This window comes from Lycorma delicatula, chromosome 6 (assembly GCF_047948215.1).
Source record: "Lycorma delicatula isolate Av1 chromosome 6, ASM4794821v1, whole genome shotgun sequence".
Lineage (NCBI taxonomy): Eukaryota > Metazoa > Arthropoda > Insecta > Hemiptera > Fulgoridae > Lycorma > Lycorma delicatula.
In genome coordinates, this window is record NC_134460.1 from 318639 (window position 1) to 380862 (window position 62224).

The 62224-nt window shown below is 33.1% G+C and overlaps 1 protein-coding gene across 3 annotated transcripts; it reads right to left on the reverse strand.

The window, feature by feature from the left end:
* Positions 1–42929: 42929 nt before the first annotated feature.
* LOC142325990 (uncharacterized) lies at positions 42930–60501 on the reverse strand. Of its 3 annotated transcripts, XM_075368025.1 has the most exons (7): positions 59726–60501; positions 56462–56632; positions 54551–54763; positions 51772–51810; positions 50836–50918; positions 49277–49481; positions 42930–43411 (listed from the first exon to the last, which is right to left on the reverse strand). In XM_075368025.1, exons 2-7 carry the CDS (start codon positions 56462–56464, stop codon positions 43337–43339), a joined length of 618 nt encoding a protein of 205 aa, XP_075224140.1. In that variant the 5' UTR covers positions 56465–56632; positions 59726–60501; the 3' UTR covers positions 42930–43336. The 3 variants fall into 3 exon arrangements, with proteins under 3 accessions (XP_075224140.1, XP_075224141.1, XP_075224142.1); XM_075368026.1 differs by lacking the exon at positions 51772–51810 and having other exon boundaries at positions 59726–60490; XM_075368027.1 differs by lacking the exons at positions 51772–51810; positions 56462–56632; positions 59726–60501 and adding an exon at positions 51895–52092 and having other exon boundaries at positions 42933–43411; positions 54551–54691.
* Between the last annotated feature and the right edge of the window lie 1723 nt (positions 60502–62224).

The window sequence follows — 62224 nt, forward strand, 5'->3', positions numbered from 1 at the left end:
AAAGAACATTTCTTTAGGTTCAGCCCATGTTGCAGTGAGGATAATGCTGAAATGTTATTAGTATTGAATGCAGGTTTTCTAAGAGCTAATTAATGTTGATTATGCTAAAATGGTTCACTACTATCAATGGTTCAAGAACTTTGTTAGAGGAAAAATTGGCAATTTAGATCAAGTATTTTTCACAGATGAAGTGTGGTTTCACCTTGGCAGGAATGTTAATAGCCAGACTACCGGATTTGAGGTACCGAAAATCTGTTTATTTTCTTTGAATCTCCCCTACACCTACAAAAGATAGGTTTAAAGCTACAAATAATAGGACCCTTGTTTTTTGAAAAAAAACTGGGTCCTGCTGTCTATCAAAAATTATTCAACAGTTCATTGCCTTATTGCAAGAGGATGGCATGACTGCCGATGCAACAGGACAATGCCACTACAGCTCGCTCTACTGTGGAGGTGCAGGATACTAAGCAGGATTTTTTGGTGGAAGAACCATTTCTAAAGGATTGTGGGGCCTCCAAGATTCACTGATCTGACCTGACTAGTCCAGACTTCTTTCTGTTGGAGGCTTCTTAAAAGAAATCATTTATAGGAGCGATTCACACAACCTGCAGGAATTGAAGACAAACATTACTGATGCTATCCAAGAAATAGACTGAATACAGCTAACAAGAGTAGCCAGGAACATGGTTACACATGTTGATAAGTGCATACAAGTGAATATCATTTCCAACACTTCTGTAAATTATTATGTAAATGTTTGCCAGTAACTATTTATGTATAAACTAAATTAATTGATGAGGCCTCTATCATGCAGAACACCTGTATAATAATAAATATTCCATAAATTAAGGTAAGACCTTATTTTATGTATTTGAATGACAGACAGAATCATACTTCTCAAATAGACATATACATGTATGCTCAAACTCGATCCATGCAGAATTGTTGCATAATCTTGCACTAATTTGATCATTTTTTTTTGTAGAAGTTCTTCTGATGTTCCCATTGCAGTAAGGTTCTTGCCGTTTTTTTTTTTTTTTTTTTTTGTCTTCAGTCATTTGACTGGTTTGATGCAGCTCTCCAAGATTCCCTTTCTAGTGCTAGTCGTTTCATTTCAGTATACCCTCTACATCCTACATCCCTAACAATTTGTTTTACATATTCCAAATGTGGCCTGCCTACACAATTTTTTCCTTCTACCTGTCCTTCCAATATTAAAGCGACTATTCCAGGATGCCTTAGTATGTGGCCTATAAGTGTGTCTCTTCTTTTAACTATATTTTTCCAAATGCTTCTTTCTTCATCTATTTTCCGCAATACCTCTTCATTTGTCACTTTATCCACCCATCTGATTTTTAACATTCTCCTATAGCACCACATTTCAAAAGCTTCTAATCTTTTCTTCTCAGATACTCCGATCGTCCAAGTTTCACTTCCATATAAAGCGACACTCCAAACATATACTTTCAAAAATCTTTTCCTGACATTTAAATTAATTTTTGATGTAAACAAATTATATTTCTTGCTGAAGGCTCGTTTAGCTTGTGCTATTCGGCATTTTATATCGCTCCTGCTTCGTCCATCTTTAGCAATTCTACTTCCCAAATAACAAAATTCTTCTACCTCCATAATCTTTTCTCCTCCTATTTTCACATTCAGCAATCCATCTTTGTTATTTCTACTACATTTCATTACTTTTGTTTTGTTCTTGTTTATTTTCATGCGATAGTTTTTGCGTAGGACTTCATCTATGCCGTTCATTGTTTCTTCTAAATCCTTTTTACTCTTGGCTAGAATTACTATGTCATCAGCAAATCGTAGCATCTTTATCTTTTCACTTTGTAATGTTACTCCGAATCTAAATTGTTCTTTAACATCATTAACTGCTAGTTCCATGTAAAGATTAAAAAGTAACGGAGATAGGGAACATCCTTGTCGGACTCCCTTTCTTATTACGGCTTCTTTCATATGTTCTTCAATTATTACTGTTGCTGTTTGGTTCCTGTACATGTTAGCAATTGTTCTTCTAACTCTGTATTTGAACCCTAATTTTTTTAAAATGCTGAACATTTTATTCCAGTCTACGTTATCGAATGCCTTTTCTAGGTCTATAAACGCCAAGTATGTCGGTTTTTTTTCTTTAATCTTCCCTCTACTATTAATCTGAGGCCTAAAATTGCTTCCCTTGTCCCTATACTTTTCCTGAAACCAAATTGGTCTTCTCCTAACACTTCTTCCACTCTCCTCTCAATTCTTCTGTATAGAATTCTAGTTAAGATTTTTGATGCATGACTAGTTAAACTAATTGTTCTGTATTCTTCACATTTATCTGCCCCTGCTTTCTTTGATATCATGACTATAACACTTTTTTTGAAGTCTGACGGAAATTCCCCCTTTTCATAAATATTACACACCAGTTTGTATAATCTATCAATCGCTTCCTCACCTGCACTGCGCAGTAATTCTACAGGTATTCTGTCTATTCCAGGAGCCTTTCTGCCATTTAAATCGTTTAATGCTCTTTTAAATTCAGATCTCAGTATTGTGTCTCCCATTTCATCCTCCTCAACTTCCGCTTCTTCCTCTATAACACCATTTTCTAATTCATTTCCTCCGTATAACTCTTCAATATATTCCACCCATCTATCGACTTTACCTTTCGTATTATATATTGGTGTAACATCTTTGTTTAACACATTATTAGATTTTAATTTATGTACCCCAAAATTTTCCTTAACTTTCCTGTATGCTCCCTCTATTTTACCAATGTTCATTTCTCTTTCCACTTCTGAACACTTTTCTTTAATCCACTCTTCTTTCGCCAGTTTGCACTTCCTGTTTATAGCATTCTTAATTGCCGATAGTTCCTTTTACTTTCTTCATCACTAGCATTCTTATATTTCCTACGTTCATCCATCAGCTGCAATATATCGTCTGAAACCCAAGGTTTTCTACCAGTTCTCTTTATTCCGCCTAAGTTTGCTGCTGCTGATTTAAGAATTTCCTTTTTAACATTCTCCCATTCTTCTTTTACATTTTCTACCTTATCTTTTTTACTCAGACCTCTTGCGATGTCCTCCTCAAAAATCTTCTTTAGCTCCTCTTCCTCAAGCTTCTCTAAATTCCACCGATTCATCTGACACCTTTTCTTCAGGTTTTTAAACCCCAATCTACATTTCATTAACACCAAATTATGGTCGCTATCAATGTCTGCTCCAGGGTAAGTTTTGCAGTCAACGAGTTGATTTCTAAATCTTTGCTTAACCATGATATAATCTATCTGATACCTTCCAGTATCGCCTGGCTTTTTCCAAGTGTATATTCTTCTATTATGATTTTTAAATTGGGTGTTGGCAATTACTAAATTATACTTCGTGCAAAACTCTATAAGTCGGTCCCCTCTTTCATTCCTTTTGCCCAGCCCGTATTCACCCGCTATATTTCCTTCCTTGCCTTTTCCAATGCTTGCATTCCAATCTCCAACTATTATTAAATTTTCATCTCCTTTTACGTGTTTAATTGCTTCATCAATCTCTTCGTATACACACGCTACCTCATCATCATCATGGGCGCTTGTAGGCATATAGACGTTAACAATCGTTGTCGGTTTAGGTTTTGATTTTATCCTTATTACAATGATTCTATCGCTATGTATTTGAAATACTTTACTCTCTTCCCTATCTTCTTGTTCATTATGAAACCTACTCCTGCCTGCCCATTATTTGAAGCCGATTGTTATTTGTTAATGGTTGTAAGCCGATATTTAATTGTTTAATTATTCTATAATCATCTGACCAAAAGTCGCCTTCCTCTTCCCACCGAACCTGTTTATCTGAATGGTCAACCAGAAAAACCTGTTGTTCAGTGTCAGTCCAGGGTTCCTTTTAAACCTCAGTAATCACATCAACAGGCCATCAGTGAACTAATTCCAGGAGTTCTTTGTCTGATAAGTCTCCCTCTTACTTCCCATTAATCTTCACGGCACGAATCGACTCCTGTCCACGGTACCACTCTATCTGGGTTGTCGTCAAAACCTCAGGAAGTAGGGGAGATGTTTCCATAAATTCCAGGAAGTCCGCCGTCAATGAACCAAGATCGCAACTGAAGTTCTTAATTTCTCGTTTCATACTGTGATCCACATGCTGTAACATTTCCCGGGAAATCTCAAGCCTACAGACCAGTACTTCTAGGTCCGGGGTTGAACGCTCCTCTAAGCCTCTTCAGTGAAGGGGCGGAAGTCTGCTCAGATGGTTTTATTTCCATATTACTGCTTAAATATCAAAAAAATCGTCAAAACAATGTCTAAAACTTGTTCAAGTCAAATTTCGGTTATTTTGAGCCCCCACACGGTTATATAAGCGGTGGTTGGAGGAGGTAAAATTTTTCTCTCCAAATCATCCGAGTTGGATTTGGAGGGGAGTAAAAAATAGAGGGGGCCGGGATCAGCAAAGAAAAAAGAGGAAACGATCAGATAAGGAAGAAAAAAGGAGTTGCGAGGAACTCCTAAATTTTTGTAAGTCGAACTTGCGTCATGAATGCCGTCTCCGTTACTTGCGTCAGAGATGACGTTACCTTCGCTTTTAAATTCAAGTAAACCACTGTGTTTCCTGTGCAAACTCGTTAAGCTTTGAAACAATCTAATCTCGACCTTATTTGGACTTACAATAAGGACGATCACAGAAAAAATTAAATAATAATTATGTCCGTTATCTAAAATCGCACCACAAAAAATTACCCAATCAGTACCAACTGTCCGTGTCCAAAAAAGTACCCCAAAATCGGTCAAACAAAGCGGTATTACTCAACCAATTCGTCACCATTTCCAATCTGTCACTTAGAGATTACGTGTTACTTTACTGTTTTTTATTCAATCTTTAAGTCTAAAGTTTATCTCAGACAGTTTTACTGCTGAACAGCATTACTATATTACTATTAAATATACATTTTAAAAAATTTCTCTAGAAAACTACCTTCTCGATTGTCATGAGTGATGTTAACCTGGAAACAGTGTTTTATCTCGTTGCTAATACAATAAGATGTTTTTTGTAACGGCACGATGAATTGTAGTTGACAATTTATTTTATTCGTTTATTTTAATTTTCACTTCATATTAATTAGATTCCATCCTTGGCTCTTGTAGTGAAAGGTTGTGTTTTGTTGTGCTCTGTGAATTGTCAGTTGTAACCAGTCCAGCCAGGTGTTCAACAGTTCTTCTACCTGCGTCGCCAGACAATGTGAGAAGGGTCTGCTAGGACATCAGCCGGGCGGCCAGCTACCTGGACTACAGGCCAGTCACATTAAGAAAAGGATAATCCTTTTCTTAATTTTACTTTTATACTATTCAATATTTCTAATAATGTAAAGTGAACTCTTGTAGTCATTGTGAATACGTTAAGTAAATAGCCTATTATTATAGGACTATTGTGCTACTTTTAAAATAATTTTATTTTTTAATTGATTTTCTTGTCAGTGATTTTATTTTACAGCAAGTGTAGATTAAGAAGTGTAAATTAAGTTTAATTTTAATTTTTAAATTTTTCTTCCTTATTTTCCTCAATGGAAGGAAAAATAAGGCCTCCTCCACCCCGTTCTCCCACCACGGAACTGTCCGACGGTGGAGAGGAAAGCGGGTCTGGCGCTAGGAAGCGCCAGAAACGCCGGGACTCCGCGCCTCCTATGGAGGCGGAGCCCGTAGCGGGCTGTAGCAAGGCTGCAGCAGCCGCCAACTCGCAGGCTGATGATGGGGCCCCATCACAGCCTGCTACCGTCAGGCGGGAGAAAATCCCGCCGATAATGCTGGACTGCCCGAAAGAGTGGCCAGCATTGGCGAGGGACATAAAGTCGAGGATTGGGGGGCGCCTGGTGGCTAAAAGCACCGGGCTCTCGATAAGGCTGCAGCTGGGCAGCGAGGCGGATTACCGGGCGGTGCAGAGTTTTCTGCACTCGAAGGGAATCGCCTTTCACTCCTTTCAGCTCCCGAAGGACAGGGAGCTGAAGGTGGTTATACGGGGGATCCCCTATGGGGCTGCCCCGGAGGAAGTAAGGGAGGAACTGACCTCCCTTGGCTATGAGGTGGTTTCGGTTAAGAAGCTCCTCACAAGGGACGGTCGGGAAACCCCGACCTGCCTAGTGGCCCTTAAGAGGACCCCTTTGGCCCGGGCCATTTATGACCTTGGCAGTATTTTTTACTGCAAGGTCGCAGTGACTGCATTTGTGTCACGAGGGGGGCCACCCCAGTGCCACAGATGCCAGAAATTTGGACACTCGTCCAATTACTGCCAGAGGGCCCAGCAATGCGTAAAGTGTGGTGGAAACCACGACACTTCTGCCTGCGTCAAGCCGCGTGAGGAACCAGCCTCATGCGTCAACTGTAAGGGGCCACATCCGGCCAATTACAGGGGCTGCCCCTATTATAAGGAGCAGACAAACAAAGTCAAGGGACTTAAAAAGCCCGCGACTTTGGACGGCCGCAGCTGGGCCCGTGTTGCCGGTGGGGGGAAAAACAGTCCCCAAACCGGAGGTGCCGGCACCCGTGGCAAAAGCGGTCGTGAAAAAAGGGGAGGTAACCTCCCCAACACCCGCCAAGCCAAAACCGGCGGCAACCACCAAGAAGGTGGTAAAACAAAAGGCGGCGACAAAGCCGGCCCCGGCGAAGAAGGCCAAGCCTTCCTCGACGGGAAAGGCAAAGCCGGCCCCGGCGAAGAAGGCCAAGCCTTCCTCGACGGGAAAGGCAAAGCCTGCTCCGGCTGGGAAGGCCAAGCAGGCTGTTAAAAACACCGCGGCCCCTGTGGCCCCGCGCCCCACCAAAAGGGCGGCCGCGCCAAAAGGCACCCCCAGCGGCAATCCGAAACCGGCTACCCCGTTGGAGACCACTGGCATGGACTTCCTGTCGCAGATGACAGTGAAGGATATCCTGCCAGATATCATGATGGTTTTGCCACGCCTGCTCCAGGCAAAATCTCTCAAGGACTGTATTCAGTCCTTAATAGAGTGCCTCATGGCTGTACTGTCAAGGTATGGTTAGGCCCACCCTCAGACTCTTGCAGTGGAACGCCAACTCAGTAGTAGGCCGGACGGAGGAACTATGCCGTCTGGCCGAGGATCTACTGATAGACGTGATACTGTTGTCTGAGACGTGCTTGAACCCAAACAAGCAACTGACCCTTCGGAACTATTTTACATATAGGACGGATAGGCCAGTTCGACCCGGATCTCGCACCTCTGGTGGAACTGCGGTTTTAGTCCACAGACGCCACATGCATACGCGCGTTGTTCTTCATACAAACGTGATGGAGCAAACGTGTGTGCATGTGGAGCATCTGGGCACGGTGTATCGGCTGGTTTCGGCTTATAGCAAGCCGAACGACGCGGTAACCGGCGCAGATCTGGATGCCGTGCTGGAAAATTGGGATGGGCCCGTGATACTCATGGGCGACCTCAATGCCAAACACGTGTCATGGAACAGCATTCTGACAAATCCGAATGGCAGATTGCTGTACGAAAGGGCGAGAGCCCGCCGCTTGGTCGTCGTAGGCCCTGAGGTGCCCACGTTCGTGCATCGCTCAGGCAGATCTAGGCCTGACGTGCTGGATATCGCAGTCATGAAGGGGGGTACCCTCCCATTCATGATTGAAACGATAGAAGACCTCAGCTCGGACCATTCCCCTGTCCTGTTGGAACTAGGTCAGGCAGGGGGTGGCCGAGATCCCCCGCCTATACCCCGAAGGTCAGTCAACTGGAAAAGGTTCTACGAGACCCTCCAGCGGGAGTACAGGCCGGTAAATCCTGAGCTCCTGAACACCCCGGAGGAAATCGACGACACTGTCGGGCGCGTCACGTCGTCAATGACCGAGGCCCTGGCAGGCAGCTCATCGGCCAAAACTCGAGCAGTTGTTCGAAATGACCTCCCTCCTCATATCTCCGAAGCCATAACGGAGAAACGACGACTGAGGAGGAGATATCGAATCACCCTGTCCCCCCGCTGATAAGCGGGCCTTTTATAATCAAACGGACAGGGTAAAACAACTGCTGACAAGCCATCGAGAGGATTCGTGGAACGAATACCTCGCCTCGGTCTCTGACGACATCTCCTCGGTGTTCAGGTTGAACAGGAGACTGCGAGAAGGGAAGAAGCCTCGCCATCCGGTTGTGGGGCAGCGAGGTTTTCTTGCATACTCGGAGGCGGAGAGGGCCGAGGTATTCGCCGATACCTTGGAGGAGCAGTTCACTCCAAACCCCCCTCCCTCCCCGAACGACGAGCACACAACCGAGGTGGAATCCTTTCTTGTAGATTATTTCTCACAGGTGGAGGACGCCCCTCTAGAGATTGACCAAGTCACTGAAGCGGAAGTTTCCGTAGCCATTAAGGCCACAAGCCCCGACAAGGCCCCGGGTGTCGACGGGATCAGCGCCCGTGCATTCCGGAACATACCGGCCTCCGTGATTACAGCAATTTCGGTGATATTCACGTCCATTTTGTACGTTGGATATTTCCCGAATTGTTGGAAAACGGCCAAAGTCGTATGTTTACCCAAACCGGGGAAAAGTTTACTTTTCCCACGGAATTATAGGCCAATCTCCCTGTTACCGGTATTGTCTAAGTTGTTCGAGAGGATTTTTCTCGAAAAACTGAGGCGATACATGGAGGGAGAAGTGCGGCCCGAGCAATTTGGGTTCAGGGAGGGTCACTCAACCACCCTCCAACTGGTAAAAATAATAGACGACCTTGTCGGAGGCCTGAACAGGAAACGGGTGACTGCAGCCGTTTTTCTGGATGTGGCCAAGGCCTTTGACAAAGTTTGGCATAGCGGGCTGCTTTATAAGCTAGCGCGATCGGCGATCCCGTACCGCTATGTCAGACTGATGCGGTCATATCTGCTAGACCGACATTTTGTCGTGCGCGTAGGGGAAACGATTTCCTCTACCAGAGAAATAGCCGCTGGGGTTCCCCAAGGAGCAGTACTTTCCCCGTTCTTGTACACTTTGTACGTGAACGATATGCCGCTGTCGGAAGGGGTCAAAACGGCCCTTTACGCAGACGACACGGCATATTTCTACGAATCCGCAAATGTGGATTACGCGGTCCGGAGGCTCCAAAGGCAGCTGGACTTAGTGGAACCGTGGCTCGACATGTGGAGAATCAGGGTCAACGGTGAAAAATCGGTGGCCGTGATGTTCACATGCAAGACACGTAAACCGACCAGAGAGCTGGAAATCTCAGGGGAGAAAATCCCTTTTGAGAAAACAGTTAAGTACCTGGGGGTGGTGTTGGACAGGCGGCTTACCTTCGGCGAACATGTAAATTATGCGACCCGGAGGGCTAAGGCCGCCAGAGCCTCGCTATACCCAGTGCTGAACAGTGCCAGCCCGTACCCACTGGCAACTAAGCTCCTCATTTTTCGGCTGTACGTACTGCCGATTCTAACATATGCTTACCCGGCATGGGGGGCAGTGTTGAGCTCCTCGCTTCAAAAGAAGATCGAGGCCGTCCAAAACATCGCGTTGCGGACGATCTTTGGAGCTCCGTGGTTCGTCAGGAACGCCACTCTCCGATCTGATGCGAGATTTCAATCCGTGTCCGAGGTGGGGGTGGCGCAGGCGCGCAGACTGTTCGGGAGAGCGGCTGTGTCCGAACACAGTCATCTTCGGGACATCTGCCGAGAGGACCCAACTCCGACAGTTGTAAGGAAGCGGCCTCACGCCGTACTGGACGAACCACCGTGATGGTGCGGTGCGGTAGCCGAAAATCGACAAACCAGGCTTAGGGGCCTCCATATCGCATGAGCCATAAACGGAATAGTGCGTCAGACGCGTTTCCGGGGTCGCGAGTGAAAAGTTTTCGCGAGTTATATAGTTTGAAGACGTCAAACACGGTAAGTCGCGCATAAAACAAAAACGCGGTCTAAATTTAAAAAAAAAAAAAAAAAAAAAAAAAAAAAAAAAAAAAACTTACAGTAAGACAAAATATCCCAGCAATTGCGACTCCTCCGGAAAAGGGGACGCATTGCTCGCTCCTTATAGCTAGTGCCCCGTTGTGGCGTATTCCTGCTAGCCTATTAAAGAGTTAGCACCGAAAGGACTTCAGTGGACGGTCTGAAGGGGAATTACGTCGGGAGGACAGGCTTTATAAGCCTAGCCTTCCGCGGTCGGCCCATGAAATGGGTTCGATAACGCTGGTTTAACAACGGATTGGAATGCAATTAAATCCGTCTTAAATTCACTAAAATAATAATAGACAAAACTTGAAAAATTAGATCCGAGATTAAAAAATAACCCTTTTAAAAACAAGCCCGATTAGAATGATCCAGCAGCAAGGGACTCTGTCCAGGTTCTGCGATAAAGTAGGGAGTAATAGACTCCTGCCAACTTTGCATTCCATTCCATTCCATATTAATTAATTTCTTTGTGGAGAGCTCAATTTGTAGAATTCACTACAAAATATGCAAAATTACTTTTCAGTGATGTTTTATTTCTGATTATTTTTATTTAAAAATCAAGTTTATTATAGATTTTTTTTTATTACAAACTAACAAAATTACCTAATAGCGAAAATAATTGACTTTGTGCAAAATTAATTTTAAATTGAGAGAAATATTTATTATTCATGTATATAAAGATAATGTTACCGTTAACACATACGTACCCTCTCTCTCACACACTCGTTATATCTTTATATAATTGTAGTTCGTTAAGATGTTATGGTGATAAAGTGACGTCATAATCTTGCAATTATTTCTAACACAGTAATTTATTTACTTTTTCACACTATAAGTTTCTATAAGTTTTAAATAAATTAAAAAAAAAATTGTTAATTATGTTTAAGAAGTTCTGCAATTGATTTCTGCTCGTACAAAGAGTATCTTACTCCAGATTTCGCCAATCAATAATCGTATAAGTAAACCTGCTTCATTTAAAACCACATATCTGAAAAATTTCAGTCTAATACTATCCAGTATTGTACAATTACCAGAAACTGTAAATGTCTTCTTCGTTTTGTAATTATTAATTTTTTTATGAAAGATCGGTCATCAACAACTACGGTCATTATCCGGGTGGAAGTTTGTAACTAATAAACAGATGCCATGCCTGATCGGGATTCGAACCCGGGACCTCCGCATGAAATGCCGAGACGCTGCCTACTTAACCACGAATTATTATTATTAAATGAAAAAAATATGTACGCAGTTGGAATTGAGGACTAATTTTATTGTTTAAATTATTTGTGATAGAATAGCGGGAGGCATTGCTGACAACATATTGTCGTCTATTCGGGAAACAGTAATTACTTAACGTCTAGAAACGTTTAGAAACGTTTTTCTAAACGTCTTTTTTTTTAAATGTCTAGAAACGTTTTTTTAATTCTGGAAAGCTTATATGTACACATACAGAGTGTTTCACGAAGTTCTCCTGAGATTTTCATAACCTATTCTACTCGTGAAAATAATGGAAATAGGGTACTTACGTATTAACGCCGCCGCAGCTACAGCTTTATTTAAAAACAAAGTAGTCAATCGGATTTCAGTGGAAAATGGGCCGATACAGAGTTTAACATAGATTCAAAACAGTATTTTTATTTATACAAATTTGGTAATTTTAGTTAATAAGAAAGTTAAAACGATATTTTTTTTTTGTTTTGGTCGTCCCTTGCCGTAATGGTTGGTCATATCAAAAACTTGTTTCAGACAAAAGTTTTGGGTAATGTTTAGAGGATTAACGACCACTTTAAATGGATTCAATAACGTGCCTATTAACGGAGGAATGATTCTTTTTTGTTTTCGAAATGCCATTTTTTCAAACCTCGGGGCTAATAGTTGGTGATATCAAAAAACTTTACTTAAGTTTTAGGTCCTTATCCAAAGAGTAATAGAAATTTTAAAGGAATTCAATATATTACTTAATAAGAAAGTTACAGCGATATTTTGTTTTTACCTAAAAAGCCCTCCCCCTTCACCATTTACACCCCTATGGTCCGATTTTGGCCGTTAACGAACTCGACCGAGATATTGGGTGGTTATATTTTATGTATCAATTTTAAACTAATTGGCGCAAAATTACAGCAGTTACTGTGTGCATAAGAAAGTGAAATATACAATAATTAGCTTCCTTATGATATTTACCTTCTTTTTCCTGTTTAGCCTCCGGTAACTACCGTTTAGATAATTCTTCAGAGGATGAATGAGGATGATATGTATGAGTGTAAATGAAGTGTTAGTCTCGTACATTCTCAGTTCGACCATTCCTGAGATGTGTGGTTAATTGAAACCCAACCACCAAAGAACACCGGTATTCACGATGTAGTATTCAAATCCATGTAAAAATATCTGGCTTTACCCAGAACTATGATATTTACTGGCTTTACTTGAACTATGATATTTACCTAAAACTGAATTTTAGGCTAGCTTTAAAAAAAATAACTATTTTTTAAAATTTCTATTTTTTTTTTTTAATTATTAGAATTATTAAACTATGATTGTGTTAATTAGGGCTACGCGTACGTAAATGCGTACTCAACAGTATATATACATATATTTATGTATGGTTTCCTCATTCTAAAAATAATGATGTACAAAATCACTTATTTGCATTTATAATAAGGAAATTCGGTAATAAATTTTATTTTTTAAATAAAAAGTTTGTGAAAGTTGACACATTTTTAGTGAATTTAATAAATTGAGCTATACAAAGAAATTAAATTGCAATAAACTACTACTAGTAAAACTGTAACAAACTAACTGTAATAACTATAATACTAGTAAAACGGAGAACGAAATTGCATAAAGTAAAAATTAACGAAATTGTTCGATCGTAATTTATTACGGAAGGTTTAGCAAAGGCCAAAAACAATTTTGCTGAATTACCAATATTGTTAGCAGTAATTCCAGGGTCATGGATATCAATGACTGATAATAATCAAGGTAATATTACTACTATATCGCTATGTTTTTTTTTAAATATTTATTTAATAGTATACTTAGATATGCACTATCATGCTTTCTTTTTTTTCTCTTTTAACCTTCGGAACCACAGTAAGGTATTACTTCAGAGAATGATATGTAAGAATTTAAATGAAGTGTGTGTAGTCTTGTACAATCTCAGGTCGACCATTCATGAAATGTGTGAGTAATTGATACCTAATTACCAAATAACGACCCATCGGGTTGGTCTAGTGGTGAACGCGTCTTCGTAAATCAGCTGATTTCTAAGTCGAGAGTTCCAACGTTCAAATCCTAGTAAAGTCAGTTATTTTTATACAGATTTGAATACTAGATCGTGGATACCGGTGTTCTTTGGTAATTGGGTTTCGATTAATCACACATCTCAGAAATGGTCGACCTGAGACTGTGCAAGACTGCAGTTCACTTACACTCATACAGATGATATGTATGAAATAATAGCTGACGGTGATTCCTGAAGGCTAAACAGGAAAAAACCGCCATCACAGAACACCGGTATGCACGATCTGGTGTCCAAATCCATATAAAAGTAACAGTCTTTACTAGGATTTGAACCTTAGAACGAAATCAGCTGATTTGCAATGAAGAGTTAACCACCAGATCAGCCCGATGGGCTGAACAGAGAAATAGAGATGATCTGGGAAAGGAATATTACATCTAAAGATGAAGTAAAACAAGAATGAAGTATCTTATACGTAGCCGCTGAGAGGCAGATTGAAAACTGTGGGCAGTTTCAGCAGTTCGCGTCAGGAATAATAGGAAGAGCAAATAATTAAGTGATTTAAAAAGGACGCAACCCCTTTGATGACGACAATTTATTACAAAAATATTAACGTTTATAAAATACTTTACAATATTCAAATTACTTTACAATAGATGTTCGAAATGATTTCTTATGATTCCAATTCAGGTTCGTACACGCTTCTTAACGTTTGTAGCCATTTTTCGTAATATTTGAAATCTCACTTTCAATGTTAGCCTTCAATTCGTCAAGTATATGAGGATTGTATTTAAAAACTACACATTTTAAATAGCCCCAATTAAAAACATTTACTGGTGTAAGATCTGGGGATCTTGGAGGGCGTAACCTGTTTGATATCAAACGATAGCCACAGAATTCCCGTAACATACCGTTTCATTAGCAGTATGACTCGTTACGTTATCCTGCTGGAACCGATATTCTCGTTCGTGTAAATCTAACACGGCGATAAGATTATTGTGGTTGGCATTTCTCCCGCCACCATCCCATTCGGTTGCCCTAAAACATAAGACCGAATGTCTGTACCACAAACGGCTACTGAGCCTCGAAACAGTTTAGCGATTACTGTTCTAAATAGCTCCTAGAGCTTACCTAACATGGCGATATAGTGTTCGATTAAGCTGCGATAAACCACACAGTTTACAGATTTTTCAAAAAATGAAGGCCCCATTATACGAAACCGGGAGATCGCTCACCAAACACTAATTTTACGTGCGTGTAATGGTCGTTCGTGAAAAGCGTGAGGATTTTCAGCGCTCCATATTCGGCAGTTTTGGCTGTTAAAAAAAATAAATAAATAAATATTAGAAAAAATCTACCTAAAAATATCTAAAAATATTATTTATATAGATTTAATAATTCAAAATAATTAGTAATTTATTGCTCCTAGAATTTTTAACAAATATAATGCCACATGACAAAACTACCAGCTTAAACTGGTATAATATTTTTTAATTAATATTATAATAAACGTAAAATGTTTGGAACACCAGTTGATATATGTGTTTGGACAGTTATATTAAAGAAGAAAAAAAGATGGAAATAATTAATTTTAGTTTAACATAAAATTTATCATATAGATAAATCTTGGTAGTCTGAACTACTTGAGGCTAGATATCAGTATCAGTACCAAAATACTAAAAATATCAGACTCCTGGGTGTCAATACCCAGCAAAAGATAATTCAAGAAAGAATATAAACCTATTGGTAGATAGCAACTGAGATTTTTTAATTAAATTAATTGCTACAATGGTTTATAATAAGATCTAATTTTGTTGCTGCAAAATTCATCAAAAAAAATATTTTTGTGTGTGAAATATTTGATAAAAAAAAAAAAAATTAAAAAATGTTTCTGGCATTTTTTTCATATTACAATGAGTCATGCCCTGTAATTGGATGTAATTATAGGGCATCTTTGCCCAGCCAAATGTACACAGAAGGAACTGCTTGAGACAACTAAAAATGCACTTGATGTCGCTAATTTTTAGTACACTATTGTTTAAGTGCCTGTGAACTGTGATATTATACCTGTGTATTATACCTGTTTTCATGTTCTTACAGTTTTAATCCATAATGTAAATTTTTTCAGCTTCATTCTGTTGGATTTAAACCTTCCAATGAATTTTTTTGATTTAATTAAAATTTAGTTTAAAATAATACTTCTGATATGGTATAATAAATAAACATGCTCTGCTCTTCAGCCCATTTTAGGTCTATCTTGATGGCTGACAAAAGCTTGTGATGGGGCTGCTGTGGTGCATGATCAATAATATTGTATTAATAAGTTCAAATAGTTTTAAGATCAGTAAATATTGTCTCTTTTTTCTTATTCCTTGAATCAGCACCATTATATTTCTCTTACCATAAATGCTGATACATCTGGATCTTATTGAACTAATTAAGTTTTTAATAAATTTCCAGATGCTACCTCTTGAAGTTCATGTCTAAGTCAAGGTCTTTTTTTGTTATTATCACTTGGTTTAATTCACAACTGTAATAATCCTCATTTTAGATCTGGGCAGCTACAGTTTCCATAATTTAATAGAAGTGCTTGAAGGTACCTTTCTCTAGAGAATGAAAATCATTCATACATCAAAGAACATGTTCTGATATGGTGGGGCTGGTACGACAGAGTAGCATTGGCTGAAATTCAAAGATTGCACTACTATTATAATCATCAGCATATCACGTGGGGGCAAATGAAATTTATTTATTTTTTTGCAATGAATTTAAAACAAAATAAAATACCAGCAGCAGCAATGCAGATGAGGACAAGGAAGTACAACCACCCTTTGGTTCAAACACTTTGATTACAGGGCCTTCTTCTATGATTCAAACCAATGTGGAACATAGTGAAAGTGAAATTGCAGTCAAGGTTGTCATAAAGATGACAGTGGAAAATTCTTCGGCCTGGCAAGCACTATGCCGGTACATTTGGAAAATCTCTTGGACTTTTGAAGAGCTACAATTTTGTGACAGATGCTAAACAACACAAGAGGAAATTCAGTCACCAATGGCTGGATGCACTTTCACCATCGCTAGCTTACTCAAGGCAACTCAAAGGTGCTTTCTGTAAATATTATGTGTTGTTTTCACTATCAGTCAGAACAATGAGAGGTGGTTTGGGTTCTTTTTTCATCAGACCTTTCATTAAGGACATGCATGATTATTACAAAGCACATGTACAGTCCCAGGGACATCAGACAGCAATGGAATCTGCAAAATCATTCACGGAGGCATTCACGGGAACCAGTGAACATCCAACTTCACCAGTCTTCACAAAAATAAATAAAAAACACAAAAAAAGCACTGTTCTCAACTGTTTGCTGCATCATTTTTTCCATCATACATAATTTCCTCCTAGAGGCAAAAATCTGGGTGAAGACGTACTTATCAAATTATGCAATTTTCTTATTAAAGCAGGTGAATCACAACTAAAAGACCATTTTGAGCATGAACTGAAAAACACATCATACCAATTGCCTATCATCCAAAATTAAATAACTGATCTATGTGACACTATAATCAGGGATCACATCATTACAAGGGTTAAAAAGCTTATGTTTATAGCCTAAAACCTAAACCGACAACGATTGTTAACGTCTATATGCCTACAAGCGCCCATGATGATGATGAGGTAGAGTGTGTATACGAAGTGATTGATGAAGCAATTTTTTTTTTTGTCTTCAATCATTTGACTGGTTTGATGCAGCTCTCCAAGATTCCCTATCTAGTGCTAGTCGTTTCATTTCAGTATACCCTCTACATCCTACATCCCCAACAATTTGTTTTACATACTCCAAACGTGGCCTGCCTACACAATTTTTCCCTTCTACCTGTCCTTCCAATATTAAAGCGACTATTCCAGGATGCCTTAGTATGTGGCCTATAAGTCTGTCTCTTCTTTTAACTATATTTTTCCAAATGCTTCTTTCTTCATCTATTTGTCGCAATACCTCTTCATTTGTCACTTTATCCACCCATCTGATTTTTAACATTCTCCTATAGCACCACATTTCAAAAGCTTCTAATCTTTTCTTCTCAGATACTCCGATCGTCCAAGTTTCACTTCCATATAAAGCGACACTCCAAACATATGCTCCCAAAAATTTTTTCCTGACATTTAAATTAATTTTTGATGTAAACAAATTATATTTCTTACTGAAGGCTCGTTTCACTTGTGCTATTCAGCATTTTATATCGCTCCTGCTTCGTCCATCTTTAGTAATTCTACTTCCCAAATAACAAAATTCTTCTACCTCCATAATCTTTTCTCCTCCTATTTTCACATTCAGTGGTCCATCTTTGTTATTTCTACTACATTTCATTACTTTTGTTTTCTTCTTGTTTATTTTCATGTGATAGTTCTTGAGTAGGACTTCATCTATGTCGTTCATTGTTTCTTCTAAATCCTTTTTATTCTCGGCTAGAATTACTATATCATCAGCAAATCGTAGCATATTTATCTTTTCACCTTGTACTGTTACTCCGAATCTAAATTGTTCTTTAACATCATTAACTGCTAGATGCATGTAAAGATTAAAAAGTAACAGAGATAGGGAACATCCTTGTTGGACTTCCTTTCTTATTAAGGCTTCTTTCTTATGTTCTTCAATTATTACTGTTGCTGTTTGGTTCCCGTACATGTTAGCAATTGTTCTTCTATCTCTGTATTTGAACCCTAATTTTTTTAAAATGTTGAACATTTTATTCCAGTCTATGTTATTGAATGCCTTTTCTAGGTCTATAAATGCCAAGTATGTTGGTTTGTTTTCCTTTAATCTTCCTTCTACTATTAATCTGAGGCCTAAAATTGCTTCCCTTGTCCCTGTACTTTTCCTGAACCAAATTGGTCTTCCATTAACCCTTCTTCCACTCTCCTCTCAATTCTTCTGTATAGAATTCTAGTTATGATTTTTGATGCATGACTAGTTAAACTAATTGTTCTGTATTCTTCACATTTATCTGCCCTGCTTTCTTTGGTATCATGACTATAACACTTTTTTTGAAGTCTGACGAAAATTCCCCTTTTTCATAAATATTACACACCAGTTTGTATAATCTATCAATCGCTAACTCACCTGCACTCCGCAGTAATTCTACAGGTACTCCGTCTATTCCAGGAGCCTTTCTGCCATTTAAATCTTTTAATGCTCTCTTAAATTCAGATCTCAGTATTGTTTCTCCCATTTCATCCTCCTCAACTTCCTCTTCTTCCTCTATAACACCATTTTCTAATTCATTTCCTCCGTATAACTCTTCAACATATTCCACCCATCTATCGACTTTACCTTTCATATTATATATCGGTGTACCATCTTTGTTTAACACATTATTAGATTTTAATTTATGTACCCCAAAATTTTCCTTAACTTTCCTGTATGCTCCGTCTATTTTACCAATGTTCATTTCTCTTTCCACTTCTGAACACTTTTCATTAATCCACTCTTCTTTCACCAGTTTGCACTTCCTGTTTATAGCATTTCTTAATTGCTGATAGTTCCTTTTACTTTCTTCATCACTAGCATTCTTATATTTTCTACGTTCATCCATCAGCTGCAATATATCGTCTGAAACCCATGGTTTTCTACCAGTTCTCTTTATTCTGCCTAAGTTTGCTTCTGCTGATTTAAGAATTTCCTTTTTAACATTCTCCCATTCTTCTTCTACATTTTCTACCTTATCTTTTTTACTCAGACCTCTTGCGATGTCCTCCTCAAAAATCTTCTTTACCTCCTCTTCCTCAAGCTTCTCTAAATTCCACCGATTCATCTGACACCTTTTCTTCAGGTTTTTAAACCCCAATCTACATTTCATTATCACCAAATTATGGTCGCTATCAATGTCTGCTCCAGGGTAAGTTTTGCAGTCAACGAGTTGATTTCTAAATCTTTGCTTAACCATGATATAATCTATCTGATACCTTGCAGTATCGCCTGGCTTTTTCCAAGTGTATATTCTTCTAGTGTATATTACATACATTATCTATATTGGATAGGGAAATAATAATATGTGTTTCATTTTTTTTGTCTTTTTCCTAATTCTTTCACCAGTAGGTGTTTTGGATAAATTATAAGAATTTTAGAGCAGTAAATTATTTTGAAACAATGCTATATGAAAATTATACGATCATGATATAATAATAAATAATATTCCTAAAACTTATGATGGACTTATATAAAAGACGGAAAAAACAACTAATAATCACCTTCGTCGACTTTAAAAGGGCCTATGATTGTATACACCGACCATCCATGCTGAATATTCTGAGAAACCTGAGCCTTCACCCTAAACTCGTAAACATGATAAAATTAACTTTAACCGATACCCAGTCCAGAGTAAAATTCAGAGGTGAACTCTCTCGACCCTTCTACATAAAAACTGGATTGAGGCAAGGAGACGGCCTCTCACCACTCCTTTTTAACTGCGCCCTCGAATTTGTCATGAGAAAATGGTATGAAATAAATCCCAAAAATATAAAAATGGGTACTAGGAAAAACTCCATCGCACTAAATCGCCTAGGATTTGCAGATGACCTCGCTCTTTTAGCAAATAATATTCAAGAAGCCAAAACGCAAATCATGAGCCTTCAAAACCTAGCACAAAAGATAGGGCTTCATATCTCTTTCGAAAAAACTGAACTAATGGCCATAGATCCTCTGGTAATAGAGCACATTATGGTAAACAATCAGAAAATTAAAATAGTAAAACAATTTAAATATCTAGGGGAAATAATAACTTACTTATAATTTAAATGAAAAAGTGACATGCCAAAACAGGACAAATAAAATGATTAAATCCCAAAAATTAACTCGGTCAACATATAACAAAAAATGCCTTTCCGCTAAAACAAAACTTAAACGTTATAAAACTGTAGTTCAGCCAGAAGTCACCTACGGAAGCGAGACCCTTTTCAAAATCACTCAGAAAAACCGAATCGATAAAATTCTGAAAATAGAGAGGAGAATTGTCAGAACGTGTATCGATAAAAAACACCAAAAGGAAGACCGATGGTGGATTGTGCCAAATGAGGTGGTGTATCGAGAAATAGAGCCTGTTACTGATACTATGCGGAAAAAGAGAATCTCTTTCTTTGGTCATCTCATAAGGACACCGGAAACAAGACCGTCAAGAAATATAATTGAAAAGCTGTGGTTCCAAAAGCTAGAAGTAGGATGGATCAAAGAAATTAGAGAAGATATGAAAGAATTGGGAATTTCCCAGACCGACCTACAGAATAAAACTGGAATAGTTACAAAGCTAAAAGACAAAAGCATTAGATTTAGACAAACGACAAAATACAACGAAGAGGGTGTTTACGGATGAAGAAAAGAAAGCAAGATCTGAACGGATGAAGAAATACCGGGCAGTTCGGAAGAGTAAAATAACACGCTTTTCTCAGAAAAGATCCAACTAAAATTGACTTAAATGGTCTCATGTTGGCCGTAAAAGCATAATAATAATAAATAACAAATAAAACTTGAAAAGTAATTTATAAAGAGTCGTGTTACATTATACTCCTTTTGATGTGCTTCTAGATGTGCTATAACAATCTGATAGGTTTACAAAATCCAATCAACAGCGTGATAAATATTAAGTAATATTTTCAAGGTTTCAATGATAATTTATATACTGTAATATTTTCAAAATTATTACACAGTAACGCTAGTAAAATTATTCCAGTTGATATCATGTCCAGTTATTTTATTTTCTTTGGGAGAAAATGAAAACTGGTATTTTAATGTAGTGTGACTCACTTGCAAAGATATTAACAATTAAAAAGATTACATGACCGCAATTTTGAAATGGATTGAGAGATTACATTTATTATTTTTGTAAATTTAAAATTGGAAGTACTGTAGCCGTACACAAACCATGATTTTGTTATGATTACCTATACCTGATAAATAAATTTTTATGTTAAAAATAGAAAATGGATAGCCTGTAAACTAAGCGTGTTTGGACTTATGCTGGTATAAAGTTTTTTCGTTTTTATAAACACTCTGTATACTACCTGTATTTAGTACTGAATCAAATAAGAGAAGTATGAAAACTAATATTCATCGACACACTCCATATATGAAAAATATATTAAACTTCTCGAATTCAGGAACTACATTCTCCACACATACAGTAAAGTTTAAATCTGTGTGGGGATTTTGTAAATTGGAAAACAGAATTCAGTACATTATACATTTAAAGTAAGAGTTTCAAGAGGAGACGGCATTAAATAAAGATAATAAGTTGAGAGATAAGGCAATAAATAGAGATAATAAGTTGTCTTCTACCTCCATAATCTTTTCTCCTCCTATTTTCACATTCAGCGGTCCATCTTTGTTATTTCTACTACATTTCATTACTTTTGTTTTGTTCTTGTTTATTTTCACGCGATAGTTCTTGCGTAGAACTTCATCTATGCCGTTCATTGTTTCTTGTAAATCCTTTTTACTCTCGGCTAGAATTACTATATCATCAGCAAATCGTAGCATCTTTATCTTTTCACCTTGTACTGTTACTCCGAATCTAAATTGTTCTTTAACATCATTAACCGCTAGTTCCATGTAAAGATTAAAAAGTAACGGAGATAAGGAACACCCTTGTCGGACTCCCTTTCTTATTACGGCTTCTTTCTTATGTTCTTCAATTATTACTGTTGCTGTTTGGTTCTTGTACATGTTAGCAATTGTTCTTCTATCTCTGTATTTGAACCCTAATTTTTTTATACTAATGAATCTGAAAAAAATGCCGTTAAAATAAAGAAAAACTCGCTCGACTATTTTTTGTTATTCTAGGTAGATGTGTACAATCAGGAGTAGTCTGTTTTTTTTTTTTTAATAATTTTTATCTTGCAGTATAAAAACCAATTACATATTTTAGGGTAATATTGTTTTAGGTATAACTATGTATGGATTATGATTTTAAATACTCATCAAGAAAGCACTGATAAAACTATAGTAAAAGTAACGGAGAAAGTAATTATGATGGATAATGAAAAATGTTATTAAAAAGATATTTGCACAAACTTAAACTTTATAACTAACAAACTGTTAAAATATATCATCAAATAAAAATATCAATATTATGTCGAATATTTTGCAGGTTTAACTGTACATCTTTTTCTTTTTCCTGTTTAGCCTCCGGTAACTACCGTTTAGATAATTCTTCAGAGGATGAATGAGGATGATATGCGTGAGTGTAAACGAAGTGTAGTCTTGTACATTCTCAGTTCGACCATTCCTGAGATGTGTGGTTAATTGAAACCCAACCACCAAAGAACACCGGTATCCACGATCTAGTATTCAAATCCATGTAAAAATATGGACCACTAGACCTAGGTGGGTTTAACTGTACATCTAATTATCATGTAACACGCAGGCGCGCAGAGAGATAGACACACACACATATACACAGTTATTTCTTAACGATAAATATTTTTTTTAAAAACAAACTTTTTATTTTATTATACGTATAAAAAAATTATTTCAATATAAATATTCTTCCAGAATTATATTATATTAGCCAATGTTAAGTGTAAATGCTAACAGTGATTTTTTAATTAAAACTGAATAAAATAACATACGTAACAAAGACTTCAACCAGGAATACATACCACTAATAATGCTTACATATGCTACATACTGAATCCTAACGTGTGTGTGTGTGTGTGTGCGCGCGCGCGTGTATGTAAAATTTTACATAAAAGGATATTGATAACATTTTAAAAATTACTTCTGCAGGAATATTGATAGTTATGCCCCAAAAGGGTTTGTATCTTATTTTTGATATATTTACGTACAAAAAATTTTTTAAATTGTTAAACAATGGGTTTCTTTTAAAACGAAATTGCTCTAAAAACTAGAAAATATTTGTAATTTGTAAAAATTTTCAACATTAGTAAAAATTTTGCGCTCACAAAATATTACTTAGTTTTATCATTTTAATTTACGTTCGTTCGCATTTTTACCTTTATTAATCCTCGCAGAACACCTATTCCAATTCTTCAGTAAAATTTTATGAGCCGCAATGGATTTTTTTTTTACAAATATTGAAAATTACTTTGATTATATTACAGTTACTGAAAAATTATTTCCTACTTTTAAGAGAAATTTTTTTAAAAGAATACCATTTTTTAAATTTATTTATTTTTACTTTTTGGTCTCCCGCCTTCACTTGTTCGTTCAAATGCTATCGATTCGTTCACATCGGTTTATAATTTTTTCTCATTCTTTCTTACTCTAGTAGCGGGCGCGTAATAAATAAAATAAAAACTCAACTTTCGCCCGCTAAAAATCAACTCGTCAAATCTCGCCCGTTTTGCCTTTTCGCTTTCATTCGCTCGCTATTCATCTGAACGAATGAAAGCGAAAAGGCGAAAAGCTTTTCTCCGACCGTATTTTACGGTGTTGCAGTTTTTTTTTTTGTTTTGTACTCTAGTTTCATCTTTTGTTCCGATGAGAATCTACACTACACGAAGAAAAATGATTTTGTTATAGTAACAGAATTCATTTGCTTACGACAAAAAATCGGTTTGTCGTCGTAACAAAATCAGATAACTTACAGTAAAAAATCAGTAACGACAGTTGATAGTAACAAATCCATTTTCTAATCGTAACAAAATCGTTTCGTTGCCACAACACACCCTTAGTTACCGAAACATATGATTTGTTACTCGTAAGTAAACAAATAAATATGTTTTTACAAATGTTCGACGTGTTTGTTTTAGAACGATATTAAATATGGTATATTATATTATCATTCGTGCCAAACGTGTATGATTTTTTTTAATAGTTTTCTTATTTTCGAAATCCTGTTTAGATGACACACGTGAAATGCAAAACACGTGTTTTGCATACGCGTGAAATTTCATCTTGATTGGATAACGGGAAGTTTATCAGATTTCAGTTACTAAATTTCATCTAAATAGGATTTCGAACATAAGAAAACTATTAAAAAAAATAACTGTAATTGAGCGTTATTTCTACTCTTCTTTCGTACGGGTAAAAATGTACTTTGCACGATTCATAGCGTTATCCGACAAACACCACAAGAAAATGACCAATTTTCTTTAATCTAAACGCTGAAATTGCATACAGAATTACAGTTCTTCTCTCTGGAATATATATATATACGTTGTTTCTACATGAGCATAAAGCAAGCGACTTTATTTGAAAACTGAAGGTGTTTGAATCTAAAGGGCAAGTCTAAAGGAATGTACGCCGAACATTCAAAGGTATATTTACCGATAATCCAAATAGTATCGCAAAAGATAGAGAGAGACCTTTTTTTGTAGAAAATTTAATTTCAAAAACTGTAAATGGTGTCAGAATTCGATCGATCAACGGTTTGACCGTAGTAAATTTAAATATAGGAAAGGAACATAATCCGGTTGTTACCGCAAGCAATTTAAACGATTACCGTCATGAAACGATGGAATATTTCGTTACGGTAATAGTCGTAAATTCTTTTCGGTTATAAAACCTATGTAAGTACAAAATTTCACCTCAATCGGCCGTGTAGATTTTGCGTGACAGAATAACAGCCTCATAAAAATTATTATATATTTACACAGATTGTATCACAAAGTTTTCCCGGGCCCTTTCATAACCTTTTCTACATCCCTTTTTAAATTTTCTAGCCTACCAACCTTTTTTAAGCTTCTAACATTCCACGCTACGACTCGTAGAATGATATTTTTTAATTTTCTGGTGACCCCTTCCTTAGTAGTCCCCACCCGGAGATCCGAACGGGGGAAAAACCCAGGCGATACTGCAAGGTATCAGATAGATTATATCATGGTTAAGCAAAGATTTAGAAATCAACTCGTTGACTGCAAAACTTACCCTGGAGCAGACATTGATAGCGACCATAATTTGGTGATAATGAAATGTAGATTGGGGTTTAAAAACCTGAAGAAAAGGTGTCAGATGAATCGGTGGAATTTAGAGAAGCTTGAGGAAGAGGAGGTAAAGAAGATTTTTGAGGAGGACATCGCAAGAGGTCTGAGTAAAAAAGATAAGGTAGAAAATGTAGAAGAAGAATGGGAGAATGTTAAAAAGGAAATTCTTAAATCAGCAGAAGCAAACTTAGGCGGAATAAAGAGAACTGGTAGAAAACCATGGGTTTCAGACGATATATTGCAGCTGATGGATGAACGTAGAAAATATAAGAATGCTAGTGATGAAGAAAGTAAAAAGGAACTATCGGCAATTAAGAAATGCTATAAACAGGAAGTGCAAACTGGCTAAAGATGAGTGGATTAAAGAAAAGTGTTCAGAAGTGGAAAGAGAAATGAACATTGGTAAAATAAACGGAGCATACAGGAAAGTTAAGGAAAATTTTGGGGTACATAAATTAAAATCTAATAATGTGTTAAACAAAGATGGTACACCGATATATAATACGAAAGGTAAAGTCGATAGATGGGTGGAATATATTGAAGAGTTATACGGAGGAAATGAATTAGAAAATGGTGTTATAGAGGAAGAAGAGGAAGTTGAGGAGGATGAAATGGGAGAAACAATACTGAGATCTGAATTTAAGAGAGCATTAAAAGATTTAAATGGCAGAAAGGCTCCTGGAATAGACGGAGTACCTGTAGAATTACTGCGGAGTGCAGGTGAGTTAGCGATTGATAGATTATACAAACTGGTGTGTAATATTTATGAAAAAGGGGAATTTCCGTCAGACTTCAAAAAAAGTGTTATAGTAATGATACCAAAGAAAGCAGGGGCAGATAAATGTGAAGAATACAGAACAATTAGTTTAACTAGTCATGCATCAAAAATCTTAACTAGAATTCTATACAGAAGAATTGAGAGGAGAGTGGAAGAAGGGTTAATGGAAGACCAATTTGGTTTCAGGAAAAGTATAGGGACAAGGGAAGCAATTTTAGGCCTCAGATTAATAGTAGAAGGAAGATTAAAGGAAAACAAACCAACATACTTGGCATTTATAGACCTAGAAAAGGCATTCAATAACATAGACTGGAATAAAATGTTCAACATTTAAAAAAAATTAGGGTTCAAATACAGAGATAGAAGAACAATTGCTAACATGTACGGGAACCAAACAGCAACAGTAATAATTGAAGAACATAAGAAAGAAGCCTTAATAAGAAAGGAAGTCCAACAAGGATGTTCCCTATCTCTGTTACTTTTTAATCTTTACATGCATCTAGCAGTTAATGATGTTAAAGAACAATTTAGATTCGGAGTAACAGTACAAGGTGAAAAGATAAAGATGCTACGATTTGCTGATGATATAGTAATTCTAGCCGAGAATAAAAAGGATTTAGAAGAAACAATGAACGACATAGATGAAGTCCTACTCAAGAACTATCGCATGAAAATAAACAAGAAGAAAACAAAAGTAATGAAATGTAGTAGAAATAACAAAGATGGACCACTGAATGTGAAAATAGGAGGAGAAAAGATTATGGAGGTAGAAGAATTTTGTTATTTGGGAAGTAGAATTACTAAAGATGGACGAAGCAGGAGCGATATAAAATGCTGAATAGCACAAGTGAAACGAGCCTTCAGTAAGAAATATAATTTGTTTACATCAAAAATTAATTTAAATGTCAGGAAAAAATTTTTGGGAGCATATGTTTCGAGTGTCGCTTTATATGGAAGTGAAACTTGGACGATCGGAGTATCTGAGAAGAAAAGATTAGAAGCTTTTGAAATGTGGTGCTATAGGAGAATGTTAAAAATCAGATGGGTGGATAAAGTGACAAATGAAGAGGTATTGCGACAAATAGATGAAGAAAGAAGCATTTGGAAAAATATAGTTAAAAGAAGAGACAGACTTATAGGCCACATACTAAGGCATCCTGGAATAGTCGCTTTAATATTGGAAGGACAGGTAGAAGGAAAAAATTGTGTAGGCAGGCCACGTTTGGAATATGTAAAACAAATTGTTAGGGATGTAGGATGTAGAGGGTATACTGAAATGAAACGACTAGCACTAGATAGGGAATCTTGGAGAGCTGCATCAAACCAGTCAAATGACTGAAGACAAAAAAAAAATGTTTATAGCATTTTGGCTGACAAAACCAGGGATATTCCTGGCAAATAACAGCTGGATTACATTTCTTCAATGAAAAGGCCAACAAAATCAAAGAAGAATTTTTAGACTTTGTAGAGCTTGTACTTAACACCAAGAGTGCTGCCAAAACCATTGAAGATTTTGTGACAAACTTAAACCTAGACCGTGATAAGCGTGTGGGGTTAGGCTTCAACAGATGTTCCACCATGTCTGGAAAAGACATGACATGACATGGCGATCTTGAGACAAAAGTACAAAAAAAACTTCTAATTCCATAGCCCTACTCACACTTAACCTTGTTATGAATGACTTAAACATTTCCAGAAATTTGAAACTGCATTAGAACTATCAAAGAGATATAACAGTTTTGCACAAGTCCGTTTAGGACACAAGCTTATTGTTAGCATTTCTAGATTCTGTGACTAGGTGATCAGAGAAAAAAAAGAGCATCTGTATTTTTAAGGATCACTTCGTTGGTATTGTAAATGCATTAGAGACCTTAGCTGAAGAGGGAAATGCAGCATTAAGAAAAAATGCTTATCAAATAGATGCAGCAGTGTGTAGATTTTCATTTATTGTGTCACTAGCATTAATTGCTAAGTATTCCGCTATAATGAAACCCATAGCAAATGCCCTTCAATTGAAGAACATTTGCCTTTGTGTTTTTGACACAGTCAAGGCCAACTAGCACATTCAAACTATTCTTGACATGCTAGGAGTTAATCGGGAAAATGTGGAGAACACCACAACTACCATTTTAAACAAACAGGCGACATTGCAATGTATTTGAATGTTGATATAACCAGCACCCCCATTGCTGACCAACAGAAGCATAGAAGCAATCGTTCAGCCAAAAATCCAACCAAATTTTAGAAAAGATTCCATATCATCTTTAGAAGTAAGATTTTCTGCAGAAAAATTAACTGCATTTCCACTGATAAATTTCTATCCAATTAACATCAGACGTGTTTCATTGGATGAATGGAGTGAAAGTAAGTACTTTCACTCCATTCATTACACAAGATGAAGTCATCTTGTGTAACTTTCTACAATTTAGAAGTTGAAGGAGAAAGGAATTGTGGTTCAAAATGTGGAATGAGGTACATGCTGACCCCCCATAGGGGAAAGACATTCTCCACCACCCCCTACATTCCTAGCCCTTATGTCTTTACCAGAGGTCATCTCCAAAACCTCGGCTTTTGACATATTTCAGTCCGTCTCTGCCAGGATCCCACCGATGCGACGAGTGACATTTACATCGGTGTACTACTATTTAATGAACTCAAAACAAAACACATTTTACAGAGTCTTAAGTGACTGAAAGAACTTAACTAAACAAAGGAACTAAACTACCTATCCGTAAAAGGTAAAAGTGAGTTCAACACACAACACGAAACATAAAAATACTACATGGAACAATAACATCACAGTAACACTAAAACAAAACAAAAAACAAACACAACAAAAACAATTTATAAAACAAAACATAATACAAGAGAAATCCAACCACGGCTCTACATCTCCTCAGTGATCCTTTCTTTTGTTAAGTATACTATAAAACTCTCCACTATTGCCCCATTTGGCCTGGCTCCTCCAGTTTACACGCAGATCCAACATCGAGCCGATATTATCAAGCTGACAGATGGTCAATATGCGCATTAACTCGTACTTCTAGCATTCATAAAAAACATGGTAGGTGTCATCCAATTGTCCACACTGAGAACACATCTCAGAATCTACCAGGCCGAATTTCTGCAGTCTGTTCCTAAAAGTACCATGACCAGAAAGAAATTGCGTCACATATTTATTAGAGTGTACCCAAGAGGCGTCCGCAAACCAACAACATTTGGAAAGAGATCATGCATGTAATACCCACACTCTGTCTCATCCCATCTAACTTGCCACAAGACATTGGCATGTTATTCAATTTCTCGAACTTTATCCAAAGTCAACTCACTGGACTTCATAGCAACATACCACTGCTGCTTCTCAGATGCAACAGGAAGTGCCAGACATAATTGAGGTTATAAAAGAGCAAATCGTTTTATATGACTGTTAGAAAGGCTGTGCTGATATTACTTTCACAGTCCTGCACATTAAGTACTATCAAGCTTCAATTAGTTCCCTTCATCATATTAAAACACGGCTAAGAAGCACCGCTGGTGAAAACAGGTTAAATGGATTAGCTATGTTAAGCATTTTCCAACAATGGGTTTTCACTAATGAGGAGCAATTAGTTGAAGCTGTAGTCAGTCAATTTGCATCGAATCCTTGCAAACTATTGTTACAAAATTAGATTTTTAAAATAAATATTTTATTCTTCCTTTTGTTATTATATATTATTGCATAGTAACCCCCCTCCTCATGGACTACCCTTATCCAATGAAGGAGATTACATTCAGAAAGCTGCCCCTTCCGTTTTGAACTGGTTATGTTCCCGATTATAATTAATGTATATGTGTAATATTATCATAACTACAATGTTTCCTCCAATTACTCCTACTTCTCTAATCTACAAGTCTAATGCAGCTCCTCTGTGGGTTGTTCATCTCTTCATATTCCATCTCCTTTACTTATCCTTTATCCCTTCAATGGGAATCAGGTCAGCTACCATCTTCATTCCATCAATAACATTACATTCTAATAGCTGATAGGGTAGCCACTTTCCACTGCTTTCTTGGGTGTAGTGGGATAGTGACTCTGTCTATTGAACTCCAAGTACTTTTGTTTGTTATTGAGGATTGTACAAAGTCTTAACTAAAAGCCAATTTGCTCAGTTGTTAAAGCTAAGCCTCTTATTCCTAATAAAACCTAATCTAAGAACTAACAATATTGTAATATGCTTTTTTCTTGCAAAAAATCCACATAAATCAATTTTAAGTGGCTTTTATTGAATTACTGTATAGCATATTTTCAAACAAATGGGCCATATTTTTTTCAACTATTAAATTATTTTGCCTCTCACATTATGGCAATTATTATTATTATTATCAATATTTGTTAATAAAATTTGTTTAAATATATTTAAAATTACTAAATGATTAGCCATTTTATGTAAACTGTTTGGCAGGATTTTTATAATCCATTATAAAATATTAATGTGAAAAAGTTATGCTTTATGTTAGAGTTCTTTAGAAACTTTACTAACTTAGACTATGTATACAGCTTTTGAATCTCACCCAAATTCAAAACAGTTTTGTTTAATGATTCTTTATGTAAAAAAAATTATTCATGTAATAACAACTGAATGTGTTATTTTTGCTAAAAAGAATAACCACTTATTAAGAAATAACAAACAATATCCACTTCTATCAAATCACACAACAGAGCTGTTTTCATATAACTCAATATAACACATCACTTATGAGAAAAGGCCTTATTATGCTGCCATTGCCATTTTTTATCAATTTATTATTGAACTACAGTATTTAAAAAATGTTTCTTCAGTTTATTTAAAATACATAAAAAGTTTTTTTACTCTAAGAATTTTTAAAATTATGCTAATTAAAGACGCTCAGAATTTTCTATACTTCTGTTCAAAGTATATATACAATATGTACTCAAATATTTTTCATTATACTTTACAAAATAAATTGTTAATAATTTTGTATTATTTTTTATATTTATTACCTTCATGTACAAGTATGTAAATTACTTCATAATTTAATTTAATTTCATATATGAATTGCAACAATTTTTATTTTATAATTAATTATATATTTTGTGATGCTGCCCAGGAAATTACTGGAGCAGTGGTCTACTATAATCAATCCATTCATAATGTATTCATGTGATCAAAATAAAGATTTAACACTATTTCATTGTATAATAATACGCAAATAAACTAAAATTTTCCTAAAGATTGCTTTAATTTTCAGAAAGTGTCATTACTGAACCGTTCAATGAACAGAAATTCTTAGAAAATTGTTCTACTAATGGAGAAAGCAGATCATTAAAAAATTTACAGTTTCCATTTTTATATTTTGAAGAGTCATGTGCAGAACTTTATGAAGAATGTGCCAAAAGAAAAAAGTATGTTTTAAATTTATTATTTAAATCATTAAATTGGTTAATTTATTATTACTACTTTTTTTTTTAATTTTAGAAAATTATTCACTGCAAAAGCTCAAGGATATTATCGGATTTGTTTTGTAAATTATATCAGTAGCATCTGCTGTGGTTATAGGTAATTAAATCCCATTATGTACAAAGTTCCCCATTCAAGAGGAAACTAAATTTTATTTTATCTTTCAGTTTTAATAGGTGAACAATCTGGAAAATGGGCCCTTTTTCTGAACAAAAAAACCATCTTAGCATTTTAACAAAAATAAATTCTATTCAGAAAAAGAAAATATCCAAAAGAAAAATTTCAAACCGGTGTGTAGAAAATAAAAAAGAAGAAATAATACTGTGAGGTTGTAATAACAGTGTGTACGATTTTGTTCATTAGGATTCAGTTATCAGCACTGTCTGCAGTAGTTAGCAGATAATTTTATAAGACCATCACCCAAATGACAGTTTTGCTGTTGAAGGCAAGGTAATAAAACTTAAATTGTAATAAAAGCATTAATTACACTAAAAAAATTTAAAATTTTTCAAAAAATATATATTAACTTTCACAGTTATAAAGTTATACTGTGCAGCTGTACAGTATACTATATAAAGTAAAGTATGCTAAAAATTTAATGAAGGAACACGTAAATCTTGAAATTTCATGACCCCTTTAAGAAAAAAGTAAACAATTTTACAATTGAAAAACTCCAGAAGAATAAAAGTATGTATATTGGTCTGTTTTTGCTTGACATCTTCATCCTTCATGAACAAATTTGAATGAAATTTGGCATGATTATTTCTGTATATGGAGCATTGATGCCAATTCATTATGGTCACAATCGATCAAGGGAGCAGGGAGATTCATATTTCAAAATATTGCTCAAAGGATAGATGTATTTTTTTTACATAATTTAATGTTCCTTAAGTAGCCAAGATATTTTTTGATAGTTTTTGGTCTTATTCAAAGCCCAATAAAGGGCAATAAATTGGGTGGGGGGTTAACAACTTTTCCTTTTTTATAGTTTCCGAACTCAAACTTAGATTCTTATACTAATTAGATGATTCTACTACATTAGTATGTCACTTTAGCTATGTAGTAGGGGAGTTTTCATTCAGGGGTGGGGATAATACTTCTTTTTTTTTTCTTTTTTTCATCAGTTATTGTTTTGTTTGATATCTACTGACTAACTATAATGAAATTTTGTACAATGACTTCTGAATATGGGTCACTGTTGTGACTTAACTTTGGTTACAACCGGTCAAGGCGGTAGAGAGGTACAGTCCCATATATCAGAATGTCTAAATCAGAATTGTACTTAAAAGTAGAATAATTTTTTTTACGTAATTCATTACTTGTGTACTTACATATAAGATTAATTATTTTTTATTAATTTATTAGGAAAAAATATTTAATCTATATTAAACATTAGATATATTTTTCTTTTTCTAAAATTGATCCTTTCGGGAATCATATTCCTGCACTATACAAATTATATTAATCCGATCAACCCAAGTACAGAATTAATAAAATAAAATAAAATAGGATGACACTTACCTTATTCCATAATCCAAGCAGGAGCGCTTTCGCGAGTATCTTGCATCATCAGTTGCTTTATAATTTTTCAAATCTTTTGTTGCAAATTACACATTAAAATTCAAATTGAGATTTAAAATTGTTAAAAGATCCTTTTCCAATTAAATCAAGACAGAAATAAAACTAAACTTTTTTTTTTATATTCAAAATTTTAAATTGTTAATTAAAATTAAAAATTGCATTTATACAAAATATGAAGTCATTAATAAAAAATTAAAATCAAGGAAAGATTTGAAGAATTATAGAGCAACTGATGACACAAGGTACTCGTGAAAGCGCTCTTGCTTGGATTATGGAATAAGGTAGATGTCATCTTATTTTATTTTATTAATTCTGTTATTTTGATCGGATTAATATAATATATATATATATATATATGTAATTAGTAATTACTATTACAGCATAAGTAATATGTTTACTACTATAACTGAAGATGGATATTATGATTCATTACTTGTAATGTTCTTTGATTTGTATTTATTGATAATAAACAAAGTGCTAGTAAGGTAACCACTTGAAAGAATAGAATTTTATTATTTAAAGTAGACAAAAAAAATTTTTTCATTCATAATATATTACTTGATTTATTGTTGTTTAAGAGTGTTTGAAGAAGCATTAACACCAAAAAAGAAGGTAATGAAAGAAGAAAAACTAACTGATGTAAAGACTACAGTAAAACCAGAAACAAGTAAATCAAAGAAAGCAAATGAAATTATTTATGATGAAGAGGTAATTAATTTTTACAATAGGATTCAATATTTGATACAACATATCAAGACACCTATTCTAACCTCTTAACTGATTAAAATGTATTGTGTTACACCTACTAGAAACAGCGTGCATAATTTGTTAATTGAAAACAGACAGTAGTATATATTTTTAACAGATTATTAATTCACCATAACATAACCCGACATATGTGAATATGTAGGGAATAATGATTTAAGGTAATATATTTATATGAACTGAGGTCAGATTATGTCAAAAGAGGTACCGACTGGAGTCACTTTCTCTGTGAGTAATAATGGTCACATACAGTCAACCAGTAACTGTGATGTACTGTACTGAGAAAGTTTTTACTTGTAAAATTTTACATCATCACTAGCATTTATATAGACTTGGAATACTAATGTGTAATAGTATATTTGTCTCAGAAAAGGGAACATGAAACCACTTAACTCCTAATTTTACTTAGTGGGCATCTGATACAGATTGTTTAATATTCTTGAGAGGGGCTGTGACATTTCAGGAGTCTCTACATTGATAATCATAAAACTGAAAGGTTGTTATTATCAACATTTAGAGCCTTCCAATCCTATTATCACGGTATTTTTTAAACAGCAGTCAGTTTCAAAGCCATCACATCTGATTATAAAATCTGACACGTTAATATATTAGTCAAAAAGTGTAGAATTTTTTTTATACTTTTCAAATAAATTATTGAATTTTTTCATAAGCTCTCTTTACAGAACTATTCCAAAAATGAACTTCCAATTAACTGTTAGAAATAAATCTGTAGCTAACAACACAGTGCATAACCACCAGTAATTTCTACATGCTTATCTACTGTCATTCTATTTTGTGCTGTTGAAGCAAAGACTGGTAAAATAGAATATTATTGTCATTTCTACCAAGAGTAAGGCACATGACAAGATTTATTTTTCACACGTTTAGTACCTAATGGCTACAAAATCCATTGACAATTGAACCTTGTTAATGGTAAGAATGAGTGAATTACAAGTATTCCATTTTCGGCAGTAGTTGAAAACAACTGATGAGTTATCTCTGAGTATTCTATTAGTATTCTATAATTTATAAAGTGTACAGTAGTTGTTTTATAAACAGTAAAAATGAATTATTCTTGCATTGAGTGAATTGTTGATTTTTTTTTATAGTTATCTTACTGTTAATTCAATATTAGTTTCTATTATTTAATGTAAAGTTTTTAGTAAATTGGAATTGCATTTTAATATTAATAATTTAATTATTACTAAATTAACTTTGTGATTAATTTGAATTGCTATTTTGTATCTATTATTTAAGAGTAATAAACTGCATTTATAAGAAATTCTTTCATGCACTATCTCAATATCCTTGTTGAATTACAAATATTATATATATTTATTATAAACAAGCAATTAGAACTCAATTTCTGAATAGCTCTCATAATTTATTACATAGTTTTCTAAATATGTCTTATTATTTCTTTTAAATAAATACTTTTGTTTCAGGAAGAAAGCGATGATGAAACTTATTTTCCAATTGGTAAAACTGAAGTCAAACCAGTTATAAAAACTGAGGAGAAAAAATCTCTTGCTTTCAAAAAGAAAAGACGTTTAAAAAATCTTTAAATATATATACATAAATTTAATTTTTATACTATTAGCATTATGGAAAAGTAATTGTAATTATGCTAGTATATAAATTTATATTATTGCATGATAAATTTAATCATAAGCAAAACCAGTATGTACTATGTTTAATTTTTCTCATTGTACCAATGAGTTATGTTTAATTTTTCTCATTGTGCCAATGAGTTATATCATTAATTAATGCACTATGGGATTGGAACAACTGCTTGCTATGTACATTTTTCCATATAATAAAAAATAGGTTTAACCTTTATCTATAATTTTATTTAATTTTTTTGTTAATCTATCAAATGAAATTACAATAAATTATAATTTGAAAAACATACAAGAATTGTTCGTTATTTTAAACTTAAAAGAAAAATATGCCCACAGTCACAAGTACAATACTGTTATTATTAATTTCATTATTCGGCAATACATAAAAGAACTACCAACTTCCTTGTAAAATAAAAAAAAGTTATCCAAGTAAAAGATAATTTTGTTATTTTAATAAAATTAAATGAATAACCTTTATCAACCCATGCACGACATAATGTAGCATCACTAAAAGACTGATAAAAAAATTAACTATTATTCAGTAACTTTCTACTGTTACAGAATATGAGAGATGACAGTTAATGATATTGGTTAGTACCACTGTTTTTTTTTTTATATATATATTAAAAAAAAAGTAATTTTTATTAGTTTTTTTAATAAAATTGGAGTTGAAAAATTTAATTTGTGTTATTAATTTATAAAATGATCAATTTCCAGCACCAATTAAAAATGATTCATTGTATTCACTATTATTCATTGATTTAACAAGTAAGCTAAAATTAAAACAGTGTCCTAGAATTTACAGATATTTTAAAGAAAACAAACTTGTATTTCAATGACCTAAAACCATTTCATTCCTGATATTAGTAAAGAGAAATATATTACTATATAGTATACACAAATAATGATTTATATTTATGATAAGTGGACATAAGTTTTATATAATAAAACATATGGTTTAATAACTAATAAAAATGTAAGTAGTAAAAATTCAAAATTGACTTAAAATTGCATAATTATTAAAACTATTACACATTAAAGTTTATAAAGCATAAATATGTAGATCCACAGTAGTTCTAAATACGGTGTCTGAAGTAATATTTATTTTTATTTTTTTACCCAGGATTCACACGTGGCTTCCAGTAGAAATTCATCTGTGTGTTGTGATGATTTAATTCAGCGATTGTATTATATATTTCAGTGACAATAGGATGTCTGGAATACATTGGAATTCCAAACGTTGTCTCAAAGTAGGTTAAGTAACCCCTACCTGTTGCACAGACGACTACTATGTTTTATTCAAACTATTATTTGTCGAACTGTCATTATTTTTTTGTACCTTTGTTTAAATTTGAAATTACTGTTAAAGGTAAAGAATGAAATGGTTTATAACCTAATATGAATTTTTATGTAGTAGAATTTATAATATTAAGTAATAGTTAATAATTAGTTTTATTTGTATTAAAAAAATTAATTAATACAGTATTATTAAAAATACTTTTTTTAATAATTTTTTCATAAATATTGTCATGTTTATTATGTGGAAAATTTATCCAGCATATGAACTTACTTTCTAATTAATGCTTCGTTATTGCTTTTACGTGACTATTATTTTGAAATATCTAATGCAGAATTGATTTATTATAGATAATTTTATCATAAACTAAAATGAGTATGTCCATTCTACAATGCAGCTTAGTACACGGGAACCAGCTTAGTTCCGGTGCTCCAGAATCTCCAATACATTTAGCGTTACTGGCTCAGCTATTTGGTGCGAGGCTGGATCTTTCCCCCTGTTGGGAGATAAGATCCGAACAAGTGACCAGTTCGTGGCAATCGCCTTCCCGCCAATTATAATATTGGTGGGTACAGGAATATTGACAACAGTGTGTATTTTATATTTTAATAAATTTGTTATCTCTTTCATTCGTTCCTCTCCCCTTTTACAGAATCTAGATTCTTGGTGAAAATTTTAATTTTTTCATTCGTAATAAATTATAAGGGCTCGTTGGTTTTTTTTATTAGTAACTAACTGTTCTTTTACCCATAACAAATCCATTACCTCTGCCAAATAAGTTAGCGATCTGAATATTGTTTATTCTGTTTTTTATGGTTATTCTGATGAAATAGATTAGACCTATTTACTGCTTTATTATTATAACTATATTACATAGTTTCGTTTATCCAAATTATTTTTATCTTGATTTTTTAATTACGCATATAATTTTTATGTACCTTTTTAATTTGTATTCTATTATTATTCTAATTAAAATTAATATTTCAATATTTAAATAAACAAATACTTTTTTATTGAATTATATAAAATTAAGTTTTTGTCCCAAAATTACAAGTACTTGGGAAAATTTTATAAATTAAATTAAGAAAACTAATTAATTATCCAAAAAATTGAATGTATTACATGTTATATATATTTTTTTTAATAACCTGATTAAATTTAATAACCTGTCGAATCTCGTTAATTCAAATCTGAAAGTAAGAGAAAATTCCTTTCAGTCGTGGAGATTTTTATTTGAGTTTTTTTTTATAATTACGAAGTCAAGAAATAAATTTCAGATTAGTGTGGCTCAAAATAAATTTTGTTTGGCTCAAATTTATGTTTTTCTTTTTTGAAGAGAAACTTGTTTTAAAAAATTGTCATAATTTTTTTTCGAAATCTTGCCAGTTTTGTGTTTGTTCTACATATGAAGAGAAAGAAATATCAATCATTGGATTTCTAGAATGTCTGTAGCATTTTAACGTAGTTTTTGATTTTCTTTGTCGGAGTTGCTGATTTTCCTTCCTTAGCATTTTACTTTTTTTATGTCTTCCGTGTTTTTGTTATTAATTATGCCATCTTCTGTCCTTTCATCGATCCAGAAGCGGGAATCTCATCATCAAATTGAACAAAACTTTGAAATGTATATTATCACTTTTGTAATTTTTCTAAATATATTATTACTTATCGATGTCATCTTCAATCAATTACTTTGTTATCAATTTTCTATGCTTTCTCTTTAATTTTTTTTTATAATCTTATAATTTGAAAACCAATTACGGTAGATATCGGAATAATATTTGTCCGTTCCTTGTCAACCGTTTGCACAGTCTTCAATTTAATATATAATATTGAGTTTTCCCTGTCTTCAAAGAAGTGAGAAATAATTTTTCTTATTATTTATTTTTTCTGTATATTATTTTGAATTTCTTGTTTCCTGGTACACGAGTGGAAAATTTGGTGTAGTTATTTTTTACACATACATTTTACTTTTACGTGTGACACAATTGTCACCGAGTAAGATTATTTTACGTTTCCTTTTAGGTCTTGTGCTTTTTATGTATAATCAATTATTACTTTCACAATAATTTTGAATTATCCTAGTTATTTAAGTTCAGTTTTACTTTGAATTGTAGACTGTTTTCAAGGTGAATGGATCCAATTTCAAATTTTAGAGGTTTCTTTTATTATGATCACTTCAGAAATGGGTATGTAGGCTACTTCACGCATAAAAAAAGAAACTATCCCATCATTTGGCTGGTTAGTTCAAGAGAAACCGTAGAAAAACCTTGATCACAAAAATATTACAGAATATACCATTAATTATAAAATAAAAAGTTCATCTGATTAGCATCCAAATTTATAATTTAAGTATAACTCACCAGGTTGGTCTAGTGGTAGAGATTCGTAGTCGTAAATCAGCTACTCTTGAAGTCAAGAATTATTATATCCTAATAAAAGTAGTTGCATTTATTTGGATGCTGGATCGTGGATACCGTTGTTCTTTGGATGTTTGGATTTCAGTTGGCCACGTCTCAGATATGGTCGGCCTCTTCTTTTTCTGTTTAGTCTCCGGAACCACCGTAAGATATTACTTCAGAGGATGATATGTATTAATGTAAATAAAGTGTAGTCTTGTACAGTCTCAGGTCGACCGTTCCTGAGATGTGCAGCTGATTGGGGCCCAACCACCAGAGAACATCAGTGCCCACGATCTAGTGTTCAGGTCGTATGAAGATCCTTTACTAGGATTTAAATCTTAAAACTCTCTCGGCTTCAAAATCAGCTGATTTGCGATGGCGAGTTAACCACTAGACCAACCCGGTGGGTAGATAAGGTCGACCTGAGTCTGTACAAGACACCTCACTCACACGCCACAAAAAAGGGATGCAGCTGTGTATGGTCTCCGAATGCAGAAAACTGCATGGAATATCTGGAGACTTCCAGGTATTCATATAAGAATAATAATTTAAATATTATCATACAAGTAATAACTACAAAATAAATCACAATTCACAAAACGTTAAAAAAAAATTATTTGAGGCTCGTTTACATGCACATTGAATGGTTTGCAAAAAGTTCAGGGTTTTTAATTTTAAATAGTATAGTTTAAAAATTCATCGACAGTAATATTGTCTCTTTAAAATAAAGTTTTTTAATTATATTTTAAATAAATTAATATACTTTTTAAATGGTTCAGTAATTTATTTGAAGGGTATTAAAGCCCTTTCTTGTAAGCTGAAGTATTGTGTTAAGTTACACGAAAACTGTTCGGTATGCTTTTCCTTTTCTCCCCACACTTTTTTCACAATTTTCAGCTTAAAAATTACTTAATATAGCACGTTTTATAATGATTAATGAATGAAACATTAGAGGAAACACACTAATGTGTTGTTTTATACTGGTCATTTTAAACATTCTCCATATTAATATACTTTACAAATTAATAAAATAACAAGCTTATTAGCCATCATTACTGAATTTATTATTTAAATAATCAAAAACTTATTGTTAATTAGTCAAGGTTAGGGAACAAAGCGTGTGTAGGTTAAGTTTGGTTAGATTAATTTGGTTACTGATGAATCGTACATATATCACATAACTGAACCAAACATATTTGGTTTAAACAAAATAAACACACTAACTTACTAAACTGAAATACAAATAACATCAAATAAAAAAAAATTTCATTTCACTGGATAGGATTCACTAATGTATTTTAATATAATATTAAATAAATGTTCATTTTTATGCCTATTACGCCATAAGAATTCGCACAGATATGAATCCAACATTAGCCAAGCAGTTCCACTTTCCCTCATATTACGTTTTTTGGAACAAGCCCACAAATTTTCAATATTTTGTGTATGAGCTCCGGTGATGGGATCTACAAAATTTTCTGAATGATTTACAATGTAATGTTGAAAATTATATCCATCCAAATGAGAAATACCATCATACGTTTTCCACTTGTCAGACATTATTGTTGATCCTTTTTGAATGCATGCTGTTATTGTCTGAATTAATGTATTTTCAGTAAGATTCAGAACAGCATACATGAAACAATTAAGTATTTCTCTGAAACTATCTCTAAAATACCCACTGTTTTCTGAAACCCACTGCTGTTTCTGAAAATGAGGACTCATCTATTTCTACAGTCACTCCTGGACCACCGTTTAAATAAATGATCATCATACATACAACTCTCTCAGGTACATTTAACAATCCGTTATTGCTTATTTGACATTTGTAATTCTTTCGAACAAAACATAGTTGTACATAAATGTACATAAAACAGTACATAAACAGCACAATGTTTTCATCGCTACAAATTATATAAAATTGATAAATTTCTATCAAACTGCAAGTTTGTAACAAAAAACTACTTTTAAAAAAACAGATCATTCTACACTTCCAACAGAATGCATTCTACATGTATGAATATTGAATTAAGCACATTTATTTATATGAATAAAATGATTTGAACGAAGTGGTACAATGGTACTTATACAGCAATAAATTGACTGCAGAATGTAAAACAGAAGTTAACAGGATTACCAATGTGGTTTTTTCTTAATGATTAGTAGTAGTAGTGGCGGCGGTGGCAGCGGCAGCAGCACCAATGTTATGACGCACAAAGCACCCACTGCTTTACCTGACTGAGTATGATCTTGTAGAGGGATGGTGGTCCATATCATTCTGTACAGGCTTGGGAAGGAAGAATCCTGGCTCAAAAGCCAGGATCAACTTCACTCTACCTTCCATACAGATAGTGTGTGGTCTCGGGTCAGGTTAGATACTTTTGAGGTTGTTGTTATCAATGACATATCTTTTCCTTGAGTACGAGATCAAGTGTGGTTGAATGACTGTATTGAGCTAGGGAAACTTATGGTCAGTCAGACCAGAACTGCCTTAATGTTCTATTTTGGATAGTTGTTTTGATTGGGATATTATCTCTTTTTCCTATTATTTATTAATGTTACTTTGTTGTTTGTTAGATAGCTAAATGTGGTCCAACTTATACGGTTGTTGGTACAGAAGAAAATGCTATCTACTTTTAGGGTGCAAGATACACACCATCATGTTCTTCTGAAAGTAATAATTAATTGTTTAGTACTATCAGTTACTTAGTTAATATTATTCTCATGAATAATTTTTGTTTTTTTACTTTTTACAGTTTGATGTTATACTCATTCGGTATTATTTACTGTTTAATGTTAGTGTTAATCTTCTTTCAGTGTATTAATTTTGTTACTATATATTGGTTACACTGAGTGTAACTGATAAATTAAAAAAAATACAATTTAGTGTTTAGTGATATCCCCCCCCACCCCCCAGCTTATCAGCTCTAATTTTCAAAATAATTTATGTTTTTTGAGATTGTTTTTTTAAATAAATATTTAAAAAAAATGTTAATACTAAAAAAAATTAACTAAGTAAAGAAAGTAACTAAAAAAAAGTAAGCAAGTAAGTACAACTTGAATATTTTAATACTACACAGTAAATTGAGTGTATTGTCTTTAATTTGTTTAGAACATTTAGAACAAGTGAAAAAATGCCTTTTCACTCTGAACAATTTGTTATATGAAAAGTATTGATGCAGTCATTGTTATGTAACACAGTACTGCAGTTTGAGTGGCATTGTGTATATATATATATATATGTGTGTGTTTTATTGAAAATAAATATGACTTGGATACTGATGTTTAATATTTTCCCAATTACCTTTCTCTCCAGGATTGTTATGTCCTGAGAAACTCATATTTCAAATGTTATTCAAACATCAGTTTTTACAAGCAATAGACTAAAAATACAATGATTAGACGTAAGACACGAGGTATATGGAACGCTGTATCCATGTATTCAGAGAAGTAAAAAGAATAATTTATTCCGTAATCAAAAATAAATATTTTGTTTTCATCTTTTGCCATAAATGTCTTCTTTTATACCTCAGCTATTTGCCTAATTACAGTTTTGCCATAATAGAAACCAAGGATTAGAAGTGTGAGTAAATTTTTGGGCCAGAAGATCAATATAAAAATGACAAAGAAGAGTAAGCCATTTGAAGTAATTAAAGTTACAAACACTAATTTTTTTATTGGCCAAAAATCTTAAAGTTGACATTATTCACAGGAAGATCAATAAAGATGCAGTAACACCAATGGAAACTTAAAAGTTCAGAGGTTTTGATATAGTAAAGGGCAACCTAACTAAAATACATTTTAAATATACTTTAATGAAGAGATGCTGTTTTCTATAATTAGCATCAAGAAGTCTTCTCGAGTTGGTAAGCTGCTTCAACTAAAGAATAAATAAACAAAGAGGTAAAAAATGTGTGAAATTATCAACAAACCAAGTAAGTCACAATTTTTAATTTTGTTATAAGTTGAATAATTTTATGTTTTGATTTTCTATTTCTAAGATTATAAATAAGATTCTACATTTTCTCTTAATATTGATATAGATTTTGTTTAATTTAGTATATTAATGAATAACACATTCTAATTCTAATAAAAGGATTAAAATGATATTTCTTATTGATGATTTACACTAATTAGCTTCTGACCATCCACGGGTAAAATTGTAAGTAGCAGACTATTGCTCTATGTATCTCAATGCTACTTGTAGCTTTTATTGTAACTGTATTACAGAGAAAATTAATAATAAATAATACTTCAGCAAATTAATTATTTGAACACTTAATTAGAAATAGAATATAAATATCATTTGAAAGAAGGAATTAACTATTCAAAAGACATCATATATGTCTGGTCTCCAGGAATTATTATCTTCAGCCAGTTCAGCCTTTATCCAGCTTGGAACCTAAGAAATTAAGACAAAACAAGCATTTAATAAATAAATGAGAAAAAATTACATCAAAGGACTTAAAATAACACAAAGTGAGTACTGGAAGCTGACAATTTTACATTACAAAAAACACAATGGAAATGATGCTTTTGACATCTTAGTTCTACCATGGTTCATTCACTGAAATTCAATTACTAATTTTTTTTCAATCAATCATTTGGTCTGTTCCAGTTTCTGTTTATATTTTGATTAAAAAAAAATTATACTTTATTTATTATTGGACAAAAGGAAAGTAATTTTCAATTTTTACCCTTTTTAAATAATTTTTTCCAGCTTTTCTTTGTTTTATTTTCAACTTATCTTATATGATTTTGTTCAGAATTAAATTCTCTTCAGGCTTTGTTTAAAATTTGTACATGTTTATTACCCACTTAAGAAAAATTATTTTATGACAAAAAAAACACGGTTTTTACCCCAGATTTCTCAATCACTACTGCAGATACGGTTCTAGAACCTATTTTATTCGATTTCTAAAATCAGAAACCATAAGATATCGCTAATTCTGCTCCTTAATTAATGCTCTAAAAATTTCAGTACAATCTCATTTCACTGGGGTAGATGAAATCCGAGCGTAATCTTCCACTAACTTGCAAACGAAGCATTTTAGGACATATGTTTAAATGAGGTTTCTTCATTGTTTTCACAAGTAGGATAGCTTATAAAAGTCCTGGTTCATGATACAATCTGTATATACCTGGGTGTTTCATTTTAATCCCCACAAATGATTTCTTCAAAAACTATGCACAATAAAACAAAATGATCTAATCAAAAGTTACTCAGACTGGAGGGGGAGGCACTTCATGGTGATCTTGACTGTTATTTAATGTTAACATAAATTTTTTTAAATGGGATGACCTACTTTTGGCCCCACCAATGAAAAGATCAGAAATTTTACATTGGAATATCTGGTCACACATATGATCTTAAAACTTTTTTGAAGGTCATACTGCTAACTATGAGAAGTAGTGGTATATAGGTGCTGGATTCTCTTCACAGATATTTACAGTCACTGCTTTCTAAGTTGTGAGAAGACGACAGTTAACTGGTACTGTCTTTGAAATTCAGCAAATTGTTTAATCGGATACCGTATGTGATTAATTCCTAAACCATGAATTTCAAAAAGCTGGAAGAAATAAAACATAATCTTAAAATGTCATGACTAAATTCAAGGGTATGTTGACGTGACGTTTGTCGCTCTTTCCATTGGCGCTATCAAAAAACCTTGGCACGACCTGCAAAGGGGACCTCAAGATCATGATCAAGTTCACTGTCAGATATTCCCCTCCTATCCTCGTTAACTTCTGTAAAATCATTTTTATGATCTTTCCATAGTTTGTGAGACAAATGGCCTAGTATGAATATTACATTGTATGACCTTCAAAAAATGTTCCAAGATCATATGTGTGACCACATATTCCAATGTAAACTTTTCCAATCTTTTCATTTGTGGAGTCAAAAATAAGTCATTCCATTAAAAAAAAAATTGTGTTAACCTTGAAATAAATTGTGTTAACAGTGAAATCCAAGGTCACCATGAGGTGTTGCCCCTTCAGTCCAAGTAACTTTTGTTGAAGACATTTTTTTTTTGTATTGTGTGTAGTTTATGAGAAAATCGCCTGGGGGATTAAAATGAAACACCTGATATACCGGATATTCAAAAAGGACTTCATAACATAAAAAGCATATAAAAATCTATTGAGATAACTTACAGATTTGGTTGATGTCTCATTTCATAGAAAAACACATCGTTTTTTTGAGTTTTAATGGATGGAAAACACTTCTGCGTTATCATCATCTGAACACAATATATTTGTTGTAATAAACAAAGACAGCATACAGCCCTCGCATTGAGATAGGTGCAGAGCATTTCTGTTGTAAGCCTATGATTGAGATTACACAAAAGCCCAGTGGCAATCCCTTAATGCCTTCCTGCATTCTTCATTCCATCAAGGAACTTCTTGGTTTTCCAGATGTTAAGGGGATATATTCAGACATGGAGTCTGAACCACATGGAGTCTGGGACATGGAGTTAGATGAACCACCATTAGTTTTTCTAGCAGAAGTTACATTCTTGCCCAAGCTCAATGTTGTAATCACAGCAGTGAGGGTCTTTATTTGTTCTGACAAAACTTGGACCAACTTGTAACTGCATGGACAGTTCCTTTGTTATCTCTGAGGGTTCAATTCCAGCCAAGTCACGGTGGAAGATAATCCCCTTGCTGGAATTTAAGGTATTATGTGGTTCCACCACCACCTCTTCCTTCCCAATGAACTTAAGGACCACTAGTTTCCGACTCTATTTGTCATCAGTAACCTTAATCAACAGGGCGCCAGTCCTAAGTTATTTAATTGATTTTGCAGATCCACACGCTGCAACAATGCACTTGAATTAAGAAAGCTGAAACCTTTGTAAACTATTTACCTTCTTCCTTTTATTTCACTACAATAAAGCAAATTACTGATGTTTTAGCATTCATTACATTATTTCTCTTATCATCATCAGACACACCCTCAACTGATAACGTCGGTCGAAGACTCTTTAAGCTTCAGTGTTTGTTGGTTTTTTCAAGTGAAACACAACCATCGAGGAAGAATTTAATGGGATAGACATACAGTTCCCACAAGCACCAACTATATAACAGACCACCCCAGCAGAGCGCACACATACCTCCAGGAAGAAGAACGGACGTACAGTCTTTATTTGCTTAGGAATCAAAAACCATTCACCTTCGGGCTATCACAAATGTACTGCCAAGTTTCATGAGGGTTTTCGCTACCCCGTATTCAAGAGTTATGGGTGTTCACATTGCCACACTGGTGTAAAAAATTGACTCATCGTTACAAATTACACTGTCTAAAAATGTATTATTGTCTGCAATTCTATCCATCATTTCCACCGAAAACTGCAGCTGAGCAACTTTGTCGTCATCTGTAATGTGTTCAACCATGGTTAGTTTGAATGGCTTCAAGTGCAATTGTTTACATATTACATGCCAAATAGCCATTTCTGAAATGCCAGTCATCTCACATGATGCATGTTCAGTTGATTTCTTCGGACCACGTGCAAAGCTTTCTCTGAGTTGTTCCACAGCATCAGAGATGTGTGATCATCCTAGTAATTTTATATGTTTAACAAAACAACCTGATTCAATGAAGGTTATGTACCAAGAATAAATTGTATGCCTACTAGAAGGCTTCCTACTTTACTCAATACGAAAATTATGTTGAATTGCAGTTAATGACTGCAAATCTTGAAACTAAAACACATACCAACCATGTTCTGCACCAGTAAATGTATCCATTTTTAACATCACGGCAGCCGAATTCAGTATTATGAACTACAAGAATCAAAACTTGATGTGTTTTGCTACGAAATGAGACCTCAACTGATTCTAAAAATTATCTAAAGAAATGTTTATATGCTTTTAAAATTGTGAAGTCCTTTTTGAATCACCAAGTAATGTAAATCACTTGCAATATCAAATATCAGATGTGCAAATAGGGAAAGTTGGTGGATCACTTCATCATATTGGCTAAACAATTCTTTGTATTCGATCCAGTCTGCCTTCCCAACCACCCATCCACATAGCTGTCTCTGAGACAAATCACCATCACCAATCAAGATAACAACCGGTCTGTGATAGTTTCCAAAAACATTTTTGGAAATGCGCCAGTTAAGAAGTGGAAATAGGGATGCTTAACACGACAGATCGATGCACACAGATGTATCTGATGAAGATGATACAAATGTGCATGATCCATTGTTCAATAAGCAGAGAGATCTAAGTTCTGCCTCAGTCAATTAACTATCCTTCCCAGGGAAGAACATGACTATGAGCCCCACGAATGATAATGGGCATTGAAATCACCAATTATTATGCAGGGTATATTTTTTATCCCCTACTTAGCACCGGTGAAATCAACCTCCGCCTTCCGGCGTGCCGAAAGGGATTTTTTCATAATTTGATTTTTTCCTTCCGAACGCCATTTTGTGATTTTCAACAAAAAAAATTATTTCTCAGGAACGGGTAAACCTACTTTAATTAAATTTTTCAAATATAAAACTAGCGTCTTGTTCTACAAATTATTGTTAATAACAAAGTTATTGTATTCAAACCTAAAGAAAATCAGTTTTCAGAAAACCAATTTTTCAGTTTTACTTCGGATATCATGAAAATACTTCGGATAAAGTGATTGCAGATCTGTACAACCAAATTAAGAAACAGAATAAAAGTTATTTTTATTGTAATTATCTGTAATTTGTACACAAATAATTACAACAAAAAAAAATTATTTGTAATACAAATAATAATAATAATTTGTAATTATTTGTATACAAATAATTATTATAATAATTATTTATTGTAATAAATAATTCCTTTAAAACATATATTTTCCTGTCTAAATATTCCTTATTTATTTTTATCTTCCTAAGATGTTTTCCTGTTTTGATCAAAAGTTTTCATAATAGTTCAGTAGAATTTTTTTTTAAATAATTCTTGGAGTTCATTTTCAAATAAGTTGTAAAAAATTGTTTCACTGACCACATAAAATTGTAAGTTACGGTCACTCTTGCAATATTAAGTAGAGAATAAAACAAAACACACTACAAAAACAAATAATGGTATCTTTCCTAATGTCTTTTTCATTCAATCAACTAAAAATGATGAAAACAAGAGTTTTTTATATTGTTGCATATCAGCTCACCATGTATCCTAACAAAATAATCTATGTTACAATCAATACCTTCATCACACTGTTAACCATTAAGTAACTGACAGAAAATTAACATCATCTTCTCAGAGAAAACAATACAGACTTCAGATTCTTTATAACACTTCTAGCACCATAGATGTTTTATATGCAAGCTATCACATGTTGTTATAGCCATATGAAAGATTAGATTGTGTATTATATAGATATATGTAACAAAATATATATACATAAACAAAAACAAAAAATTAATTATTTTTTTCAAATTGTTGAGGTGAGATCTTGAGATTATATTCAAAAATATTAAAACAAAGCAGTCAACATTCAAGATCCTTGAGACAAAAGAAAAGTTAATAACATTTCTGAAAATTCATGGCTATTGTTTAGTCAAAAAAACCTTTTGATTAAACAAGCCTGTTTAATTTCTTGATAAGAGGATCAATATCAATATAGATTCTTAATAAAAAAATTCTAGAAAAATGATTATATCAGCCAATCAAAACAAGACACAAAATCCTATCCTTTCATATTGTGCTTTTGTAACGTAATATTTGAAATCACACAGCTCATTGTACAGCTTAGGAGAAAAATGTTATCTGAAAAATGTTTAATCAGCCTCCTTAAAGTCCTCTACTTTGTACAGAATGATTACCACTAATTATCCATCTAAAACAATGGCTTACATGAGAGAGGTTTAAAAATGACAAACTGTAAAAACTGCATTAATGATTAAAATTACCAATAGAGGAAACTTAGAATTAATGTAACTTAGGTAGAATGAATAGAAAAAAAAGAAAAACTTGTTGGAAGTCACAGGTATATATATAGCCATAAATATATATATATGTGTGTTAATTTTATTTCCTGTGATCAATTTTTTTATCTTCTTTAGTTCTACTTTTAATTTCTAAGTAAACAACAGTGAAAAGAATAAATACATTCCACATACATTTAAAAAAATGAATCATCCTCAGTACAATCCAGTGCTGTACATTTAAATATTAATGAAAATGTATAAACATAATATTAATAATTATTAAAACATTAATATTACTATAATAAAAATTATGAAGATTATTACTTTTGTTCTAAATGTTTGATACTTACAGACTCAGAAGTATCTGTTAAAGAATTTTTAGAACAGGATGAATTGTTTTCATTATTTTGTTTACCCTCTACAAAAGTAAGTGTACTCAATTTTGGCAAAGGCACTGTAGTATCAACCAGTACTAAAAGACCAAGCCATAATGGACATAAGTCATACAATGTGACAATCTCACCTTTAGCGATTTGATTAGGTGACGCATATAAGCTGAAACATAGATTAAATTAATTAATTAGTTGCAGAATGTGTTATAAAAAAATAAAAAAGTAGTATGGAATTCAGATTTCATACTTTAATTAAGAGTTATCAGACAACTGCTCTATGGTATGACCATCAACTCAAGTTGTGGATTAAACTAATAAACTATCTTAATATTTTACACACTATTATAAGTACAGGAATAGATGAGCCTAAGCAAAATAATAAATTATCCTAATAAGAGGTAGTAGTCCCTCTACAGGTTGATATCCCTTTCTTTTCTTACGCTTTTTTTCCTCTTTCTTTTGATAGGTATCACAAGAATTATTTTAACAGTTTCCAATTAATATATTTTCAGCTGCTTCTTATTGAAGCTCTGTGGGCTGATGACTCTTACCTATGGGACTTTTCAGAGATTTTTTTTCTATCAGGGTAAGTCATTTGAGGTGAAGAGTATTTTAGAGGATTAAACAGTTTTTAATCAACTGCAATAAAATTTATCTGAAGGGGAAAGTTTAAAAACTAATTTAAATCAAGCCACTAGTAATATTTTCATATTGTTGAGTGTGGCACTGATGTTTGTTTGGATTAGATTTAAAGGATGATTGTGATATGATCTTTCAAAGAATGTGTGTAATTGAAACTGGATTTGTTCATTTATAGTTTTGATTTTATGTTTGTATACTTAGAGCCACTCAAGCGAGTCTAGTTCATGTCCTTTCATATTTATGCATAAGATTTCCAGGTTTCTGATGCTTGTACAACTGGTTTCAAAGAGGTGGTTTTGTAAAAATGAATTCAGTAGTCGAGCGAAGTGTTTTTGTGTTTTTTATATAGCTATTCCAACCAGTTTGTCCTATGTAGAGCTTACTATCATTAAGAGTAACCAATTTTATAAAAGGCAGATAAACTGAATTTTTTAAGTGATTTTTATTAGGTTATTTAGTTTTATTGATGGTGGTTCTATAATGAATGCATTTGGTATTAAGTCTTTGACTGAATTATAATACACTTCTCAGTGGCAAAGTATTATACTAAATAATAGAAGAAAAGTATTGCTGCCTGGTTTTTTTTTCAATACCCAGAAGCATAATAATTATTAAACAGTTCGTAATACTCTAGCCAGAACTTCTTGCGAACTTCAACATGATAAATTTATCAATGAAGTATAATAAAAAAAAGGTATACATAGAAAAGCTGAAAAGCTTATAAATTGTAGAGAAAATAACTTCCATTTTAATCATAGAATGCACTGAAACATCTCTTTGGCACTAATCCAACTTTGTACAACTGAAATGTTTTAGCAGCCTTATAAAAAAATAAAAGTAGCTCAACTGCGTGAATTTATGTTCATTTAACTTACGCAAGTATTTCCTCAGGTTCAGCAACAATATCTATCTTGAGATTAGTTGATGCTAATGAACTGGTAGAAGATGAATCAAATGCCTACAAAAAAAGAAAACTTTCAAAAATCAACAACATAAAAGAATTATTTATTAAAAACAAAAATGAATCTGAAATAATGAGAAAATTATATTTCATAATCATTTAATATATATTTTTATTGAGCTGCAATGGATTATAGTAATGGATAAAGCACTATCAATACACGATTTACTTCACTCAATACATGGATATACAGTGTTCCATACACCAATCTAATCATTATACTTTCAAAGTCTATTGCTTGTAAATGCTGATGTTTGAATAACATTTGAAATTCGAGTATCTCAGGACATACAGACCTGGAAAGAAAGGTAATTAAGAAAATATTAAATGTCAGTATCCAAATCCATATTTTTTCATTTACTTAATTATGGACATTACTTAATATGGACAAAGCTATATTTATTTTCAATAAAACATGCGCGTGCACGCACGCGCGCGCACGCACACACACACACACAATGCCAGTAAAACTTTAGCACTGTGTTACATAACAATGACTGATCAATACTTTTCATATAACAATTGTTCAGAATGAAAAAGGCATTTTTTTTTTCACTTGTTCTAAATGTAATAAGACAAAATTAAAGACAATATACTCAGTTTACTGTAGTATTAAAATGTTCAAGTTATAATTATTTTCTTACTTTTTTTTTTTTAGTATTAGCATTTTTAAAAATATTTATTTAAAAAACAATCTCAAAAACATAAATTATTTTGAAAATTAGAGCTGATAAGCTGGAATAATTATCAATAAACACTAAATTGTTAATTTGTTTAATTTATCAGTTACACTTAATAAAACCAATATATAGCAACAAAATTAATACACTGAAAGAAGAATAACGCTTACATTAAACAGTAAATAAGACCGAATGAGTATAACATCACACTGTAAAAAGTAAAAACAAAAATTATTCATGAGAATAATATTAACTAAGTAAGTGATAGTACTAAACAATTAATTATTACTTACAGAAGAACATGATGGTGTGTATCTTGTACCCCAAAAATAGATAGCATTTTCTTCTGTACCAACAACCTTCCTTCCCATGCCTGTACAGAATGATGAGGACCACCATACTCAAAGACCATACTCAAATCAGGTAAAGCAGTGGATTATTTGTGCGTTATAACATTGGTGGTGCCTAATACTTCAGCAATCGCATTGCATCTGACACCAAAATAAAAAAATTATTCATTTTTAGTTCATTATATCATAAAATACACGATGGGTTGTCTATATTCCAAATATGACGTCTGGTATAATTACACTTACTACTACTACAAATTCCAACTAATAATCATTAAGAAGAAACCATACTGGTAATCCTGTTAACTTCTGTTATGCATTCTGCAGTCAATTTATTGCTGTATAAGTACCATTGTACCACTTTATTCAAATCATTTTATACATATAATTATTCATATAAATAAGTGTGCTTCATTCAATATTCATACATATAGAATTAAGTCTGTTGGAAGTGTAAAATGATCTGTTTTTTAAAAGTAGATTTTTGTTACAAACCTATGGTTTGGTAGAAATTTATCCATTTTATACATATAATTTTCTATAAATTGAAGCAAAAGTTTATATACTAGAAAATGGGTTAAGATAGAAATAAACCTTATTTTATAAATTCATACTGTTGTCTATCTACACAGATAATAGTCCACATTTTCAAAAAATTGAAAATGTTACCTAATTTGTTGCAATTAACGCACTCCATACCGACTTCATATTTTAATAAATATCGAATATTAAAAGAAAAAGTGAAGACATCTAAACTAAGGTATCAAATATGTCGATTATGAATGCCAGATGACTAGGTAATGAAATTTCATAAAACGTTCATAAAATTTACGTAGCACTGAATAATTTATTTAGTTTTTCAAACCCTATAACTTTCTATGAATTTGTTGGAGGTTTTGTTCTGACTAAGCAGAAACATAAAACAGTATTCTTAAATTGGAAATCTTGGGGTAAGAATTTTATATGTCATGAAAAAAGATTCTTTCACTTTCTCTTGGTAATTGAAAATTCCCAAATCTATTAAAAGCTTTATAATGTAGAGAATTTATCTGAACCAAGAAAATATTTCCTTGTCCATTATTTCATCATAATAAGATTTTAAGAAAAAAATCAAAAAAGATACTAAGTATCTCAACTGCAAAAGGTAAATAGCTGATTTGCAAAACTTTATACCAAAACCACGATGATAATTTCTAAAATTGTACCGCTCATTGAAATTTGTCATAAACATTTTCAGTAAATATCGGGAAATGAATTTTATGGCTTATAATTCAGAAAAGTGGCATCATGCATAGCGGTAGCAGATTATAAAAATAGGTTACATTTGACAATTTAATTGCAATCTCGAACTACATCATTTTGAACAGTATTTGATAAAATTCAATAATTTTGTGAAAGTATATATTAGATTATTATTTTTGAAATCTATCTTCCCACAAACTTAGTTTTTTGACACTGGGATAACATCAATCAGATGCTTAAAAGGTTTGGGGTAAAAATGTTACAAAATTGTAGAAATATACTTTAATATTTATATAAATAACCGACACATATGTTTAAAGATTTTAGCACACAGTAATCCAAAGTGTCAAGCCAATAACTTGTCCTATCATAAATTCTTCACCGCATTTTAAAGTGTTAAGTAGCCAGACAAATCATCTCGGTAAACAGATCAGAGTCAAAATTTTCACAATATTTCATATTTTGGCTAGGATTATCATAATTGATTTGAACATTATTTTCGGCCATTCCTAGCAATATCACTTTAACATTTGTAGTTGAAGCATTTCAGAGTATCTCCATTCTCAAAACTACTTTAAGCACACCAGTTTTAAAATGATCACTCCAGTTTTAAAAGTAAATGGCAGTGTAATGAATTAACTACAAATGTTAGGAAAGGCAAAAAATAACCCTCAAATCAAAGATCAGTCACTTGGTCCGAAGTCTGGGAGATAGGGGGCTGATTGAAAATCTCTTACTTGAACTGCCACCTAATATCTCAACATTTCTTTCTGGATTTCTACCTCAACTTCACACAAAACAGTATTGCTTTACTTTATTACTTTAGACATTTATTGCTTTATTACTGTAGACATTATAAAATTGTTGACAGATCTTGACAGCAATGTGTTCCTTCCGTTTCCTAAAACAAATCATGCCAGAACTCTTACAGTTAGCATGAACAAAACTGATAGATTCTATATTTCATGCGCTGCTGCTTTATCAACTAAGTGGAATACATGACATTTATTCCAACATTTACATTTATTTGTACTTTACACTTATTCTAAGTAGAATAAATGAGAGAAAGACACATACTGCCAGGGGCAACTACAAATGTGTTGTGGTTTGGGTTACCAGATTATGTTTAACAAACCAATCAAAATTCAATTATGGAAGAGTAACCTACTTCTTAGTTGGTTTTTAAAATAGCTTAAACTTAATTGATTAATGAGAAAAAATCTTTACCTAAAGAACCATGACAAAAAGATTATAATCAAAAAGGAAAAAAATAATTATTTAAACAATTTAACATTAAAATTCTCAACTTCTAATAGTACAATAAAATTTGCTAAAATAAAATTAAAATGACACTTACAGTAACTATTTTATCAATCGTACTCTTGACAACAGCTGGAGTTACATTGTTATGTCCTAACTGATTTTCATTATTACTTCCCATAGTAATTACATAACCGGCATCAGTTAATACTGAAGAATGATTATTTGACATAGATATATTTATTACATGCCACTTTGATAATGATTTTACTTCGATAAATTGTAAACTTTTTTCTACATTTGCATCTTTCTGGAAAAATAATTACAAAATACAAAATTATCTTGTCCTATATTGTCATAGAGTAGTACATGTAAAGTAAATAAGTAATAAATAAAACAAAACTTTTAAAATAATTAAAATGATGGCAAAAAATGTACAAAAATTAGAAAAATAACATTATCCGATTCTTGAAATTTTGACTTTCTAAATTAACACCAAATTAAGGGCTGAAATTTTTTTATTTTGCACCAAAAATTCAAAATTTAAATACGTAGTTTAAGTAATTCATTAAAGGTTTAACCCCAACAGACATACAAAAAGAGTTTGATTCCACTTTAAAGGATTCACCCCCATCATTCAACGGTATTAAAGCGGGCTGCTAAACTTACATGTGGTTGTACATTCATTCAAGATGATGAAAGAACACTTGGGATGCCCAAAAACCACAACAATAATAAATCATCACAAAATTCCACAATCTTTTATTAAATGAACTCCAACTAAGAGTTTGTGACCTTGTTGACATTACAATTTGATAGACCATGTCCACTACACTTAACACAATGTTCTGGGATTGACAAAGCTTTTTACTCAATGAATGCCACATTTGTTCAATTGACAAAAAATAAATTTTAATGAACGCTTTTCAAGAGGGGTTTAGACTTATTTAAACACAATTTTACTGAGTTTCTTCAATCTTTTACAACAGTAAATGAAACACAGATTTATCATTACACGCTACAAATCAAAGAGAGTCCAAACAGTGGGGTGATAGCAGTAGAAATTGCACCAAAGAAAGTAAAAATGATTCCATTGGCAGGAAAAGTCATGGGTATAGTTTTTTGGGATTCTCGTGATACAATGCTCATACACTACCTGAAAAAAGGGAGGATCACAATCCAGAATATTAGAGTTTATTAGTTAAGGATGCTGTTAAATAAGCATCCACATCTAGCCAAAGTGAAAGTGCTATTTCACCATAACACACCTGCACTTATATCTCACGTTATTGCTCCAAAACTCCATGGCCTATACTTTAAACTGCTTCCATGTTTGGCTCCCAGTGATTACTTCATCCCAAGTTTGAGTTAATCGCTCAGTTGACAAAGATTCATTTCAAATGATGAGGTCAAAGCTGCTTATTTTACAGAGCTGGACAAATCACATTATACTGAGAGTATTTCACCTTTCTTTTTCCTGTTTAGCCTCCGGTAACTACCGTTTAGATAATTATACTGAGACTATTATAAAGTTTAAAAGTCACTGGCTTAATGTATAAAAATCCAAAGAGAGTTCATTGAAAAAAAAAAGTCTAAAAAATCTTGTTTTCTTTGTTAGGCCGAAAACTTGCCAAACGACCCTCATATAAGACTTCTGAATAACCACACATATTAGCCTTGCAAATATATGAGATAACCAACTACACGAATTTTATCACCAAAACAGATTCTACTTAAGTTGCCGGCCTCCATGGCATGAGTGATAGCGTCTCAGCCTTTCACCCGGAGGTCCTGGGTTCAAATCCCGGTCAAGCATGACATTTTTCACACACGCTACAAAACATTCTTCTCATTCTCTGCAGAATGAATTGCTTGAGTGCGGACCCAGAGATAAAACAAAAAAAAAGATTCTACTTAAGCAAAAATTGCATCATACATTCTAGAAACTTCTATAGTATCATATTCTCATTCACAACCACAAAACAATAAATGTATAAATTCCTGTTACCATAAATATGAAACTTTGAAGAGTAGTTAGCGATAATCCCAATTTATTATTATTATTTTTTCCACAAGCATACACAGCTCCTTTAGTAGTAATTACTGCAGTACTATCAATACCACAAACAACGATAACAATTCATCATTTTTTGGTAAATGTACAACAGTTGGAAGGCAACTAAAACAAAAATAAAATACAAAGTTTTCAAAATTAAAGAAAAAATAATAAAAACAAAAGTTACAAGTTAATTAATAATAAATAAATTACTGAAATACACCTAATGAATTTAAAAATTATATAATTTTATGAATCCTTCTTTTTTTTAATTTTACTTACAATAAAAATAATGTAATTCACCAGCATATGGACAATTTTAAACCACTGTAATCCTGCCTAGTCCTGGAATTTTTAATTTCAATCTGGATAGAAATAAGTAACAATTACAAATCGATCAATAATAGGCCTGGTTTATAGGTTTATGATTACACCTGGAGGGTTATTTCTACACATTCAGGGTATGATTTGAGGTGGAATAAGAAATGGCCATAACTACATAGATTTTGACCAAGAACACCTTTCTAAAGTTGCTTATGTTTTTTTCTAACAATTAATAGTAATAATAAACAAATCAAACCTATGAGCTTATGGCTGAACCGTTATATACACGTTATAATTTATTATTCATACATTTATTTTCATTATTGAGAAAATACAAAAATACACAATATTGAAAATAAAATTTAAAAAATGAAATTTAATAAGGGTCTTGCTACCTGAATATCTGTCTGCTGAATAATTCAAGATGTTTAACCACAGGAGTAGGTTCAAGTTCACAGATCAACATTATAATCATCATCTCCTAATGGCAAACTGATATTGACTCTTTTTTATTCAGAAGGTACTGGGATAGAATCCTGATCAAGCTCGATATTTTTCCACATAATAAAATTCATTTCTCATTTTTATTATCATTAATGATAAACTGGGTTCAGTATTTGTAGTTACTTTAAAAATAAATACAATACAAAGGGTAATTGAAAAGTTATTTAACCCAGTATCCAATTTACAAACCTGGTTGAATAATGTCAAAATAATTTCTGTATTAAAGGGAAAACTTGTCTATGAGTACAGCAAATTGCAGCAATGATAAAAAATGTAATCACTCATTGACTTCTAAGGCAATAATAACTGTCCAGCAAGTAAGTAGAAATGCCATTCACATAACCATACTGCAGCTGTATTACAACTGGACGCAAAATGTCAAGAATGTTTTTTATCATTTGTCTCCTTGCAAAACTGACAAACAAATCCACTGTCTGTCACATAACATTAATATACAGAAGAAAGGAAGGGTTACAAACCGTATTTGTTCGAGGGCCTAAAGTATTTTCATTAATAAAGAAAAGAGATCAAGAATTGTTATTTCTCTAAGAAAGCCAGTTCACTTCAGAGATTTTCTGGTTAGTGTGGAGCTTTGTAGGAGAACTGTGAACCTCCATGTCTTCCATGAGTATCTACTTAATTTTGTAAAAATCAGCATTTCAAATTCAGTTTTGTAAGAGAATTATCAGTTCTATTTCTCCTCAATGCCAGTGATGTCCAAACATTGTCATGAACTTCATAACAATAATAGAACCTTTTAAATGATACTACTGGATTCAATAAGATGTAGCAACAGCCTACACAGCAAAGATATATTGCCCAAATTTTTTTTATATGAATTAATTTTTCACAGTTTGTGTTTATCAATTTTTAGAACTTTCTCCTCCACACTTTTATTTATAGAAGTTTAAAAAATCTGACGTTGACATCACATGACTTCCTTGTACACCTATTAAATTACATACACATTTTTTAAAACTAAAAGTATATAAAATTTTATTTCATAAATGGCTTCTGATATTTTTTTATTGTTATTATTGAATCATTAATTATCATATTTGTTTTTTACAATCAGAGCTTAATAATTACTAATACATCAATATATCTAAATTAAAAAAAAGATTTTGAAAAAAAAAGGAGATTAAGTTGGATTCACACTGATGTGCCTTCCCCTTGTAAGATCCAAATATTTCATTAATTAAAATTTTATTTGGCAATAACTCTGGAACCGATAAAGATAAGTACCACTTGTGACACTGTTGAAAAGCTCTCAATGAGGGATTACTACATTTTAGAAAAATTCCAAAATCCAATTTTTTTTGGACTTTGGGCTTTTTTGGACACTTTTGGTCCAGTCGATTGCGATATAAGGAGGAAGTGCAAAACTTGATGTTACAACAGTCCTAAATCCAAAATTTCAACATCCTATGGCTAAACATTTTTGAATCATGCAAGATATATACGTATGTACAGACGTCACACTAAAACTAGACAAAATGGATTCAGGGATCGTCGAAATGGATATTTCCAATGAAATCTGAAATTTATCATAATACAAAAATTTACTTCCTTTACTTCGTACAAGGAAGTAAAACATATTATGATAACTCCTTGCATTTGAAGAATTGAAAATAAAAATTCAAAAGTAACATTTCCACCATATTGTAAGCAACAATAAAAGGTTTCAACCGACATGAAAAATGAACCTAATACAGATTGAGATAGCGACAGCATGCATGTTGAACACTAGTAGCATAAGTAGTATTTCCAAAATGTATTTTTAAGTTAATACATTTTCAAATGACTATTTCTTTTTTATTTGATCATATCAGTTCTGCCAAATTACACAATTCATTACCAAATGTCTGTTGTTTATTGAACAAGAGACTGTTATAATAATAAAAACTGGTTATAACTAATAACACAAGCCGCAATGGTTGTGGTTTTTAGTCTTTGATAACCGATTCTTATGTATTTTTTTAGTACTAAATCCTCAAATAACCTTCATTTTTTCCATCACATCAGTTATTTTCACAAATTGCAAATTTCAAAATTCATAAAAAGTTGAAAATGTGATATAATGAAACAGATATAAAACGTTTTTTTTTTTTTTTATACAAATTAATATAATATATTCACTTTTTTGGCTTATACTATGCATTCTTATAGCTAAATAGTTGAGTAGTCTGAAGAAATGAGCAGGGGCATTGCTCACTGACCCCTTAATTTCTAATGAAAATTGCCATCAAGTAAGCATAATTTCTATTACAGTGCATTTTTAAATTAATTTATTTTTATTTATTTATTTAATTTTTATGAGGTACATCATGCCTTTGGAAACCACTCCCCCTCATCACCCACCCATAATGAAGTATGTAAAATACTTACAATTTTATTCCATGTGTCAAAGTTTCTTTGGACGGCTTATACTCTGCTTCGCACTTTTCCTTCTATGTTCTCTACATAGTTCATCTCGGTGTAACATCCAACAATAGTCCACCACTATCATAATAGTACATTTTGCTTGCCTACAACACTTGCCTACTGTTTACATGCCGAGGCCAATTGTGCAGCCTCGCCGCAGTTAAAGCAAAGCACCGGGCCCACTGCATATCGCAGGCCGCGATATGGCCAGTGGCCGTACATCTGTTTTCTTATTTTCCATTAAACTCGACATGATATCCATCCGACCTTTAATCGCGAGGCCTTAATGAGTACCCTTGCCGCCTTCTCAAAAACGCAAACGATAGCTTGCATCATTAAGCCGAAAGCAAGCCTCTTGGAAACAACAGTGCAACTCGTAATAATTCCATCAAATAATCTCATCTGAGGTATCTACCACCAAATCCCTCAACCGTCGTCACTTCTTTTCAAGATCGCTGCCATGAACTTTTACTACTTAGCACCGTCTTGAAGGTTTTCTGCTGCTCTTTCCTTTCCAAGCACCGATGTCGTGCTTGGAAGATTGACATTCGACTTCACTTTCATTAGGACGGCAGCATAGTCTTTACCTATGCCGATCAATACTACTGTCGTAGTTCGTAAGAGAACGACCTGACTTCACTATCTTTTAATCTCCTTCTTCGGACCCTTCAGGAGTAACATAAAGTCTGTGTTCGCTGAAATTTTTAATAAATACTAGTAAATTGTTTTTCCATATTCTATTAGATATTATTATAGATACCGTACGATAAAAAATTATCTGTATTACTGTATATCTGAGGAAAAAATCAAAGTTAAAATATCGATATGAATACTCTCGAGCGCGAGAGTCCTCGATAATGAAACTGGAACGTTCGCCACTTGGCTGCTGCAGCTGCTGTGATTGTAGATATGCAAATGCGCTACTTAAATCACTCAAAAATTTTTAAATGGATTTTACTGGGAAATTAAACCAAGTTGGAAGATGCCATATTGGATTTAAACTAGGGACTAAACTTGCTGCCAGACTTTCTTCAGGCAAACGGCTGTTATGTGTGCAAACAATCTTATTTACTCTTTGTTTAAGAGAAATTAAACCTCTTTCACACGACATCTTTTATTTAATAATGAGTTTTTAAAGTGTAAATTAAAAAACTTTTCATTGTAATTTCAATTTATTATAAGATAACAGTATCCTGTATTTCTAAAAATTGTAGTTTTGCAGACATTAAAAATCTTCATAAGAATTGTAAAAACTGAAAAAGCAAAAAATTAAGTGATTTTAAAATTAGCAAATCCATGCAAAACATTGTAATTATTAATGTTTCTAAGCGTGAAACAATCGATTTCAGATTTCTAAAACTATAATCGACCTAATTAAAGTCCTTTGAAATCAGAACTTTAAAAACAAGCTCTTTTTTTCTTTAGATTTCCCTAAAATTTATCTTTTTTATTAAAGAGCTTAAAAAATAATAATTAAAGGTAATCAACAAATGCGTTAAAATCATTTAAAATTGTACGTATTCTTTATGGAAATTTGATACTTCATTTTCAATATGTCTATCCTAAAATTAAATTGCGTATAATTTTTATTTAATAATAGTTTTATTTTATTTTTTTTAATGTAAATGATCATTATTTCAATGCAATTACAAATTTAATTAGCCATAAATGTAATGTTTTATATAATCCATGATATTTTTATAAATAACTTTTAATTAAAAGTTTAGTTTCTGTGGCAGAATTAATAAAAGATAAATTAACAAAAAAATTTTATTTATGAACCGCGTAAGATTATTTTGTATTGTTTTATATCTAGAAAATATATTAAATTAAAAACCGTTTTAATCGGTCAAAATTGCTCTGTTTTAAGAAAGGGTAATGGAGTAATCTACCGATTCAGATGGGCGTATTTTTTTCTCTCTCCCTCGCTATCATTCAGGTCTCTCTTATTAAGGTTGCCTGAATCGATAGAATTCGACCCGCATTACAAACATACACGGGCATGTATCATTTTTATATGTCTTTGGCGTTAAATACGCCATTTTTAAACTTCGACTCCCTTTGGAGGGCCCCCGTTATTTCAATCGAAATTTCCCGAAAGATGTCCTCCGCCAAATTTTCGATGGAGTACTCGAATAAGGACTCAGAACCCGGAGGGCGAATCTATCTCCGTTACTTGTTAATCTTTACATGGAACTAGCAGTTAATGATGTTAAAGAACAATTTAGATTCGAAGTAACAGTACAAGGTGAAAAGATAAAGATGCTACGATTTGCTGATGATATAGTAATTCTAGCCGAGAGTAAAAAGGATTTAGAAGAAATAATGAACGGCACGGATGAAGTCGTACACAAGAACTACCGCATGAAAATAAATGAGAACAAAACAAAAGTAATGAAATGTAGTAGAAATAACAAAGATGGACCACTGAATGTTTTAAAATAGAAAGAGAAAAGACTATGG

What these genes read in the sequence shown, in the direction of transcription:
- LOC142325990 (XM_075368025.1), bottom strand. An exon ending in GAACCTGAGGAAATACTTGC is followed by an intron (nt 49,482 to 50,835) that starts GTAAGTTAAATG and finishes TCTATGTTTCAG; the next exon opens with CTTATATGCGTCACCTAATC. An exon ending in TAACAGATACTTCTGAGTCT is followed by an intron (nt 43,412 to 49,276) that starts GTAAGTATCAAA and finishes TTAATTTCTTAG; the next exon opens with GTTCCAAGCTGGATAAAGGC.